At 32.5% G+C, this 72,089-nt stretch overlaps 1 protein-coding gene across 1 annotated transcript; it reads right to left on the reverse strand.

The window, feature by feature from the left end:
• Window positions 1-21,332: 21,332 nt before the first annotated feature.
• LOC133189259 (uncharacterized) lies at window positions 21,333-41,670 on the reverse strand. Its single transcript, XM_061324662.1, has 7 exons — window positions 41,599-41,670; window positions 39,103-39,758; window positions 38,686-38,739; window positions 35,949-36,412; window positions 33,651-33,849; window positions 30,620-30,733; window positions 21,333-24,922 (listed from the first exon to the last, which is right to left on the reverse strand). Exons 2-7 carry the CDS (start codon window positions 39,719-39,721, stop codon window positions 21,333-21,335), a joined length of 5,040 nt encoding a protein of 1,679 aa, XP_061180646.1. The 5' UTR covers window positions 39,722-39,758; window positions 41,599-41,670.
• Between the last annotated feature and the right edge of the window lie 30,419 nt (window positions 41,671-72,089).

Consider the following 72,089-nt stretch of genomic DNA (forward strand, 5'->3'; position numbering starts at 1 on the left):
TAAACCGACTAGATTCATAGTAAACAATATGGAGTGCGTATGGCTAAAACATGATCTTTATAGATCCAATGTGGAAGATTATCATGATTCGCAAGACAAACCATATTAAATCTGCCACATACGTGCATGTTTATCCCGCAGAACTAAGGCGCTAGAAGGAATTCCGGCCAAGTTCATGTGGATACATGAATTAGTTCATACGTTTTCCATGTCATATTAAATAATAATAATTTTTGGTTTGCATTCCTCTAAGTAAATTACAGCATTTGCCCCTTGCTTTATTAAATAAAACGGGGAGGAATGTACTGAAATTGCATATGTAAATATATCCCCTATGACCTTTCACCCTGACCTCATAGCCATCCACCCGTGCCGGCACGCTCCCAAGTCAGTTGAGTCCTGCCAGTCATACCTTTCACCACGTTTTCCTGTTCTTATATGTGTTGCATGTACCCGTGTTTATTCATCATGTACACCTGGGTGTTTCGTCGTCACCTTACACTAAGGTAGGCGACATTCTTAGTAAAACCCCCATAATTTTACTACAGTGTTTATTGTTCTGACACATGTGTAGAGACTTGTAAACATGACTTTTACAGTGTATCACACAAAATATTTTAGGACGCAGGTCCAACAAAAGATCCGATTTTCTTGGAGATTAATCTCACAAATGTGAGGGTTATGAATGAAAAAAAAAAATCCTTGTAATAAACTGTTGCATTTGATATATTCTTATTATATAAGGCAGATTTTAAAAAAAATCCATCTTTTCAGCATTATAATGTCTGTAAAACTCATAAATCCAATTGGAATATCATAACTGAAATGGACTATTATATCCCATTGGGACAATAGGTTCCAATAACAACCTTATACAGTGTTTTCCCTTTATTTCAAAGCAAAGGGTTAGAGATCAGTTGTATCGGGCTTTGGGTTGATGTGTAAGACAAATCTCTGTGGACCTTACAACAATTAAATTTTATTATTTTTTTTTATTTCAAAGCGGCATTTTCATCAATTGAAGTGATCAATTTGGCCGGTAGCTGGTTCTTAGGGAAATCACTACTTATATAGAGAGTTGGTCAATAACATGTTCTGATGTCTGACATATGTCTCTATTGGGCAGTTATTAATGTACAAAACACAGGGTCTTCTGTTTTGCTCAAAACATATAGTACCGGTGCAATTTAACAAAAACAAGTTGACAAAACATGGACCTTTCAGGTGATAACATGGAATTTATTGTATGTATCGACGTCCTATTCAGTAATTATAGGAGTTAGCCCCTTTGACTGAAACAATTGGAATATCAGCATGGGTAGTAATATAATAAATATTTTTATGCTTTAATTTCTTTGTAGGAAATGCTTGTCAGAACAAAAGACTGAAAAAAGACTGAAAAACTGCCTTTAAACACAGCCATAATTAATGTTAATGGATTCATAAGGTGCATCCAAACAATATGATATTAGGATCATCAGAGACTGGCACCTTTTTACCACTCACTGTGACAGAAGCATCTAAATAATCATTGGAATGTTCAATTTTTTTGTTCATTGCTTTTCCTCATATGGTATGAATATTGCATAATATTCGTGTGAATATCGCACGATTTTCACACGAAAAACAGACGAAGTGGAATTCGCATGAATATCATGCGAAATTTTAGTCGCATGAAAATCGCATGAATTTCGCATGAAATTTGTGTGATAACATTTGCACGAAATTCGCATGTGGGACTTTTCGCATGATTTTTGTATGATTTTCGCATAAATTTCATGTGAAAAGGCAAATGCATGAAAATCATGCGAGCCACTTTTCCCTGTGATATAAAGCACACATTGATAATTTCTCTCTCGCCTGACCTCGATCGACATGCAGTATAGGGCATTGCCTTTGCTTGCGTTAAAATAATATTGTATATTTCCCTTGCAGTAATGGTTTAGAATTGGATGCTTAAATCTATTACGAAACCAGAATTTTGACATTTGTAACCCTTTAATAATTCTCTTTAAGTTTGAAAATCATATTTTAGTTATTTTGCTCTCTTTTTGAAGATGAAACTTTTATTTCAATGCATTTATAGAAAGAGGACTTTATTGATTTCACACTAAACTGATAAAACTTAAGGTTTAGATAGTTCCAATCAATCTCGCAAGTATATGTGCTAAAAATTGCATAAAAGCGATTTATGTCGGGTTTGATTTTTGATGTCTGCGTTAATGTTAACGAAAAATGCGATGTTTTAAAGAGCTTAGATAAATAAGTGATTAGATATGCTGGTGATTGTGCTATGGTTTCTGGGTGATAGCAGACAGGGTGAGTTAAAATAAAATACCTCAATGACAAGGTGCAGAAAACGAACAGTGATCAATCTCATAAAAATCTACAAACGGTACGAATTTGTAAACAGGGCATAAAAACTTGTGCTTCTACAAAAGGTCCATTCAAAAATTTCAAGGGAACCGAGTAAACTTTAGTGCGAATGTTATAGGCCATTATTTACACACTGAATTGTCGACGAATTTTCCCGTTATTCCCCGATCATGACAAGGAGCACACGGCGGGTGTGACCGATTGGCAGGGGATGCTCACTCCTCCATGGCACCTGATCCCACCTCTGATGTGTAGAGGTCCGTGTTTGCTCTGCTCCTATTTTGTATTGTTTAATGGACTTTTGAGCTTGAATACTGTTCGTTATCTCCATATATTTCATGAATATCTTATTGCTTATTAAAGTAAGGCAAAAGTGAATCAAACGAGACATCATGTATATTTGGTCTGTTTACTACACCTAGATCTAGGTGTATTGTTAAAAGGTCCAATTACATTTATATTTGCACATTGTGGGCTTGAAAGATTCCTAGGCCATCCCTAGTTTTCAGTATTCTTCTCGTTGTCCACGGAATGCTCAACTGAGCACTTTTTGGAATGTAGAGAAGACTTTTGTGTGCACGACTAGATTCGCTCCTTATATTCAACATAGGCTTTAGACTTTTCTTTCCCATAACAACAATTGTATTAAATGTGTTTGAAATACAGAAAAATCTAAAAATATGTTTTTTATGGGAACAATTCTTCATATATTTAACAGATTTTGAATTTGATGATTGTTTTAAGACAATAGTGAACAATATTTATACATGATGCTCGTTTCACGAAGTAATTGTTTGTGGAAATTTTACCATTATATCAAGTTAACGTCTTTGTTTTATTCGTCTAAAATAAACATACCACTGAGTTTTCGAATGCATTCTTGATCATCAACATACTGTTTGGTCAGTTGGTCTCTGTAATATTTATCTTGCTCAGGATCCATTGTTGTATGTTTTAAAATATCAACTTCCTTCTCATAAAATTTTCCATTAGAAAGGTATGAATCAATTGCTACTACTGCATTTCGAACTGATGTCCAAATATTGTTAAATTCGGTGTTTGTGAGAGAAGGGCTGGCAGAGTGGACAATGCTATTTCGAGCCAGTCGTATCCTTTCGATATTTGCAGAAAGACATTCATCATTTACATCCGGGTTCTTTCCCCAACCATTTTTATGGGGTGTAATATTACATATATTCCGAAGAAGAATGAACAACAGTGAAATTTCAAAGTCGTCATAATTTCCAAAGTAGGAGCCAGTGTTTGGCAAAATCAAGTCTCTCTGTTGGGAAGTTAATTTTGGTAAATTATGCGTTCGTTTCATAATTTCTATGGCAAATGTAGGCGGTGGAACCTCTTTGCGAAAAACATCTCTCAGTTGATCTGTACAAGGACCAAATAAAAGTCGACACGCCCAGTTAGCATTTGTTGTCTCTTTTGTTGACCTGTACGGACTGCTCATTGTAGCCATGATTCATCAATTCAAATGTTTCGCTGAATTCAAACAATATCTGCAAGATAACAGTATACACATAGTCATGTTTGTTGTGAAAAAAGCATTCCATGAAAACTTTTATTTGGAAATATTTATTAAACCAGAGATTGATGGTCCACAAACACTCCACTAAGTCACAAAGAAACATGTTGATAGATGAAACCCTTACTGTTGTCTGCAACATTACGAAAAGGATATTTCAATTTGTTTAAAAGAAGGTCAACAATGCTTCCTAAGAATTGTTGGTTTTCAGACCAAACTAGGCAAAGGGAGGGGGCATGTTTTGAGTACATTTCAATTTACATTGCGATACAATGAAAAGTATTGCATGGGAAGCACACGATCCCCATTATTTGTATATCAACCTTTGACACACATTGTGGTCCCGCCCTAGTCAATTGATATTGTGAGTTCTTTTAATTAACCATACTTGTCTATTTTTCAATGAAATATGGTAAATTTGGTATTGTTTCTCCTGCTATAGCCTTTACTTTTTAAATTTAAAATATCTTATTTTCCAGAAAAATGGAAATGCTAAAGGAGGCAGAATGCAGCACTCAAGGTCAGGTCTAAATTGTTTTAAAAAAATCTGAGGAACCTGCGATTTTAGAGTTTATTTCAGGGTTATAAATTATAAAGTAAGTTGCCTTGACAGGTTGTGGCTGAAGAGTTATCTTGGGATATCTTTAGGCGAGTTGACTCCATTTGATCTTATCAAAGAAGATTCAAAAGTTATTTTGATAATAACCGATTTTAGAAACAAGGAGGTCAGGGTTAAAATAAAATGAAAATTAGTGATGTTCTTCGTGCTTTTGTCCAAAAAATGTTAAAGACATAAAATGATTCGAAGGTTAACACTTAAATCAATAAAAACAAGAGAAACAATAAGTGAAAAAAAAATTCGTTTACACTGTTTTTTGGCCACTATACTTCTGAATCGTAGATTGAAGAAAACATTTCGAATATATTATGACATGGGAAACATGTATTGCCCCCTTTAATTATGATTTTTATGGTCAAGGCTATATACAATGAATTATGGTGGCCAGATCAACGTTTGATATTTAAGCCGTACCTCTATTTTCTTTTAATTTCTGCTTTAGCTATTAGATTTATATATAATTATTATGAAAGATTTACAAGATTTGATTTAACATAATTCAATATATTTTGCAACACATTTTCCTTAACAATTTTTTTTAAAGATTTCTGTTAGAAACACACATAGACCTAATGCAACCTCTTTAAAAGGACAGCAAATTGCTTCACGTCTCGACTGTTAAATACATATGCACAATATCATTCAACAAATACCTAGAAAAAACAATCATATGATAATAAATCCAATTGGTAAAGAAGAAAAATGCTTGAAAACTTACTGTGACACTGCATATTTGATATACTCCGTTATGTGAATTAAACGGAATCACATCGATGTAACGAAAATGAAGGATATTTGGCCCAGGTTTTTAATTGTCTTGAGGAAAAGTTCACAAATAATCCGCAATTTAATATCGGATACTATATTTTAAATACATGTTTAAATTATTTCCCTCATTAATATGTTTTTGTCGTATTTTTCAGGTGAAATCGAGAATAGAACACAGCCATGTTCATTTGGAATAATAAAGATTTGGAGCACGTAATCCTTGCGCAGGTTGATAAAATTATCAGTACACCTCCCAGAATATAAAATTGGATTTAAAGGTAAATATATTTTGCCAAAAAGTATGAAAGAGAACAGTCGCATTAAAGGTCATATTACATGTATTATGATATTTCTTCAAAAGACCGTAGGAACTGGGGGGGGGGGGGGTGCAACTATATAAATAAATGCAATAAAATGCTAGTTTGTAATATAGACTAGAAAACGTAGCTGATGTTACACTTTTGAACCATGCTCTTCATAAAAACCATTTGCTGATTTTTTTCTTTTTTTTTTTTGCTTGTCAAAAAATGTCTAATGGAAGAATGACCCCATTCCCCATCCCAAACTAAACAGGTTTCACAATAAGCCTGACATATTGGAGAATAATTTCAAATTAAATTCTCAGAAATTGTTAGAAAAACATTGATCTATTCAAAAGTGATCAGTTGTTAAACTACCTTAAAGTACATGTGTACATTGCAACTTTATTCTTGAGAAATCAATTTGATTGTTCCAACATTTTGTGTTTGCAGCAACTTGAAACAGAATGTAGCAAAGCATCAACTCATAGCAATGGAACGGATAGAATAAGAACATATAAGAAAATCAACAGTAATAGACTCAAGTTTTAAATTAATAAATTGACTGACATCACTGCAGTGTTACACATAATGAAATTTATCCCCTTCATGATTGATCAAGCTTGCAGTGACTTGGCGTCATATTCCATTATGTCGTCATATCTTGGTAGGCAGAAAAGTGGCTGCATATGATGTAATGTGATTTTTTTCGGGAAGCCTTAACATACCTGCACATACATAAATTACCACCTTTTGTCTTGTGAAAAGCAAATAGTAAATCCAGACTATATTATCAGTCCTAAAATGTGTACATTACGTACGTATACATATGAATCATATACATATTCTGCAATATAACTGTTTACATATCGATTGTTAAAAAGCAGAAATGTGCAAAGGTACGATGTTGGAGATTTGATACGTTAACTTTGGAGAAGGTTCAAATTTTCATAAAAAGGAAAATATCGACGATTTTTGCTTCAAAGATCTTTTATAAAAGTGAGAGCAATTAAAGGGATGTATATGTAGATATACCGGTATTGCAATGGTTGATTTGTTGATTTTAATTTTAAAAAAAAATAATTATACCGTTTAATGTGGTTTTCACAGTTACAGGCTCTCAAGTGTATCCTAAGATGTTACGGAAATTTTAAAAGTCAATATTAAAATCTGTTAAAAATACATTTGTGGCACTGAACTGCAATAGGATATCTGGCGTTTTTTAAGAAAGAGGGGATGAGTGGATCTATTTTGTTTTCCATGACTAAGGCGGTAGAGAATACAGTATTGATGTTAATATGTATGTCAGAATTTTTTTTAGAAGTGCTCGTTGTACAAGTGGACTTAGTGAGATATACTTTATGTTTTCCCAAAGCAATGTAAGTTCATATTGCCTAAGCGTGCGATCTGAAAAGAAGATCTCATTGTGAAAAATTCAAGATACATGTGCATGTATTATTAATGTACGTATTGTAAATTTTATCTGTTGTATAAGCATCATGATCGACCCCGTACGTTTGAAAATATTAGGTTTAAAGCTCAATTCTAAGTAGTGCAATAAAGATTTAAATTGCTATCATAAAACATTTATTCTTACCGTAAATGTTCCCCTCGAAATTTGTTCTGCTCTTTACCTGGGTAACGATGTAGCAAAAGTTATTCAATGAGTTAAAAGAAAGTTTTTTGTGTTAAAATGTATAGTTACGACCCCAGTTGGCCTCTTGAGTGGAAGAAGACTTTCAAAACCTTATTGGATTTCCTAGGTAAAATTATAATCTTGTTCATAAAGTTAATTTCGCTTGTGCATAAAATGTAAGAGGACTTCTGGGAGCAAGGTGTATGTATTTTCAGAATAATGGCCACTATTTGGTACCCCTACGAATATGAATAATCTCAAACATTAATACACATCTACAGGACACCACTAAACGTCATTTATCATATTCCAAAGGTAAATTGCCTTTTGTGTAAAATGTAAAATGTATCGCTAGTGTTAGGAGGAAAATATTGTAGAATACGTCGTTATTCAACCCCAAAGAGATCCCCAGGGGAAAATATATCTCCATTAGAACATCTATAGGATACAACCATTCATTTTCCAAGAGATGAGTTTTCTGCTGTAACAGGAGTCCTGGAAGTCAGGTTTTCAAAGAAAAATACGTCGTTTTCGACCCTGAATTGGCTCCCATTCTGAACCTTTATTGCACATTTGTCGGAAATTATGTATCATGTTTCAAGAGATAAATTTAGCCACCGCCTTCAATGTAATAGAAGTTAGTGGGAGAATATTCCCCCTATTAGTCCCCAGTGTTAAAAGTGAAAACTTTAAAAACCTAATTGCACATCTACAAGACACAACCTATAAGTTTCCAAGGGATGAATTGTATGCTGCTTAAAATTTAATAGGAGTTTGAGGAAGAAGATAATGTGACAGTAGGACCGACGGAAGGATGGAACATAATTTAAAAAAATACACCCAAGCTTTCTTTTAAAAAGTGGGAATATAATCTGGAATGCCATAAACTGGTATAATCGCCTATAAGTCGGTTTTATTTCTTTTAAATTATTTTGAATTTGCCAGTGACCTGCTTATAAGTCAGATTGATATTCTTTTGTATTTACCTGTGTTTCTAAGTTTGTTTTTGGTATGGCATAGACAAGTAATATTTTATTTAAAATTAAACATACATAAGAGCAATAAAATCTGTATGCAAATGGTGACCCTAGATCCTTCTTTCCTACTTCAAATTATGCTCAGACCTTTATAAAAGAGGTGTTACAAAATAACTATATATCGTCTTCAAGAAAAATACCAAATTTTCTAAGTCGGACATCAAGTTCGGCACCAAAATTTAACTCCCAAAAATCCGACGTGAATACGGCAGCTATCGTGAATAGATATTCAGAAAATAGAATAAGAGACATAAATAAATGTTATTTATTTCTTTAATTGTATGACAAACGAGATGAATTCAGATTTTCCATCGTCGACTTTCCTTGTTTATGTAGTAATATCCTGCTATCACCTGCATATGGTGTTTACATCTCCAAACTTATTCGATACTTATTCGATACTCAAGAGCATGATCTGAATACGATCAAATTTAAATCGAGGCAGGCTAGTGAAAGATAAGTTTTCAAAAACCTTTTTTAAGTAAGCATTTCTTAAATTCCATGGTCGTTATAATGACCTTGTTAACAACCTATCATTAGGTCGTATTTTTTCTGACATGTTTCTTACCAATCACTTTCTACTCCTAGGCACTTGATCTCACGTCTAGAATTCCCAGGGGTCCGTAATTTATGTCCTCTTGACAAATTTGCATTGTTTATAGATTACTTTGATATCGATCACTTTTTGTTATCTTCACCTTTTTCATACAATACCAAATCCTTTGCCTTCACAATTATCAGAATTCAGAAAGAAATTTCCTTTCTCTCTAAGGAAGGTTAGTGAGATGTAATAAACTACATGATTTCGTTATTTGTTCTTTAAAAAGTTGAACTTTATTTTCCCAAGGTAAGTTTGATAGTGTATGAAAGGACAAGGTATGGTAAGGGTCGAATATGGCCTCTTATTTGATGTAAAAATCAGAACACAGTCAAAATTGTGATAGTTTGTAGATACATGTAGGAACTTAAAATGATGCTTGTTTTAAAACCAGTACTAATTTTGATTTAAAGCTGCTTACATGTAGGTCACAAGAGGATGCAGAAGTTGGACAATTTCCTGAATTTCCTCAATTCTTGTGGAATTTTGTCAAATTTGAGATACTTTTCACTTCGGGAAACATAGAGCACAAGCTTGCCTATCTGAGATTTTTATACATAAGATGCATCTGATACTAGTGTATGAAATATGTAAATTTGGCAGATAGGCAAGCTTGTGCTCTATGTTTTCTGAAACAAAATGAGTTGTAAAATCAATAAAAATTTGCAAAAAAATTTAGAAAATTCGAAAAATGACATATTTTCTCACCTTCCTGTGACCTCTCTGTATTCCATAACTTAGAAACAATACTTATTTTGTGGAAGGGGTGACAACCCCTTTTTTCTTATTAATAAACTGTTGCAACATTCTAAAAGACACCCCAAACCAGGGGGCAAAAAGGGGTCTTAGCCCCTCTTATCTTTTATTAAAACAGAAGGCATGGCTGTTTTCCATATCTAAAAATATTATAGAAATATCTATAGTTCGAGTATATGACGTAATAATCAACGAATCAGGAGCACTTAAATCAAATGATCTCGTCAGCTGAACATAAGATAAGAGTGAAACAAGAAGTTAGGACGCTATGATAACTGCCAAGATTAGTTCGAACAGATACACAAAATACGGTCCAAGACGCAATAAAAAAAGATACTAGGAGGGAAGAGACCACGCAGACCAGCAGCAAGCTCGATCCCCATTATAAAATCATGGTAGTTGGAATTTTTCTGTTTTCTATCAACAAATCATAAAGAATCTTCTCTCTCTCTCTCTCTCTCTCTCTCTCTCTCTCTCTCATCATAAAAGAAAAAGAAAATGCAATTTCCAAATTTCATTTCACTAGCACTTTCTGGATTTTCATACATCCATCTTCAGGTATACATACATTTGATCTGATAGTTTTGCTCACAGCACATTCTAGAAGTAATGTTAATCAGATAGCACTCCGATAGCACTAGTGTTGTGCTTCTTTATAAGTCGACTTTTTTTTATATTCCAACAAGCAAAAATTTTCAAAAACTACTTCATGAGAAGGAGGAAACACTTGTTTTGGCCTTCAACTCGACATTCAAATATATTGACGACGTTTTATCAGTCAACAATACATGTAGTTCATGTGTCAACTCGATTTATCTCGTGAATTCGAAATAAAAGACACCAAAGAGTTGCCACATCTTATTCATATTTGTATGTGTTACTGACTAAAGACGATAATGACCAACTAATAATTAAATCGTATGAAAAGCGAGTTGACTTCAGCTTTCCATCGGCAACTTTCCTTGTTTATATAGTAATTTTCCGCTATCACCTGTATATGATGTTTACATCTCCTAACTTACTCGATACTCAAGAGCATGCATTGAGTACGATCAATGCGCAATCCGAGTCAGGCTACTGATAGATAAGTTGATGTTACAGGGATTTCAAAAACCTCGTTTAAATGTAGTACTTCTTCAATTCTATGGTCTTTAATATGACCTTGATAACAAAGGTAACCTATGATTGGGGCGTATTTTGGTTTACGTGTTTCATGGTAATTGCTAGACCTAGTTTTTATTAAATTTGACTATGGAATGTACTAGACAGGATTTTTTTTAAAATATTTTCATTCGTGCTTCTCATTATCAAATATTCTTTAAAAATTCTGTCCCACCCGTGAAATAAAATCCATATCCATCTACAAAACATTGAATATCCGATATATACCTAATAAGTAATGCGAAAAATATAAGAAAAAAATGATAGACTAGATTTTGTTCAGCTCAAGGAATATCTTAAATTCTTACGTTGAAGATTAAATAATATTCAAATCAACACGTTTGACAGATATTACTCTTTCTAATAATCTGCCTACTTCATACTAACCAATAAATTACAAGCAAAATAACTCCTCCGCAGCTATAGATGTATATTTATTTCACGATGTCCGATGTCAGACTCCGTTAACATAAAAAATGCTCACAAGTTTACTGGTATAAATAAAGAAATCCATCAATGTCAGGAATACTGCAAGATAAAAAAAGTTGTTGACATTTATATCTAAAAAAAAAACGTCCGTTTTGTGCATCCATATCTTACAAATGGTTTCTAGATTATCAAACCTTAATTGCTGGTCCATATACATACATAAGCCAGATATTCCTATTTGAGGGTCGTAAACGAGTGTTCTAGTTCAGTTTGTAGGACTTGATTTACTTATCGTATCATGGATAGCACATTTAAGATCAATTTTTATCAAAAATCCAAATTTTATGAAAAAAATAGGAGTAATCTGCCAAGGAATATGACAGGTACCACGAGTGTACACAAATCATCTCAACTACAAATCATTATATCAAAGAAAGTTTACTCCTTGTAAATGTCAATTTTTTGTTCTTGTGACTACAAAATAACATTCATTGAAATGTTCAACAAAAATATATACTTGAATAAAAGAATCAAAGTACAGAATTTACTAAATCGAGGTGACGCCTCTCTGTAAAATGTGATATTCATCCCCAAGTTAATTGGCATATAATTGCAAAAGCTTATATCGATGAGAAAAACAATGAAACCATATGAAAGCAAAAGGCTATACGACATTGAATTCATTTTGTAATTTATTTGATAGATAAACTGTACTAGTTACTTGCTTGTACATAAAAGAACTAAAGAATCTTGACCATTTCCATGTATAAAGAAACCTTAAAATATCAAACATCTTATATCTTTGAACTTTCAGGAGACATTTATCACTGATGGCAGCTAGAATTTAATACTTAACCCCTCGCCTTGCATGATATTTATTTATTTATTTATTTATTTATTTTTTTTTTTTTGCTAAAAGCATGGCCATTTAGACATTTTTTTTTCAAATAAATTGACATTTTATTAAATCATACGAAGCACTCTAGATACAAAAAAAAAAATACATGTCTCTTCAGATCAATTGAATAGAATAAAATAAAGCAAAAGCCATAATTTATTATAGTTACGTTTGTACAAGAAATTATATAAATCCAATATATAAAGTGTTTCAATAGAATAAGCTAAAGCTTTCTTTTAGTTATTGAAAACACATATACACATACAAAGTAATTATAAAAATTATATATACTGTTTCAATTCAAATTCAGAATAAGAATTATACAGATATTTAACATAAAAATGAACTCACTCATCCAATAACATCATATGAAAATACAAAAATGAGAAATTAAATACACATCTTCCCAGCGCACATAACTGTACGTAAATTGCCGATATATGAAAATTTTATCCAATTTAAAAAAAATGAACTTTAATATATCTGTCCGTGATTAATTTAATCCAGTGCAAAAGGGAAACGTGTTTGTCTTTTGGCATATCTATAAACAGCCGTGAAAAAAGTTTCAAGTGTATCGTGATTTCAATAGAATTGCAGCCATTGTATTACGATACTAAAGATATCGCTACCTTTGTATCAATACGATAATAGTATTGCAGCCTTTGTACGACAAACTAAAGGTATCGCCACCTTTGTTTTAAGACAATAATAGTATCGGCAGCCTTTATTTTACAGATAAATGTATCGTCACCTTTGTTTTAAGACAATAATAGTATCGGCAGCCTTTATTTTACAGATTAATGTATCGTCACCTTTGTTTTAAGACAATAATAGTATCGGCAGCCTTTATTTTACAGATTAATGTATCGTCACCTTCGAATCAAGACAATAATAGTATCAAAGCCTTTGTATCAAAACATTTATAGTATCTTTGCCACTATATCGAGATACAAAAAGTATTCCAGCTACTGAAGTATCCCAGCTACTCTTTCTTGATTTCAATAGTAGTACAGATTGTCTAGTCAGACCAGGTCCTTCTTGATGAAGTAATTAACGCAGAATTTGTCATTGTAGAACTAGATCTTGTAATTTTGAAAAATAGTGATGATTTTGCAATGAGGGTTTAGCAATTTTTGTTTTCAAACCTTTCTCTAAGAGAACTGTTAAAGGAATAAATTTAAAATTATCAAATATTTAAAAGGTATATGGCTTATGATGAATTATTTGGAGAAATCTACCCAGGTTTAGTCGGCGTTGGTTTAATAATGCATTTTAAAAATGTCTTGGTCAAAACGTTAAAAAAGAATCTTATACAGAAGAAAAGTAAACATTATATGAATTAAAGCATGAAAGTAAAAATGTATAACGACAAAAAAAAAAGGAAAATACAAAAATATTTAAGATAAATAGCATTAGCTTATGAAAGAAAAAGTGTACCTGTATAATGGACAAATAATAACGATTTTGGACGAGTGTTTTGGCATCTCATAAGACATTATTTCATTCAAACTTATTTTTACATTCAATATCCCAAAAGTATGCGTTTAATTATAAAGAAATTGGGTATAAAATCATCAGAATATTTAAACGTGTGCAATGGGTTAGTGGAAATTCAAAATATTTCAAGACATTTCCCCCTTCTTAACTAACATGTGGTTATTTTTAAAATTTGCAAGATGCAAATCATCTTTGGCGACATCATAGACCCTAGCCTTATACGGAAGCAAAATATTCTCATGTCGTAAAGCGGTAGACCAGAGACATAAATAATAGAGATTCGCAACACCGCTATTACACATTTGTTTACTGAAATATGTGACGGTCCTCTTATTATCCTAAAATAACTCTTTAATGTTAATTCTATTATACATGGGTGAATGATTTGTATTTTTTTTTTAATTTATTTATTTAAAGTTTCATTAAAATATGTAAAGTTTTATTTATTTAAAAAGCAAACTTGGCAAATTAAAGAAGTCAATGATCACTGATGATCGAAAAGTCGGCAAAATCGAGGCAATATGGCCGACCAAGAGTTGCAATTTCAGATTTCTCCTTTGTTATTGATTTATATAAAGAAACTTACGAATATATAGAATTCTGAATAATTTGTTAATATAAATTAAAATTTAGAAAAAAACTACTGTGTTATCCATGATAATTTTAAAGTTTAATGTGATTTAATTTGCACGAGATTTGGAAAAAGTAAATAATAGGGAGATTACGCGAGACTTTGAACAGTTGCAAATCTCTTTTAATTTTGTCTCTAGGTAGAACAATTTTAAATTATCCATGGGTGAATATTCGAAATCTTCTTATTATAATGGTTATGAGAATCTTGTTTACAAAAATGCCTATGCAGTGCACATTTTTTTCCTATAGAGGTAAGTTTTGACGACCCTAAACCGTATTTTTTAACTTACTTCACATGTTTAAGAAATGTGCTGACATATATTTAACGTCACGTAAATCAGAGTTGTATAGAATTACAATTAAAATCTCTATGATTCTGTTTAGATGAATTACGGAAGAAATATTTGTTTGCAAATGAGCATCGCTGCATACAATGCTATTTTTCCAAAAATATTACTAAAATAAAATATAAATAGTTATTTATTATCTACAAACAACTATTATTATTGTACATCTACTGTATTATTATTATACATCACGAAATAAGAGTAAATCGATATATTTTGCTGATTCCCTGAAAATCAACATCAAAAGACTGATTCCCTGCAAAAAAGGTGCGTCAGTTTGATGGACTGATATGCACCTATTCGGAACACCTCGCTCTTTTAATTATATGAAAAATTCCAGTACGTTCCAAATAGTATTATGAATAATCATAACTCTGCTCAGTTAAAGTTACAGATAAGGAGGAGGGGCCTAATGAACATATTTACTAGATGATTCATGTATTCTATAGATCATTTACTAATATGCAAATGCAATGTTTTTCCATTGAATTTATTCATGTATTTTATCTTCATTCTGGGAAACTGATATTTCCATTGCACAACTTATTACTCCGCTAGAATTGCAAATATTTGCGAATTTACAAGTTTGAATTTTGTATCCGTATAATAAACAGTTAAAGTATATAACATTGAGGGAGTCAGCAAGATTTCAGTTCCCCAAGAGCAAGCCTATTTCCAGCGGCTTCGCCTCGGGAAATAGGTTTTCTCTTGGGGAACTGAAATCTTGCTTACTCCCTTAGTGATATACTTTAACTGTATAATGATACATATCGGATAAGACATTGTTTACTTTTTACAATCAAACAATATCAGTTAATCTAAAAATCATGAATATCCTCCTACAAATTATTATACAAAAAGAAAATCATTAATAATTTGTAGGAGGATATTCATTTTACAATTTTATGATGTTGTAGATGGCGCGCCCTGCTTTTTCAATTAGGATAAGTTCTCGTTTTCCTTGAAAAATTTGCAAGATGGATTACCGACTATCATCATAAACTTGTCTCCTTTGAACTGTTTTCAATATAATTATCAGAATTAAAAAGACTATACCATGTTCTATATTCTTATGGTGATTGGTAAAACCTATTAATTGCACGAATTTCATTCAGCACCGTGCCAAATCAATGTTTCTGCAACAGACAAATGATCATTTTGTAATGCTAATTGCAGAGATGATAGACCATTACTATCACGCTGGTTGATGTTGGCACCGTGTTCCATGAACATTGAAGAGTCATCGTTCCTATGTCACAAATAATATACATATTCTCTTGTAAAACTTTGAAAATTTACACAGAAATAAATATTACTTATTTTATGATATTATAATACCTTGATGGATATCCGCAGCTTGTTGAATTAGCTTTATTCAACAAAAACATGCTTAGAAGTCATTAAAAAAAAACAACATATTCTTAACTTTATTTTTCGTTACAGAGAATTATTTATGTTCTGATCGTACATTTTTAACAATATTTCATGCACTATTCTCAAAATGCCTCTTTTTAATATATATTAACGATACAAAATGCGTAGAAAATTCATTGAAAGATGTCACAGTAGATTAAAGAGCAAATCTTCTTTTTGAAATCAATTCCTATATTTCTGTCCTAAATCAATAGAATATACAGCAATAAGCATTATTAATCTCAATTGTTTGAAACACATACTGAATATGTACATAAACAGGAAATATAAGTGTCAAAACATTTCAATTTATATTCAGATATAAGAAATAAATAGACATAAATTTTAAGCATGAAGATAATCTTTCTTGTTCAATAACATTACTTGAAATAAAACAAATACCTTATGATAAAAACCAAGACATCAATAGATAAAAACTAATTTCTTTTCAGCAGAAAAAAAATCTAGATACATTTACATTTGCGCCTGTGTAGCGCAGTGGTTTAGAGCGTCTGCTCTAGAGTCGCGGAGTAAGGAGTTGATCCTTACGTCGCGGGCCCGAATCCCACTGCGGGACGTGGAGACCGGTCCTTCGGATGAGACCGTATTTAAACCGAGGTCACGTGTCGCAGTAGGTGCTGGCAAGAAAAAGATTCCTCACTTGTCAATGGCCCTGAGTGCCGAGTATAGGTCAAAATTTGTAGCCACGAGAGGGACGTTAAACAACAAACAATCAATCAATCAATCAATCAGTATAAAAAGCAATTCAAAAAATAAACTTAATAATACATGTATGTATTTGTTAAATTCCATCAAGTACCAAAAAAGTGCATGCTTCTTGGCATAGACTATGAAAAATCTTGAAAAAAGTATCATATTATGTGTTGTTTCTTAAGCACTATACCAAGACATCAATAGAAGTGAAATCGTTGTATTATGACACTAATATTGTCGCAGCCACTTTATCATGACATCAATAGATTCACGACCATTGTATCATAATACTCTAAATATTCAGTCTTGTTATCAAGATACTAAAATAATATCCAAGCAGTTTTATGAAGCTGACTATGTAAAAATGCGTGCATTAAATAATAGTAAATATTACTTTGAGAGGACATCCTTTTTGACAAATCTAAACCATACTTTTTCGTAATGGCATCGTCAATGAATGGTCTATGTCACTAAAAAACTATAGTAAAATGTTTAAAACTGCCAATTTTTGTTATTGAAGAAATACATCTCGCAAATATTAAACTGCTGATACACATCTCGCCATATTTACTATATTTCAAATACACTACAGCTATTAAAAATAAGAATATACAACTACATCTTTATATGATATACTTCATCTAATTATTTTTGTTTTATTACAATCAAATATTTACATGTGTAAAAGACACAATTTTGCACATTCAATATATATACGAGGGCTGTCCAAAAAATTGTGACACATGCTATAATTTCTTTTACATTAACGATACTGCTAGGTTTGTGCAAAAAATTAAAATATTGACTTAGTTAATATATAAAAAGTATAATTATGCACAATATGTTATGAACGTTATTTGAATAAATACTTTTTATATACAAGACGACATAACTCAGATCCAATATAATGTCTTGAATGGATTTGTACATTTTACATATAGCTGCTTGCAAACTTTACATTAATGAAACCGTCAAGTGGTTTGAGGTTATATATAGTAATTTTATAACACAATTACTCAATGTGTTCTGATTAAAAAGACTTGTAAGTTTATAGTTTTATTATTAAATCACAGCAAAGGCAAAACAATGGTACATAAGAAAAGTTCAATGGCTGCCGGTTTCGGAGCTAAGGTGATGAAAGCTCACATAGTCATTCTTAGAGCCAAGATGTTAAAAGCTATTGATACTCAGTGCGCACATCTTTTGTACGAAAAGCTGCATCATAGGGATCACATATTTGGTAACAACAATTAGTTAGCGTGTCACTTCATTAATATTAATATAGTCCGCCCCTCACTGAAGCTGTCTCATCTCCTTATAGGATACGGCAATGTCCTCTGTTTACATTAACATTGTGTATCTTGCACATTCTTCAGTTAATTAGATGGTTGCAGCTTTGCACAAAGTCTGATTAGAAAGTGTCAATGTTCAAGAACTACACATCGTAAAAACTAATTGTCCGTCAAATGAAGACGCTCACTTATTGTATCCAATCTCCCAGAGTTTGTAAACAAGTTCATATTTAAGAGATTATTGTCCGACGCTCTACACACTGATAGTATCAATGATAATTCAAAACACAATATTTAAAATATTAATAAACTCAATGTACAAACTTAATATATCAATTAAAATTATAATTTGTACGCTCATTGTGTCACAATTTTACTAGAGACTATGATTGAGACAGTATATAAAGCTTACAGCAATGCGCATTTCACGAATTTATCAGCATAAATATTTTGTATATACAAGTCACTAGCCAAGTCAGACATTAAGCAAGATTAATAATGAATACGGATTTTCGTATTTCATCGGTGATATTCCACTTCTTAAAATATCCTCCAAATTGTATAAACCGTCTGAAAACCATTTACGCCATTTATTAATGAAATTGAAATATTTCTTTTATTCACTATTAATTCAATTAATCGTCATGGTCTTTTGTGACGTTTCTACTGATCAACACATAATTTTAAGACGAACCGCGACGGTGGTCCGTTCGGATGGCGTTTTTCGGGTGTTTTCGAAGACTATTTCTTGCGAGTTTTTTTTTTTCTAGACATTTCCCTTATCTATTTTATAATTGTAGTTACGACATCAAACATATTATTTAGTTTCAATGAGCTTTTTTGAAAATATAATTATTTTATTCTAAAAACTTTATTACAAAGTAAACAATGTTTAAACCCTGGGCACATTCCGCGACTATTTAAGTTGGCTCCTTCATCATAAATTTAACTTTACACAATCAAAATTTAATTAGTTTGCCCCTATTTTGAATACACATCTTGGTGTACAACATTTTTACATTAGAATATTCAGAATGACAAAAACAACATTGTTTACGAATGTTTTGGAAAGCCCTCGTACATTGTAAATTCAAAGCACAAAAAAAAAAAAAAAAAACAAAAAACAAAAAACAAAAAAAAACCCAGTAATTCCCATTTCACATTAGAGTTTGTCAAATTTCTAAAAAGCACTTTTAAAAAGTTACTTAGTTTTTTGGCATTTTACATATTTTTTTCTCTTTTTCTTTAAGTATGATGTACGCAGTACAGTTAAGGTGTTTACTGGAAATATCGGCAAATTTTTAAGATAAAAATGCATTTTTAACAAAAATGGGCGATTCTTTTTTAGGACTCTAATTATTTACTGATATCAGACAAATGAAACGTGGCTTAAAACTGCATGTTGAGGACGATTAGACTTTTTATTTAGACTTGTCATGGTATGTGGCAGTCACGTGATTTTAGCAAATATTCTTGTAGTATTGAGGTCATCTATAAATTCCAATATTGCAACGACATAACCAAGTTTAAAATCTAAGTTTAATTTATAATTCTTTTCAACACTCTTTGTAGTTTGTAAAAAAGTGCTGCAAACCTATGTAGATTCTACTATCAAATTGCTAAAATTTCATTTGTTAGACCGCATGATGAATATTTTGCTGGTCAGCTACATTAAATATAAATATAATTAATTCATTTGCAAGATTTCATCAGTTCACAGCTCTTTTCAAATATCTTAATACTTCTTGCGTTTATGTGTAAAAGATTGTCGTGATCTATGGAGGGTATGCCCTTGCAATACATCGATTTATTAAGATCCTTCTATCACCCTCCAATGAATCTACATACAAATATACTGCAGTATCACATGTCTAGGGATGAGTATATGAATAAAATCGTAAATAGACATCGCATCCAAGTTAATTGCTACTTTTATATCTACAAATAATTTTTTTTTTCATTTCAAAATACATTTTTCATTGTATAAAATATAACTTGATCCGCCTCTCATTGCACGAAACTACGTCAGATTTTACAATATGACGTCACGTAGACAAGTGCATTGCGATAAGTGAATTGCTTATATCTTCCTGTGACTAACTAACGACAAAACTGCATGTTATAGTAAGTGTTGATGTAGACTAAAGCAATCCAAAAGTTAAAAAAATTAAATCATTTCATTTTGTGGTAAGAGCCATAGCTGCCTCTACGACGACACGGCCGACTCAAGAATTTAAAAGGAAATCACCTGTTTCTATTTATAGATATACCTTTTCAATTCAAGATCAGACTATGTAATATGATTTGAGGGCGAATGTTATATTTTCATAGTTGCAAGTATGTCAAATGACAATCATTTAATTTGTTCAATACTCTAATTCTGAGACAAAAGATTTAGAAAATCAATTAAAATAAAACAAGTAGCTATGAATTTGCAAACTTTAATGAAATAGTTTAGGACTGTCTTTTCCCGAGATACTTTCAAAGTGTAATGTGTATATTATAACTTTCTGAAATTATGTATATTATAAAACGTAATAAAGAAAAACGTAGAAAAGATACACAAAAAAATTAAAGAAAAGCATAAATGGAAAAATGTGGGGCTCGAACTCGCAATCACCATATTTACATTCCAGCAATCATACCACTGCGCCAACGAAGTGAATGACGTGGATAGATTTAAGACAGATTGCTAAATCTTACGATTATATAAGAAGAAAAATTGAATATATATTTTCATCATTTTCAATATGAAGACCACCTTTAACCAAAATTATCTAAATGTAATGAAGTGCAGTCATATCCAAATAAAATTATTCAAAAGTTGTTTTTCTGGTTAAGGGTGGTCTTTGGCAACAGTGTGTCATCTTTAGGTGGATACCTCAATATTTACTATATACTCCATACAAATTGGATAATTTTCATATTTATCATATGAGGGAACTATTAATATTGAAATATCAATATTGTGTGGTTTGGTTTTACGCATGTGTAAACTAAGATTGTATGACAAAATTTTGGTTAAACAATGAATTTCAGAAATCACTAGTAGAGTAGGCGAAAATGCCTATCAAATGCGTTATGGCTCTTTGTAGAAATGATATTTTTGTATGATGTCATAGTAACATTTCTGTTAGCTTTCAGTTATGTTAAAATCGCGTTCTCCATGAAAACCCGTTTGTAGTTATTTGATGAAGATGAGGAAATCACGAAAGACTTGTCTCTTACAAACCAAATTTAGCAAGTTATTTGCACGTCTGTTATAAATGATAAGAAGATCAAATCCATTTTTCTGAGGATGTTTTCATTTATCGCATTGATTTCATTTAGCACCATGCCGCATCAATGTTTCCACCACAGAAAAATGTCCATTCTTTGACGCTAAATTCAGAGATAACTGACCATTAATATCGTATTTGTTGATGTCAGCTCCGTGCTCAATAAGTTTTTCTACAACAGAAAGATGACCTTTCCATGAGGCTAAAGATAGAGGTGACCAGCCATTAATATAGCAATTGTTGATGTCAGCACCATGTATAATAAGTTTTTCTACAACTGGATATTGGCCTTTCCATGACGACAAAAGTAAAGGTGACCATTCATTTTTATTACACTTATTGACGTCTGCACCGTATTCTACAAGCTTTTCTATAACTGAAAGATGACATTCCTGTATCGCTAAAAGCAGAGGTAACGAACCATTATTATCACACTTGTTGATGTTGGTACCGTTTTCCTTCAATTTTTCTACACATAGGACATGACCCATTGAAGGTACTTCAACGTTTGTTTCAACAACGGATGTCTGACTATCCTTTGATGACTGACTATTGACATCACATTTGTTGATGTCAGCTCCGTGCTCAATGAGTTTTTCTACAACTGAAAGATGACCTTTCCAAGACGCTAATGATAGAGGTGACCAACCATTAATATAGAAGTTGTTGATGTCGGCACCGTGCATAATAAGTCTTTCTACAACTGAAAAATGACCTTTCCATGACGATAAAAGGAGGGGTGACCAACCATTATTATAACACTTGTTGATATCGACACCGTGTTCAATAAGTTTGTCTACAATTAAAACATGGCCTTCCCATGACGCTAAAAGGAGAGGTGTCCAACCATTTATATAGCAGGTATTGGTGTCTGCACCGTGTTCAATAAGTTTTTCTACAACTGGAAGATGGCCTCCCCATATCGCTAAAAGCAGAGGTGACGAACCATTATTATCACACTTGTTAATGTCGGCACCACTTTCAATAATTTTTTCTACAACGGGACCATGACCCCCAAAAGACGCTTTATGTAGAGGTGTTAACTTATTTTCATCGCACTGATCACATTTAGCACCGTGTCGAACTAATGTTTCTACTATATTCAAGTGACCACGTTTTGATGCTAAATGCAGAGATGACTGACCGTAAATATTACAAACATTGACATCAGCACACTGTTCAATAAGTTTTTCTACAACAGGAAGATGGCCTTCTTCGGATGCAAAATGCATCGGAGTTGATTCATTTATATCGAATTGATCACATTTAGCACCGTGCAAAATTAATTTTTCTACGACTGGTAATTGACCATTTTGTGCTGCTAAATGCAAAGAAGACCGACCATTACTGTTACATTTGTGGACGTCAGCACCATGTTCTATTAATTTTTCTATAACAAGAACAAATCCTCCAAATGAAGCAAAATGAAGGGGTGTTAAATTTTCTCCATCGCATCGATCACATTCTGCACCGTGCAAAAGTAATGTCTGTACAACGGACAAATGCCCATTTAATGAAGCTAGATGCAAAGATGATGTACCATGAATTTCACACTTGTTGATGTCTGCATCATTTTTCAATAAAATTTCTACAACAGGAACATGACCTTCCAACGACGCTCTATGTAGAGGCGTTACTTTATTCTTATCGCATCGGTCACATTCAGCACCGTTTCGAATTAATGTTTCTAAGACCAGTGAATGGCCATATAGGGATGCTATATGCAAAGATGACCAACCTTTTATATCACACTTGTTAATGTCGGCACCGTGCTCAATTAGTTTTTTAACGACTTCCAAATGACCGAATCTTGACGCCATATACAAAGGAGAAATTTCCCTTCCATTACATCTGTTACAATCAGCACCAAGTTCAAGTAAGTCTATTACTGTTCTGAGATCTCCGGTTCTAGCTGGTGTCCATAAAGCAGGGTAAAAACTTTTTTGAGGATTTAAATCTGCTCCAATATCAACTAAATACTTTACAACGTCATGTTTCTTTCTCAAGCAAGCAGCAATCACTGGAGTTATGTATCGATGTTTATTGTGCGATGGTTTGACATCTCCTACAGGCATTAAATTGATATTTTTCTTTCCAATGTTTTCTACCAGAATTTTCACCATATCTAAATTTCCATTGAAACACGCCAAAACAAGAAGTTTTACTTGTTCTTCGGGTGTAGTTCCAAAAATGATATCTGATGTCTGACATGTTCCCACCAATTTTATAAAATATTTGAGCAAATCGAGGTGACCGTAATAGACTATGAAACTAAGAGCACGTATTTCATAAATTTTCTTTTGATCAATGCATTTTAGGCCGAGGAGAAGATTTTGTCTTTCAGACTCTCTCTGTCCTTCTGTTTCGTCGATTTCTTTTTCACTTTCTTTCTGTGAGTCATAAACTACATTATTAAAACTTTCTTTCCTAGGTAATAAGAAAACAGTTTTGACATCTTCATATGGCACTTTTTTCAAAATGTCCATGAACTTTTGTTTAAAGACACGGTCCCTCAGTGCCTTATTTAAAAAGACATCGTGTAGTTTCCCAGCTTTAACATCAACATACAATCTTTTTGCAAGTTTATCATACTGGGACTTGTTTAATTTGATGCATTTAGCGTCAATACATGTATCTTCTTTGGTGTCTAAAACAACTTTGTTTGCAATAAAATTACTGTTCATATGGTCCAAAATTTGGTCAGGATACTGTTGGCCATATTGATATGCAACAACTTCAAATATTGAATCATGGATAAATGTATATCTTTCATGATCCTTTGTAATGTAGGTGTCTATTAAGTGTGACAATTCCTTAATTATTTCCCAATTTTCAGTGTTTTCCTTAATTTTACAGGATCTGCATACTTCTTGGAACATTTTGCTTTTACTAAGCATTTCTTCAGATAGGCAATTATTGTTAAGCATGCAGAGAACAATTGATAAATATTGTATTTTATTTCTCTTCTGAATCTTATTTATTTCTGATTGCAAGCACTCGGATGGACGGGTAAAAAACTCTTTTCCATATTTTCTAACGCTTTCGTCACTGCTAAACATTTGACAAAGAAGTGGAAACATGAAGACGTCCTCTCTGTGCAAAAGTTTTAAATCTATTTCACATGAAATCCCTGCATTGTTCATGTGAGATTCAAATATACCTTTTTGATCTTCCGAAGTAAGAATGTTCTTTTCATTCAAATTCAAGATTTTATCAACTTCAAGAAACACTACATCTAATACCTTTGCCTCATTGTATACTGCCAATCTACAGGACATAAGAAATTTTGAATTTCTGTTAAGAACATTTTCGATTTGTTTACTATGTCTTTCTAAATCTGACAACAAATTTCTTTCTAAAGTAAATACACCTAATACATCGTCTATGACAAATATTTGTGGTCTGTTTAGGTCACCATAGTTGATGATTTCCTCAGGTTTGGAGATTGGAACAATCTGATACTCGGACTCCAGCTGTAAAGCGACGTGGCGGATCAAAGCCGTTTTTCCAGACCCAGGAGGCCCAACCACAGCAACAATTTGATGGGATATAAAAAAGTCTTTCATGTCTCCATATGAGGAAGTTTCAAAAAAGACTCCTTTCTTCCAAGAATCCAATATTTTTCTATGTTGATCTGGAAATTAAAGAGGCCTTGTTGAAAAACCATGTTCAAAATGTTCTTCATTTTATGAAGAACAGCTTTACCTTCTTATATCTTAATTTATTTAGATAAACGATTACTGCAATTTTACCATTTAAAGATTTTATAAAAGTTATTGCTATTGACTTTTCCTCCTATTCAAACACGTATTTTGACAAAAATATTTAGGGTTTTTTCAATATTTACTGAACTTAACAGCTTGAGAACCTTATTGAAAGCAATGACGTAGAATTTCATCATTGTCCTTTATATAAAATTTAAAAGTATATTAAAAGATATGAAAGGTCAATTAAAATACGTTAATACTTGAAATATTCACCAACTGTTCAAAATTGTTTGTTGAGATCTTGAATTCGTAAAACTATAAGAAATAAATTGTTAAAAGTATTTCTCAAAAGTATATATATATATATATATATATATATATATATATATATATATATATATATATATATATATATATATATATATATATATATATATATATATATATATATATAATTATGTAATTAGCACTTCACCAGAGTACACCGATAGACCGGACGCAATTCATAGCGCTCCGGATTTCTTTCTTCACAACTGTTTATAAACTTCAAATTAAACATGAAACACTGTAAAAATTTAGTGTTTGGTAGTTTAGTAGTAGTGCTAGTTGTTTTTGTTTCTCTGTTTCCTTTGTTTTTTTGACAAAAAACAAAAAAAGGTCTTCAGACGTTTTTATTGAGGGGGCACAAGCATAAAGTATCTATGTTTAAAATAGTAATCTATATATCGGCCAAATTATTGGTGGAGGGGGGGGGGTCCCCCCCCCCCCGTTCCTACGGCCATGTATTGTAAATTTAGCGTATACGAGAAGAAACAACCATATATTTAAGGAATCACTGTCTAGTTTGTTGGGTATGCAAGAGCATCATCGGCAGTTGGGAACTTGGGATAATTTATGCATGACGGGTGAAGTTGTAAATAATAGTAACAAGAAATCGTCATAGTTAACTTTCAGGTTATCACAAAAAACATTTGCAAATTTTAATAATATACGACTCGCGATCACGACAACGATGTTCTCTTTCGCTAGTCAAATCATTACAAAGTTGCGTCCTTCTCCTCCGTTGATCAAAATGTCTTCCTAAACGAGAACTGTAAAGCATTAATTTTGAGTCATTGGTGTATTAATTGATCATGTCTTTTGTGTTTGTTTGATACATAAATTAAGTACCAAAAATCATTTTCGTTGGGCTCGATGATTATGAAAATGCATTTTAAACAAAAGGAAACATCGATGGAATATACAGGTCTATAAATCAACAAACTTTTACTTGTATGCACACTTTTTCCGTGTACCCGGGTACTCGATCAGAAAATCGTCCGAGTAACCGATTATCAAATTTTGACCGATTTGACATTCCTAATATATATATATATATATTTATATTTACTTATCTTATCATTGGTCATTTGCAAAATAATTTTATTAAAAACATTCTGATTGTATACAGTACACAACTACTCTGAAGGTGATATCGAAAAGATGCTTGAATTTCTGATTGACAATATCTATGTGGTTTTTGGAGACCAGGTCTTTCAACAATCTATTGGAATTCCCATGGGTACCAATTGTGCCCCGTTATTAGCAGACCTATTTTCATAATCATATGAAGCAGAATTTGTTCAGAATCTTATATGTGAAAAGAAGAAAACACTTGCTGTGGCCTTCAACTCGACGTTTAGATATATCGACGACGTCAATTAACAATGGTTATTTCCATTCTTATGTCGATACGATATATCCCGGTGAGGTTGAAATAAAAGATACGACAGAGTCTGACACATCTGTTCCATATTTAGATGTTTTAGTAGAAAAAGACGTTAATGGTAATCTAACAACAACGCTTCATGATAAACGTGATGGCTTCCCTTACTTATGCAGCAATATACCTTTATCACCTTCATACGGGGTTTATATCTCTCAGTTGATTCGATACACAAGAGCATACTCTACGTATGATCAATTTCTAAAACGAGGTAGGTTATTGACAAACAAGTTGTTGAAAAAAGAATATCAGCAGTCTCGTTTAAAGTCATCACTTCGTAAGTTCTATGGTCGATACAATGACCTTGTCAGTAAACACAATCTATCATTAAGTCAAATGCTGACTGACGTTTTTCATACTAATTGTTAGGCCATTATTTACACAATGAATTGTAGACTGATTTTCTGTTATTCCCCGGTCATGACAAGGAGCACACAGTGGGTGTGACCGGTTGGCAGGAGATGCTCACTCCTCCATGGCACCTGATCCCACCTCTGATGTTTTAGAGGTCTGTGTTTGCTCTGCCCCAAAATTTGTAATGTTTAATGGACTTTTGAGTTTGAATACTGTTCGTTGTTACCATATATATATATATATATATCTCCAAAAATTGAAATAAAGTCTCAGTAATTGGATTACAATATTAAACAAATATAAAAAGAAAACACAAGAATTCTCTGTAAAGCTTTAGCGCTTTCATTAAAAATCTTCAGAAGCTTTACATTACAAAAATGTATACACAACGGTAACATAGTAATAATGATTATGACGTTAAACTAAGCGGAACGTTTAATGTCTATATTGTGACGTCATAGATAAAATACTGCAATGATAATGAAAAAGTTCGGGAAAATCATAGGTAGTTTATAAGAGATTTGTCTATATTCAGGTGTACTGATGTGTTGCTTATGTACACGTACACGGGCATGTAGACTGTTGCCAGTTTCACCAATATAATATTCTTTGCATCCAGGACATGTGATGACGTATATGACATCTTTCGTATCACATGACATGTTGGCATTAACTTTAAATTTACGCCCGTTAAAATTATATCTCGTCCCTTCTGTAATGTAGTCACATGTGCCGCATCGAGGGTCCGTACACTTTGACACTGTATAATTATGGTCAGCGAATTGGGAGGAACAAAGTATTCTCTTAAGGTTTTTGAGCTGACGTTTACTGCTGATAAAACGACAGTTTTTGTATGTAGTTTTCGTTTGTTCATCCTCTCTAAGTAAGCTATTTAATTCATAAACAATTGAATGGATGTTTTTATTTCTCGGATTGTACGTGTGAACAAAGGGTATTGTTTCTCCGTCCTTCGCACGTGGTGTGTTTGAAAGTAATTGTGTTCTATCACACTCCTTGGCTTTCATAATACTATTATCTACCAGTTGCTCTGGGTATTTTTGGCTCAATAAATACAATTTTAATTCCTCCAAACGGATATCCCTCGTATTAATATTGCTCATAATGGTACAGATCCTTCTTGCGAGATTATATGGTATAGCCGTTTTAGTATGGTGGGGATGGCACGATCCGAAATGCAGATATTGGTGTGTATCTGTCGGCTTATAGTATCTTTCCGTATTTAGGCTGGTATTATCTTTTGATATAAGAACATCGAGAAATGGCATTTGTGTATCATCTGTTTCCATCGTGAATTTGATATCCGAGTTCATTTGGTTTAGTAGATCGTAAAACTCCGATAATTTGTCGACATCATCATCCCATAAGATAAAACAGTCGTCTAAAAATCTTTTCCATTTAGACTGTATATTCTAAGCAGATTCTATTCCCCACAACGAACATAATTGTTCATGTAACTTATTTTCTAAATAACCTAAGGTTAATGTTGTTTAGGTAGGTGCGACTTTCGTCCCCATCGCAGTTCCCTTAGTCTGATGGTAATGATGGTCAGAAAAAGCAAATGAATTGTTTTCTAGAACTTATTTAAGTGCTTCTAAAATAAAATTCCGTTAGAATCTGTCATTTTTACATCGGGATAATTTTCCATCCAAAATTTTACAGCTTCCAATCCTAATTCTGTAGGAATATTAGTATATAAACTTATGACATCAAAAGTGACAAGTTTTGTGTTACAGGTGATCTGAGTAGGTAAATGATTTATGAAATCCAGATCGTCTCTTACAAAGCTGGGTACTTTTTGACAATATGGTTTTAAAAGTATATCCAATAAGTGACTCAGTCTTTGTGTTGATATGTTTGGTCCTCCTACAATGGGTCTGAAGCATAAATCACCTGGATCAAGACACGTAATACACACACTATTTTGATTTGCTATGGCGTCCTTAATAATTTTAGACTTGTGAATTTTAGGTAAACCATAGAATTGGCTCTCTCGGAATTCATAGTTTGTCAGGCAGTCCTGTTCTTTATTTGTTAAACCTTCCGATAGTGATCCATATACCAGCTCTTTTATTTTAGTAATTGTTTCTTTTCATGACAATTGTGCAGTCTTTCATAAAAGTTGTTGTCTTGTAACATTTGTAAGATTTTATTTTTGTAAAAATCCTTATTCATTAACACAACTCCACCTCCTTTATCAGCCTCTTTTATAATGATAGTAGGGTCATCACATAGGCTTTTAAGAGCTTTTTCCTCTTCCTTAGAAAGGCTGGGTTTGATATTCCTGGGTTTGTTTGGAAATTGAATATTTTCTAATGTGTCGCAAACGGCATCCAAAGTTCGATTTCTTCCTCGTTTTGGATTAAACTTAGATTTGTTTCTTACCAGGTCTATTTGTTCTGCTTCTTGAGACTCGGAATCAGATTCATTGGTATCACTTTTATGAAAATATTCATATAGCCTGAGTCGCCGAGTATAGGCTTTAATTACATTCCTGGGAGCATCCCTGGAATTGTTGTTGTTAACAATTGTGGTACTTGGTTCTTGTATCTTTGGCCTTGGTTGATTTTGCCTCCTCCTAAAAAATAATTGCGTACCCCTCTTCCAATATACATAGTTCTTTCGTTTCTGTAAAAGTTTGGTGGACGCCTACTTCTAACATATCCTCGGTAATTTTCATTTTGTCTGTTATTGTCCTGATTCCGCCTTTTTATGCCTTTGTGGTACTTAGGAATCTGTTGATTTTGTGGAAAAGCACTACAAAGGTTTTACTTCCGGATTCCGCTTAGGTTAACGTCATAATCATTGTTACTATGCTACCATTGTATATATTTTTGTAATGTAAAGCTTCTGAAGATTTTTAATGAAAGCGCTAAAGCTTTACGGAGAATTCTTGTGTTTTCTTTTTATATTTGTTTAATATATATATATATATATATATATATATATATATATATATATATATATATATATATATATATATATATATATATATATATATATATATATATATATGTTTGTCACATTTTATTTATTTGCATTTATTGATTAAATATATTAAACAAAATTGGTTATTATATCATTATTGAATGACCCTCGTATTATTGATATATACAAATAGAAAAAAAAATACTTGATAAATTGTGAGACAATTGACAAATAAAGTGTTTGAAAGACGATCATAAATAGACACGAAAGATTCTTTGAAACCGCTGTCTTCTTTTGTGAAGGACGGGAAAGGGTGAATGTAGTAAATGTAGTTTAGAAAAGTTCTAAATTATATTTCACACAAAACCAACTCTTTAATACCCTGGATTTCAGTCTATTTAGCGTTTTGTTGTCTTACCAGTAATACTGAAACGTATGTAACTTCTTTCTTGGTATAACTATATCACAAAAAATGTAAGAACCTTCGGGGGGGGGGGGGGGTGGAGAAGTTGACAATTGTTTGTAAATTCAGCAGTTTTAGTGAAGAATACCAAAATACCTCTGACGTTTTCCGGTATGCTTATTGATTTGTGCCTCTGTAAATCTCTTTTTAATTCATTCTGAAATTCCTTTTGTCTTAGAGAAGATATGCTCAGTTTTTCTTCTAATGTACCTGCAAATTAAACAATCAATATACATTTATCATTTATCATGATTCCAAGTAAGTAACATCAATTTAACTGGTAAACTTATGCTACTCATAATTAGAAGGCTTTATACCGTTTAAGTATTCAACATAGATTTTTTTTAAACATTGTATTTAACTTTCAAACCACAATGGTTTAGTCACGCCAAAGTCCGATGATGCAGGAAAACAATTTATCTTTATGACGTCATAGTACTTCTGCACCAAACTGTGAAGATTCGCCATTCCAAGGTCCGATTGTTTAAAATTCATACCAACGAATATTAATATATTTGATCGCCAAAGTGAAATGTTTACTGAAATACGCAAAAACATACTGAATCACTAGCTCTAATTTCTCAAGTGGGTACGAGGCTAATCTTAATCTCTGGGATTGGTGCGAGACTATCCCTAATCGCCGACAAATATGTAACATCCTTATAATACATATTTTTTTCTACTAATTTCCATCGCAATGCTTTATTCAAAGAATTCAATTTGAATTTTTAGAAATGTGAAAATTAGGACCACATCAATGTCTCTAAAAATTAATTACCAGTTATAAAGAAATGTACTTTTTAAAAGGATGAGATCAGATTAAATCATACAGAGAGTAAATTTAAAATCCCTTTTCGGTATTAAAAACATGGCAACCATTACAGTGCCTGCAACATTATTGTTGACAAACCAATCGTGTAGTATCGTTCGTGTAACGTGCGTGATTGTTCGAGTAACGTGAGAGATCGTGCGTGTATCAGGCTCAGTCGTTTGTGGTTTTAATCGTGCGTGATCGTGCAAAGAGCAAGAGCCACTTTGGGCGTTTTTTGGCCCTGAGAATTTCTGAAAAATCGAAACTGCTCATTTTTGGTTGAAAATGCAGTATTTATAACTTGGACCCTTGGTGACCGTGTATTTATTAAACATGACGTAATTTTCTCTTGAGTCAATGCATTATGACGTCATAAAATGCGTCATTTTACCCATGTCCTGTAAATTCCCTTAAAAATGACCAAAAGTTGACGTATTTTTTCAATATTTCATATAGAGCACAATCTCTGATCCAAAATATGCAATTACATAATGAAAGATCTGTTTCTGAAGATCACAAAACATGTTTTTATTTTTGGATCGTGGGCTGTGCTCATATCTTAATTCTTTGCTCAAGGTAGTCAATTCGAGAACATTGCCTTTTCTCAAAGTCTGATTTCTAAAACCTGGATTCTCAAAAAGAAATCTTGTTACAAGAAATGAAAGCACCAGTCTCTACTTTATTTTGATGTATGAAATGGAACAGAAGGTGATAGTCAATTAACTGATATAAGGACGGGGCCATTTTATGCATAAAGTGAACCTAGCTCTTTCGTTTTGTAAGTTTTTTATCGGAATGTTATTTGTTAAACAAGCAATTCGCTGGTCTGCTTTTTTTTTTAATCCAAATAAAATAAATGAAGCGCGATTTACATAATTAAAAAAATTAAACGAATATCACTTGTAAGATGAAGTTTGATTATAATTCTACCAAATCAACTTAATGCTGAGGAATAACATGAGATGTGACGTAGGCATCACGTGATTCAGTTTTTAAAGCAAATTAAATATGAATACAAGCCCATACTTTTCTCCCTTGGGAGGGAGGGACGGGCATGTTATTCCTCAGCATTAAGTTGATTTGGTATACATGTAACTATAATCAAACTTCATCTTACAAGTAATACTCGTTTAATTTTTCGATTCTACCAAATCAACATTGCTGAGGAATACTATGAGGTTTTAGAGAATGTGTTCATATTTAAAAAATTTTCAAGTAATAAAAGAAAAGTAATAAATTGAAAAGAAGTACAACTTTTTAAAAGAAATTCAGTCCATTTAATATTACTTATTATTATTGAAAACCATATATACATACAACCAAAGTAATGCTTATTTCTTGAACTCTGATAATTTATTTGGTGAAAAACCCTTCTGCTCTTTTACAACAATGTTTCTTTTGTAAAGTCTTTGAAAAGTCTGTGCATTTGTCCACCCTGCATTTCTCAAAATGTCTGCAATAGGAACTCCACATTTCTGTGCTGCACTAGTTCCTGCTGCTCGCGTAGAATGGGGTTTAAAAAATTTTATATCAATTCCTGCTGCTATCATAACACATTGATCCAATAACTTATTGTGTCCCTTGTTACACCTTTGTGTAGTTTCATAGTTCTCACAAAAAGTTTATTGTTTTCTCTGATAGTTCGAGTTCGCAAGACATAAGTTTGAAGAATTCTAACTAAACATAATGTTTCGTCCTCTAAAAAAATTTCAATAATTAATCATTTAAATGAAAAGTAGGTCTGGTTGTCTTTAACAAACTGTCGTAACATACGTTTACAACATTGCTCTCAAACAATATATCATCTTCCATTAACAAATGAAGAGTTTGTCGCCTCTGACCTATCAACAAAGATAGCATCACACATTTTAAAGTTAATTCTTTAAGGGAAAGACACTCCAAATGTTCCATCTTTTTCAGATATTGAAACACAATATTTACATCCCAAATATGTACATTTTTATGAAATATTGGTTTTTTGACAATAAATCCCTCTCATAAATCTTTGAATTTATGGATTGGAACCCAGATTAACATCACCTAAAGTCAAAAAACTTGACAGTGCTGATTTTGCTGTGTTAATAGCACTATAACCTAAGTTTCTATTTGCTAAAGATTGTAAGAATTCCAGCACTACTTTTATAGGGGGCGTAAATGGATCACTTTGAATTCGTTCACAAAATATTAACCATTACTTGAGATATGTCCAATATTGAATTCTTGTTGATTTTCGCCAGGATGAAGTAATAGTGTTGATAACTTTTGTTGATAAGTTTTTGTCCTGGAGAAGTTTCCTTATAATCGGAAACACCCTACCTTCATTTTGCTCAGAGGATGAAGACGTGCAACATCTGTCGGCATAATTAATGTATCTTTCCTCTTTGGGATGATGTAACACTGAACTACCACCAGTTTCAGTAACTTTGGGAACCAGCACTGATTCGAAAATAGGGGTGCTATCAACACTACCTCTGCTTGATCCATTTCTATCTTCTGTAGGATTTGTTGTAGAATACTGAAAGGAGGAAACAAATACATTAAATGATTACTCCACGGAATGGAAAAAGCATCTACAGCTATTGCCATTGGATCAGGTAAATATGCAACATATTTTGGTAAATTTTTGTTAATTCTTGATGCAAACAGATCTATTGCTATGGTTAAGGGGTACCTCTGACTGATAACATCAAATATATCTTAATTGAGCATCCATTCCAAATCATCATTTAGTTTTCTTGAGAGTTTATCAGCTTGCACATTTTTAACACCAGGTACATGTGTAGCACTTATCCAAATGTTTCTAGAAATACACCACTCCCACATATCTTTACACAAATTGTTCAACTCTTCCTTCCTTCCTCCCATTTTATTTACATATGATACTGCTACCATACTGTCCAATTGAATAGCAATATGTTTATCAGTGCAAGCACTGAAAAATGATTGTAGAGTTAGAAAAGCTGCTTTTAGTTCTAAAACATTAATATGTGATCTCTGCTCAATATAAAACCAATGTCCTCCTGTTTTTTTTTTTTGTTTTTTTTTTGTATTGGGAACCAAACAACCCCAACCTAATTTAGAACCGTCTGTTTGGATAACAATTTGGGGATTAGACAATTGTGGATAACTTTTACACATTTCTGCATTATCAATCCACCAAGTAAGTTCTTTTTCAGCATAACCTGACAAGATAAATTTCCCATCAAAAATTCCATGGTTTTCTTGAAGATGCTTATTCTTTTCTATTTCCAGAATCTTTATATGTAATGGTGCATATGAAATTGCTGGTTCAGCAGCCGCAAATTTTCCAATGATTTTGGAAAATTCTCGGATTGAAATTTCATGCTTACGAAGTAATTTTTCACAATCTTGAATTATGTCCTTTGCTTTTTCTGGTGTAAGAGAAATTGTCATGTTTTGAGAATCTAGCAAAAATCCTAGAAAAGATATGCTTTGTTTTGATACTAACACGGACTTCTCTGGGTGAATGGTAAACCCCAAATTGTCTAATTATGAAACAGTTTTTAGGACATTTTCTTGACATTCTTCAAAATTTTCTCCTTGCAAAAATGTATCATCTATGTAAATCAAACTTGAAAATCCATGTTTGAGTAACACTGAAAAGAAAGGTTTCAAAAGCTTGGTAAAGACTCTTGGACTGCTTGTTAATCCCATAGGCAATGCCGTGAATTCGTAGCACTGACCCTTCCATATAAAGCGTAGGAATTTGCGAACGTTTTTGTTTATGTAACCGAGCAGTAAGGATGATATGAAGAAATCTGATGTTGGTATTTTATTTAATGAAGTTTAAAAAGACATTGACCTATAACAAATATAAAGAATAAATTAGAGAAAAATACAATTTACACTATAGTTTCATAAACTTTGACAATAAGTTACCGTTTAATGCAGCATACAATATATTAGATAGAAAAAATGTTCTGTAGCAAAATGAACTTTGAACTTACAGACAAATATAAGAAATTACTCAGACAACTTTAACTGCAAAAATACAATAACGTATAAACTTTGCAATTAAAATATAATGTCAAGCTCAAAACTTGTATAGTAAAGTAACAAATAAATAAATATGACAGTTACATACCACAAGATGCAGCTGATATACGCTGGATAGATATCTTCTTTATTAAATGTAATACTGCCCAATTTTGCTTAGTTTGAACGGTTACTTATACTCAAGGTAAATTAAAACTATTGGATAATGTCAAATGAACCAATGAAATTGAAGATAAAAATCGACTCAATCCGATGCGCAAAAGAATTATATTACAAAAAAATTTAAGATTACTTTAGAAGAAACGAAAAATAGAATGATCCCAAAACGAATAAATACATAAGAGATAAATATTAAATTTGTACTACCACATTTACATTAACTGAGTAATATGCATATCTTAAATCAACTGATGCAAACCAACAGTCTTTTTTCATTATGCGTAATGCAGATTGGAAAGTGTCCATTTTAAAATGGTGATATTGGATATCGTCATTCAGTTCTTTCATATTAAAAATGAGTCTGCTTGAACCATCCTTTTTTGGTCTAAGAAAAATGTTTGAGATAAAGTCATTCTCACATCTATCTACTTTCTGTACCACATTTTGTTTTTCTAATTTCAAAATTTCTTCATTTACAAGTTGAGTTTCTTCATCACTAAATCTAATTTCAGGTTTAGCTCTATTTTGTTGAGGCATGGTATCAAATTCAATTTTATATCCTAAAACAGTGTCTAATATCCACTTGTCAGAGGTTATACATTTCCAGTTTTCATAAAACTCACTGATCTTTCCTCCTTTAAAATTTTCAGGAACATTTAGTAAATTGTTCACATCAACTGGACGTTCAAACAAAGCATTTTCTGTGAATTTATCTTCACTACTATAACTACTTACACAATGATCTAATCTGGTTGTTTCCACTGCGGGCAGGGATTGGTCTATTTTTTGTTTGACATTGGCTTCCTGCCCTTGCTTCTCCCTAAAAAAGGGTTGTTGTTGTTGTTGCTGTTGTTTGTTTCCTTGTAGTTGAATCTCCCATAAGTATGTTTTGGCCCACCGTACTGTGTATAATTATAAAATTTTATTTGTTAAATAAACTAACTGTTAAATGTTTGCCGTTTGGTAAAATATAAAGCCACTGAGAAACAATTACCGTTAAATTACAGTATGATTACATAATTATAATAGTTGCTAGAATTTTATTAAGGCATGTGTAAAACTTGCCTTCTGTGTTTTGTAAGGGACTAAAGGTTGTGTCTCCGCCAATCTTTTCACTTGCATAATTTCATATAACATTTTCTGGTTCTGGAAAAATAAGTTTTTCGAATAAAGATCGTCTTCTTCGGCCATGTTGTTTGTTTTGGTTTGGGAATTATGGGTAACATGTGCCCTGGTTGGTCTGTCACTCAATGTTTTCGCGGTTGTCGATGCTCCGCCCCTTGAAACTTAAGCATCTCCAGCAGGCCTTGCGTAATCAACCAAGTCAACAGATTCTACAATTTCCTCTGAAATTGCTTCTGGTACAACAGTTATAGCTTGAAAAGCACTATTTTGCTGGGCTGAAATGCCCGCGACCACACTGTCGAAGACAGCCTCTACTGAATTATTCAGTGAAGGTCGCTCGGCCTGATTGGCCATTGTACACACAGGATATAAGTCAGCGATTCTAAACCCAAACAAAGTCACGTTGAGACAGCGTAAAAACTTGCTCCAACTATAAACACAATCTCCCGGTTATAAGTCAAACAAAAACACCAAAATCCTCAATCAAATTATGTAAATACGATCAAAATGCTGCTCAACGACATGAAGGGCTGTTTACTAGAATCACTGTTTACTACGCACTGAATCACGTGCCTATATCACATCTCATGGTATTCCTCAGCATTGTTGATTTGGTAGACTTGAACGAAGTAATATCACTAGTAAATAAGCACTATAGTAGGTCGTAAAATATTGTATTCTCTTCAATTAAACTCTGTGACCTTTAATGGTAAACCGTATTTAAGATGTTTAACAATTTCTTTTTTCTCTGATGTGAATTATATTTACTGCTAATTGTGGTCAAGATATTTCTTTATATCAAAATGCATATTTTTACAAAAAATAAATAATTCCCAATGTTTTAGTTACATAAATATATGCACATGACATGATCGTCGGGGTTACTTTTATCAGTGTTTATCTCTGAAACTTACTCTATTTTTATAATTTCTGCGTATGAATGATTTATAAAATAATTGTTAATTTTAGAAATTCACAGATGGAAAGATAAAGCTATACTTCATCTTTATGCCATTTTTAATATCATCCCTCTTACTGCATATAAAAAAAATCTAATAGAATCAAAACTCACGGCCCACCTATATTATCATCTGATAGAACAGGCAACAATCGATCATAAATTACATCTTTTTACGTATCGATTGAAAAGAACAAAATCAATTTACCTAAGTCGGAAAATTACGTAAATATATATTTGTAATCTAAAAGTTATTATAACTAATAAGTCTTATTTAGTTCCCAAAATATCCATTTCAAATTTTTTAAAAAGTTTTCCAAAGTTGGTGAATAGTATCAATAATTATTTGGAATCTAAAATAACTATTATGCCTTATTTCGTTTTGAAAATATCCACTCCTAAATATTTTTCACTATTTTGCGTGAAGAATCGTGCATTTGCGTTAGCAATCGTGAAAGATCGTGTAACGTGTAGAATCGTTTGCGTGAAGGATCGTTCGTGTAAAAGGTTTAATCGTGCGTTAATCATGCGGAATCGTTCGTGTAACGTGATCGTTCGTGTAAGTTGTCAACAATAACGTTGCAGCCACTATACCAACCAGTCAGAAATATCACATTTTGTTCTTGGTATCTGCTATGATTATTTCTTTATCTTTGGTTGGATTTCAATCTGTAATTGTTTTTATTTTTAGTGTATGACTTTATAAAAATGAATGAATAAAATTATTGCTTTTGAAAACTTTGTTTCCATGGTAACGTATCTTACAGTTGAATTCCCAGATATGTTTATTTTGCATTTAGGACACCCTGGCTTTCAACTTTTAGAAACAGCCATTGCCATTTTTCGTATTGCTGCAGACTTTAACTATGGGACTTTAAACATGTTAAAAATGCTTTATTTCAAACTTTAGGGCATATTGCCATGGTGACTATGAAACATAGCAAAAATTTTTTACCTGATTTGAGTTTACGGTATAAAAGACCTTCATCATAGAGATTTCGGAGAAATTCTGAGACTGTGTATGCCACAGCTCTTATCTGAAATTTCAAGTCATAACAGAGAATGGCTCAACGATCAAAACGATCAGCTTACCCGAGAGGTGATTTATCTTGCTGGCTGTTTCTCTCTGATTAAGTTCCAAGTTTTCTAAAATAAGATAATAGACATTTAGTTGTGAGGCTTATATTTGTAGTCACTGATAAGAAAAATGAAAATCCCAAAATTTAGTAAATTCACAAGATAGGATATTAGCACATTTATCGTACAGTGAAACATTACAGAAAACCAAGATAATTCGGAATTTTAAGATATATTCTTTGAGACTCCTAAAACATCAATAATGGGACAAATAACAAATAGAATTTGATTTCAGATTTTTTTTTTTTCATGTTCATGATTCACAAGTACATATATATTCTTGCTACGGTTTTATTGTAAAATATATTGCAATTTTATCTTTATGTACTGATAAAACTCATTATTTTATGTAATGTACGTAAAGAAATATACTCTCAAGTATCCGAATGGATTTTTTAGTATCTTGATCATCAGCATATTGTTTGGCTATTTGGTCTCTGTAATACTTTTCCTGGACGGGATCCATTGATATATATCTCAAAACATCAACTTCCTTCTGAAAATGATTTCCATTCGAAAGGATTGCATCCATTTCTAATACTGCACCTCGAACAGAATTCCAGATATCCGTAAATTCAAGGTTTGTTAGAGATAGTTTTGCAGAGTGAGCAGTCGTATTTCGGGCTATCCGTATTCTTTCAATATTTGCAGAAAGACTTTGATCATATAAATCTGGGTCATTACCCCAACCATTTTTGTGCGGTGTAATATTACATATGTTCCTTAAAAGAGTATACAACAAGGAAATGTCAAATTCGTCATAATTTCCAGTGTAGTACCCATTGTGGGGCAAAATTAGGTCTCTTTGTTGGGGAGTTAATCTTGTTAGATTTTGCTTCTGTTTCATGGCTACAGGAGCAAAAGTAAGTGGTGGAACCTCTTTGCGAAGAACATCTCTCAGCTGATCGGCACAGGGTCCAAGCAGAAGACGACAAACCCTGTTTACATTTGTTGTGCCTTCTGAACTGTAGGGACTGTTTGCAGTAGCCATGATTCAACCCTTTGAATGTCACATGACCTTTATACATCTAGAAGATAACAGTATACAATGTAAAAAAAAACTGGCTATAACAAAACAATTCCATGACACAATCCAATTCGATAATATTTAACACGGGATCCATGGGCCACATAGGTCACATGAGTCATAAAAAAATATATAGATGATACACTTTGTTGAAGTCTGAAACGTAATGTCCGTTTATTCTACAGCATAAACAAGATTAAAGTAACTAAGGTACTAAATATACTGTCAAGTTATCTTTATTTTTCCTACAAAAAATTACATACATGTATATCCGTGTTCACGGTTTTGATTAGATATAATAAACACTTCCTTAAATTCTGTGTGATTTACTGTCGACGTGTAAAGCTATTCTTGAAAAGAAAATGTCTCACAAGGTTGTTCCCTAAATATTATGTGAAATATGAAGATAAATAAGAGTAAACATGCTCAAAGACCAATTAGACAATACAATTTATAAGCAGACCAATTAAGGATCTCTGAAAGCAGAGGTGGGTTCAGGTGCTAAGGAATAGTGAGCATCCCCTAACGAATGGTCACACCCACCGTGCGTTCTTTGTCAAGTTCAAGTAAACGGGAAAATATCCTTGGACAATTCGGTGTGATTATAAATACCTTACGATTCGCATGAAAGACGTGAGTCAACATTCGACTTAACGATATATGTTTGTTAGTAGCTTACCTCGTTTTTAAAATTGAACGTACTTAGAACATGCTCGAGCAGATCGAAACAAAGGTGAGATAAACCCTATACCAGATGATAATAGCACATTGCTGTAAAAATAAGGGAAGTTGACGAAAGAAAGTTGAAATCATAGAGTTTAGCTGTTAGTTTGTCATTAATGTATTCTTCTAAAAAATATCCAAATATGAAACAGGTGTTCATGCTCTGTTGTGTCTTTTATCTTTAGTACAGTGGGATATATTGAATCAACGTATGACTGGAAATGAATATTGTTAATTGATAAAACGTCCTCCATATATCTAAATGTCGAAATGAAGACCAAAGCAAGAAATTTCTTTTAATGTGGACGTATTTGAATAAATTCTGCTTCGTAGAAATTTAAAAACAGGTCTCATTATAATGATCCACAAATCGTACCAACGCATGTCAATTTCAACAGATTGTTGGTAGATCTTCAAAGATAATGTCAATGAGAAACTCGAACATCTTTTTGAGATCAACTTCGAAGTACTTGTACATAGAATAAGAATGTTTTAACAAAATCATATGTAGCTCCTTTCTCAATAATGGCTTCCAAAAATACTTCATATTAATACGACGCATGTGCAGTGTTTCCATTTGTGATCAATAGTAACCAAGATTATATCCTTACATTCCCATATGAATCTAAATCCACCTATCTTTTCAGCCACTTTCGTGATATGCGGAAAAAATATTTAAAAACATTTTAAATTATGTCTAGCATCTTTCAAACATTAACTTTATAATTTAAAAAGTAGATTGGGTTTGAATATCTATATATCTAATACCTCTTATAGAATAATTACAAAAACAAACAATTCAAAAGCTCAACAGTGTCTTTGTCGTTTTTGTGGTAGGTTCCGCCTCATTGAAGGTAAAAGTCCATATATAAATTTTAGTACTTGATCTTTAAGCAAATATGATCTTAATTATATACAATTTTGCTTGTCTATAGAAGCTAACAATAGTGTTAAATTCTGCAAGTTACGTGTGAAATTAAGATAGCATATCAATTTTGTATCAATACTGTTAAACGAGTCACATAGAGAAGATAAATATATAACAACTTTTATTTACATAGTATTTCTTAAGTATAACATACTGTCTTAGATGTTAAAGAGGTCAATCAAAACCCAACCAGAAGTCTTACGCATTTTAAAAATCACCATTGTAGCTCTTTCCGTGTAACAGTAGTCATTGAGCAACCACCTGAAAAACGAGAGGTGGTTTGCTAGGTTTTGTGTTTCTATTATCCTCGTTGAAGTATTATTTGTGTTAGAACTTACAAATAAAACTATTTTGAGACACTTTGGAAAAAATGTTTTCCCTCTCCTTTTATACTTACTAGGATTGTCAAAGAAAGTTTGCTTTGTAATTTGTATCTTTCGTTATTTGTATCTTTGTCTTAGAAATCTAGTATATCGGTGCTATTATAAAAAAAATAATGCCATGTAACGTAGATAAAATGGCTTGATATTGACCTGAAAATCTAACATTGATCTACGAGGAAAAAAGTCGCCCGCGTGGCGCAGTGGTTAGAGCGTTCGCTCTAGAGTCGCGGAGTAAGGAGTTGATCCTTACGTCGCGAGTTCGAATCCCACTGTGGGACGCGGAGACCGGTCCCTCGGATGAGACCGTATAAACCGAGGTCCCGTGTCGCAGTAGGTGCTGGCACGATAAAGATCCCTAACTGCTCAATGGCCCTGAGTGCCGAGTATAGGTCAAAATTTGCAGCTCTCCACCGGCAAGTGGTGGCTTCTCCATATGAGTGAAAAATTCTCGAGAGGGACGTTAAACAATAAACAAACACATAAACGAGGAAAAGCGCTTAAGGACCGGTGGATGGCTGCAAATTTGGACCTAGATAGACATAGAGAGAGAGAGAGAGCATAGGAATAGGCCAGATTTTAGAGTTTCATTGGGATTTCGACAGAAGTCGGTCAAGTGATCAAAACCTATTTCATTTTTGTATTGTGTTACAAAGAAAATTTTGCACCTTATAGACTCCGTTGTAGCAGTGCAACTAATACACTTGAACGAGGTCGAGACCTTCCAAATGTCTTTGCTTTCCGTAAGCAGTTAAGTCTGAGCACGTGATTGATGTTATGTCAATTTCTTTACTATTGTCAATCAAGGAAACATATTGGCAAACTTCAAAATTAAGTATTAACAACTATACCATGAAGGATAAAGACCAGGAAGTCAGACTTTATCATATTATACTACAATCTTTTCTAAATTCGAGAAATAATTTTGTAATTATGTTTCTTTAGTCCTCACTCATGAATTTTCATTAAGAGAGATTTGAAAAAAAATAAATAAATAAAATTGGGTAGTTTTTTTTGTAGCAAACACAAATGTACAATTTGACATTAAGAAATATAATTGAAATAATTAATAATAATTAATATTATTGTACCCGCATTTCGTCATGTTGAAAGTCATCCTTAGGTCTTACAATATTTTTTCATTGTCACACGGCTTGATTAAACAAGATTCAAAGATATACTAAGCTTTTGACAGCAAACGTAAATAATACAGCAAATGAGTTAAATATCAAGTAATGAAAACATGTATTTGTTATTTTTCATTTGCATGTTGTACATACATAATCAGTAGGATTTGACAATGAAAGTGGGGGCATCTTTTAGCCTAGGCATATTTGTTCCTTGATTCCTTAATTTATGATGTCAAGTTCAATTTTGGCGTGAAATGAAGATAATTTATCAATGCATATCAATAGCAGTGAGGGTTAACAGAGTAATACTGAATTGATATGGGAGTAAATTCATTTTTGTGAATAAAAGTGGGGAAAAGCAATACTCAACAGAAAATTTGCAATGTGTCTATTAGTCACCTTGATACTGAAATTGCAAATGTTTTCTGCTAGTTATATTTATTTCCTTATCTAAAAGCTTGTACAGATTGTGCAGCAGGTAATTTAAACGTTAAAATAAATATTGAGAAGTGTCCTGATTTAACTGTGGTAGTGCGTTTTGACGGAATGAACGACAGAGCAAAACCTATTAATGCTTTAATTTGAAAGATCGGTAAAAATCTGAGAGACATCGATATGTATCATTAGGATTCTGAATCTTTATTCCTGTGCTATACTTGATATATAAAAGTCATCAGATGCAAATCCTTATTTCTACGACACGGTCCTAAATAACCAATATTTGTATTTTGCAAAATGTTTGCGCTTTGAGGTCTATACAAGAAAAATATGTATTTCCGTCATTGAGACTAATGGAGTTTATTTTTAGTAAACATTCGTCAAATCATTTGTTTCTACATCCGATCACTTACATAAAAAAAAAAATACAGAGCGTATCTGTAATATTTATAATATATGTAAGCGTTTAGAAAGAAGTGCAGAAAACCAAGTGGAACAGACTGACAGACAGAGAGAGGGACAGTCATAGACAGACGAGGAAGAAGCCTATAGTCCCCACCGATTTCACAGGTAGGGGACTAATTGAAAATTGTTTATTGAAAAATGCCAAATAACGACTTATTAACGCTCAAATATGCGTAATTATAAGTAAATCAAATCTTGAATCGATCATGAATAAAATTTGGGAAAATATATACTTACCAGCAATGTTGTCACATGTCTTTCAGTCCCCGTAATATGAAGAAATGAAATTTCAGTTGATCTCTGCTAAACATATTTATTTCCTTGTAAAATCTAGATTGTACAGATGACACAGGAACTGTTGTCAAGTGATCTAAAGTGTTAACAAGTGTCCTGATTTAAGTGTTGTAGCGTAGGCTTTGACAAAATGATCGACGGAATAAAACATAAATGTTTAAAGTTTGAATCTTAGTCAAATTGTGAAAAACATCGATAATTATTTATTATCAGGAGACTGAACATTCATATCTGTGCTATTCTTTGTTAAAGTTTTGCACTAAAATAAATTATACAGAGAAGGTATGTATTTTTCGGCCATTGAAACTAATGGAGTGTATCTTTGTTACAACCGTCAACAACAGTTGTCTGTATATTTACTCACTTACAAGCAAAGTATTGTGCAGAACGTTTTTAGGGAGTAATTGTCACTCAGCAGTAAGTCAGAAAGAAAGGTATTTTAATCTTTCTTTAGCTTAACAATCATAAATAAAAATGAAAAGAAAACCAATGTAAAATTTCATTTCATACTCCACAATTGTAATTGGCTGGCCTCAATATATATACAATGTTTCATCATTTCCACTGTAGATGTTTTACACAGGAACTCTATATAATAAATGTTTGTTAAATCTCATTACAAACTTATAAACAAGTCAACAGTTGATAAACAAAACTCTGTTGGTCCCATTATCAACACACTGATGTTTTGTTAAGGTCTCGTGAGTGGTGGTTGTCGTGAATTTTAGGTGTTGGGAATTTTAGCCATCAAGAATTCATAAAATGTCATAAAAAGGATTACAGGTTGCCAAGTTATGAAAACAATCTTTATGCTGACTAATATTAGAACTTGTCTTTATAAAAATTATCTTGGTTTGCAGAATTCATCATAACTATAACGTTTTGTAATAAACAAGTACTCAGTAGAGCTATCTGACAAAACTAAGCGGCCCCCTCTCTCTCTCTTACATAGCATAAGCATCTAGAAACTAACCAATCAAAATGTTTCATTTTCCTGACAATTCCTGACAGGCATGAATTATTATGGTTTAAACAATTATATATTCCTATTAACTATATACAAGGGTTGTCCGGTAAAATCGTGGACAAGTTGTCTAGAGTGAAAAAATAATCATCACTGTGTTCTTAAATTTTCACTACTTTTTAGTACATTTTTCATTAATATACAAAGCAAATTTCAAATAGATATCTCCTCAAGTAAACAAAATACGAGACTTTATGTTATGTGTGGTATCGCCTTACGTCGCACGGATTATAACGTAAAAGTATCATTTCCTTCTTGCTAAAAAAAAGTTGCATAAGCCCCACTTAAATTCGGGTATTTCATTGATGCACGTACTTGAGTTTCCCTTTATTCATCCATAAACAGTCGAGGAACCAATCTCGCACACACATGGGACCTTCTGAAGATTTATTAGTAAGGTATGGACAGTACTCTCACTATCATTCAATTAATAGGCTTAATATCTTATATCGACGGTCTACAGTGACAGCGTCTTTTGCTATTGCCAGTAGCTGTTTGTCCGTATGTTTTGTTCTACCCGATGACCCGATCAAAAACCTTCCGCTTAGAAAACTCCCATTTCACTTGTATACAAAAGATCTAGTGATATTTTTTTTTCTTCTGTAGTCATTTAATGTTTCTCAGGGCGTCATTACTACATCTCAATCAAACTGAAATGCTCTCCGGTGCATCGTAACGTTATCAAACGCCGCCATTTTTCGTGTGTTGCGTTTACCACTTTCCCATTTCAAATGCTCGGGAAACTGCCAAAAATTAAGCAAATGCCTCAAAATGTTACAAAAGACGACATAATAGATAGTGGATTAAAAATAGGATAATTTTTACCGCAACCTTATCTAGTTGATACTTTTATTACTATATAATACTCGTGTATTCGCTAATGAAACCCTGGTTTTTTGAACGTGCGCCGTAGGACCTAACCCTGTGCACATTCAAGCATTATAAAATCTTTATTTTTGTCTGTATTTTATCAAAAAAATTAAGATGCACTTAAATATGATAAATAAACATTTGCTGAAAAATTTCAGCTTAGTGCGCCCATTATTTTTCGAGAAGAAAGCTTTGTCCAACCCTCATAAATATTGAATTTTTGTTGCAAAGAAAACTTTCTCTGAAAGATGAAGCTTCCGTATTATTGGCGTCCTTATTAACGAGATTCCGTTGCATTTTGGGGATTTCATTTTTTTCCATTTTACTTTTCATTTCTTAATATTTTTTTTGTATTGAATTTTGATACATGTATAGGTATAAAAGTATGCATTTGTGGGGAATGAAAAGAATAAGGCTGGTTTGATGGGGAAATTTCCTGAAAAACAAATGTTTTAGAAAAATTTTATCTTCCGAAAACTGTTTAGCAGATTTCTATATCATTTTTTGGCTACCCCATGTCCTTAAAGCTGAATACGACTCGTAAACAGGCATAAGCAGGCATTTGTTTTACTATCTCCAGTATCAACATTGGGTATATCCTTCTCATGCAAATGATTGCTTTTTGGCGTCAGATACCGAGGTGTAAAATAAATTTTTATTACAAGGGACTACAAAAAGGGGTATATAATAAATAAATTAAACAATTTATTACATACAGTAAAGTATCATCATCTTGAGCGTGTTCAAACTCGTACAGATTTTGAATTGATAAATTTTCGGAGCCAAGTTAAAAGTGTTTTTATTGAACTCAGTATTGCTGTAGAAGAAAGGTTTCAAAGTTTTCATTAAATATCTAATATTATAAACAATATCCTATTGTAGAAATTTTGTCCAAATAGATTGAAACAATAGTAGTGCTGGTTATCTTACATTGCCTTTGTGTTTTCTTTTTTCTCTCATCTCTTTTCCCTTCTCTTTTAGGACAGATGATACAATTTTTTTTTCAAAAACCATGAAAATAACAACTTTGAGCATGTTTATATAAGTAGCATGAATAAGCTTAACCGCATAGATTTTAATTTTAATTTTTCATTCAGAATTTCACAATAATATCTTATGTAGTGATAAAAAATTCTATAGATTTATAAAGAGTGATTACAGAAAGATAGAACTTTGAACATCGATCATAGAAAGTTTACAATTTCTTAACATTTAAGGAATTTGATACTTACATCATTTACAATCAAAAATAGATCCAAAGATATATACCAATCCAGAAATCAGTTTTTTATTTGTAACATCTGTCCTTGAGATAGGTAAAGGGAACTATAATTTCGTGTAAATTTAATATGAAGATAGCAAAGAGTAGTCAAGCTCAAAAAACAATTAGGACAAAACAGATTGGGAGCATAGCTGACCCATTATACATCAGATGTGGGATAGGGTGCCATGGAGAAGTAAGCATCCCCTGTCGACCGGTCTCACCCGTCGTGTGCTCGTTCTGATGATAGGGTAACGGAAAAATCCGTATACAATTCAGTGTGAAAATAATGGTGTAATAATTCGTATGAGAGAACGTAAGTTAAGATGTGACTTAACGATAGATCGTATTTGCTAACAAGAATATTGTATCGACTATAGAATTTGCAAAATAACGACTTTAGACGAGACTATTTATATCTTTTTATCATCAACCGACAGGAGATTTAGGAATATTTTCGATAAGGAAGTCATAATTATATACAGAAAATTCAATTGATTGCATTTTTTTTAATATTTCCGCTTTCTAAGGTAATTGTAAAGATAATTAGCGATTGCAAAAAGATATGTAAATGGGTGTAGACTGTTTAAAATGTGACAATGAATTGTATTTTTTGGTGTATTGTATAATGTTTTATAATCCCAGACAACGGCGAAAAACATAAAAATACGGAAGACTTACCTATAAGACAGTTGGATCTAATATATGAACCTTTTTATTGACGTTTGTTATTCATGCATTTTCTATACCTGTTCTCTTGAGTGTAAAGGGAAAGCATTCTTTAAAAAAACACTAATAATGCTTGTTTTAATGTAATACGTTTTCATAATAATCTTAATTTTTCATAGTACCTATTGAGAAAAAAATATTGAAAATAAATATTTTGCAATTTGTTCCCGGAATATTTTTTGAATGAAAAAGAGAAATAATATCACGCTTAATATATCCTAAAAGTCATTCCAAATTAACCAATGATAAAGTAAGATATTTGTGTTACATGAACATATCATCATATTATAGGGTAAACTGATTGTGAGTCGGATATCCTTCGTTTTCCTTAACGCATGCGGACCACATTCGTCTATATGGGATGTTGTCGGAAAGAGCTCGTAATTGTCTACTTTATTTTGGTTGGATCACTTCGGTTTTTTACCTCATAATGAATTCAGATACATTATCTAAAAATCATCTGACTGCAGTTTTCTCTTACTATGAAACATTCTAGATCTCATTCAATAATTTTAAAAATATTTGATTAAAAACATATTATTCACAGCGAGGTATCGAACAAAAGACCAAAATATGGGGAAAACGTTTGGCACGTCACTGTGCGTTGTCGATGCAATCATGGATGACGTCTATTATTAGAGTTCGTTGTACGACCTGGAAACTAAGTTTTGTCTTAACATTAACATTAGATACCATTTTATAAATTCATCAAGCACAATAACATTTCAATTACACCCCTTTACAGCAAACTTTCTAAAATTTAGACTTTATATGCATACATTTGCACATATACGAGGGGTGATCAAAAAGTTCGCGAACTATCTCAATATTTACAAAACCACAATTCAGATCGGAATGAAATTTGGCACACATATAGCCATACACATGTTCTATAAATAACAGATGTTAAATAATGTTTTGATCCGTGTTTGTGACGTCACAAAGTGAAAATGACGTCAATATATAGGTGACTTGTGACAAAAATGGTTGACTCAGTCGTACTCGAGAAACGAACGGCTGTAAAGTTTAACGTTATATCTTGGAAATTCCTTTGCTGTAGAATATGATAATTTGTACAAGGTTTATGAAGACAATAGACTTACCAGAAGTTCAATCATTAATTAGATTGATTGTTTTAGTGAAGGCAGGGAGATGGTTAAAAATAATGTTTGTTCTGTTACCCAGCGAAAGCAAGCCGGGGAAAAGATGTGTCCGTAGTAGAGCAATTTGTTATGAAACATCGCCAAGTTACGATTAGAAAAATAGTTGAATATCTCAACAATAATATAATTATTAAATCCCTAAAATATCGTTTACTTTAGACTTTAAACATATGAGATATGATAAAGAGAAGGCGCCCATACTTTATCCACATTGGATAAACGACGCTCCCAAAACAGAAGACTCGGGTTGTGATGGTCACCATGTTAATTCTAGGAAGGGATATCCTTATCCACCTATCCTATTGCCGAGATTTGGCAATTTCTGACAGACGAACTGTTCTTGTTATAAAAAATAACTTGCATGATAAGAAATATAAGACTCGGAATTTTTTTAGCTTCTTTGAACAGACCGCCACGGAGCATGTCATGTGACCGCCTTGATCACGTGATTCGCGCATGGGCAGAACTATGGCAGATGTGCATTAAAATCGGAGAGGACCACTTTAGAAAATAATAAACACTGAAACCCCATTTCATTTCTTTTAAGGATGTAATTCAATTAGTTCGCGAACTTTTTGATCACCCCTCGTACATACATGTATATTGTTCCCGGATTGTCGTTGCCTGGAATGAAAACGAAAGTTAAAAAGGTGGTCGCGGCAATGAACTGAGATATTTAAATAAATACTTTATATCATTTAGATTCTCTACAAAATACACATGCATCAATTGTTATGTATTTTTTCAGAATATAATCAAATTGCCCAGCTGATTCCATTTCCCCTATGTCAAGATCGGGCAAGCAGGCGACTGATGATATTAGAATTAAAAAATAAACAATGTGGCCTCAGCACACGGCCAGAACAAAACCTGTGTAAATCAACCTCTTCTATGTGAATGTATTTCCGGTGAAAATATTTTCGTGGCCGATGCATGTGGCCTCATCAAATTTCCCCAAAACCGAGAGAAAACTGAAAGAAATTGCTTGTTATCCGGATAGGGTGTAGGTTTGGATACTACATAGCAGCATAAGAAGCTTGAATTCGTCCAAATGTTTACATATACAAAGATTTGGGATTGTTATCTTTATAAATATACATGGATAGTGAAGATAGGCAAACTTCATATTTTACGAGGGCTGTTCGATATGTAATTTGTACTGTACCACAGAGCAAAAACGCTTCGCACGATTTCGTGGATGATGATTCTCTTGAATATCTCTATACAATACCCTTCCAGCCTTCAGCTCCACGTAGTTTTAAACTTATAGTCATTTCAATAGAGCCAGTCGTTGACCACTGATGGTTGGGAAACGCATTATGAACATTGAAGAAATTAGAATTTATATAAAAGTTCACAGAAAACTCGGTCATTCGGTCAAGCAGATTTTAACTGAATTGGGGGAAGTTTATGGGTCTGATAAGGTATCTTATGAGACAGTTTGTGGGTGGAGAAAGAAATTTCTGACTGGCGCAAAGTATGCCAAAGATTCAGCAAAATCTAGCAGACCTATGACTATAACAGCCAGGGCAGATATCTCAAAAGTCAGGGAAATAATTGAAAGTGATAGCAGATAAACGATTTGTGATATTGTCAAAGTTGTGGGTATATCGCAATCGCGGGTGTATTTCATTTTGAAGCGTATTCTGAAAGTACGAACGATTTCTGCCAGATGGATACCGCATACATTGTCAGATGCCCCAAAACAGGTACGAGTACAAACCGCTAAGCAATTGCTCAAAATTTTTCCCAAATTCAATCAAAAAAATTTTGAAAACATTGATACTGGTGACGAAACATGGGTTCACTATTTCAAACCAGTAAGAAAAATTGGAAACAAAATATGGCTAACTAAACACGGTAAAGTATCTAAAGAACCATAAGCACAAAGAAGGTTCTTTGCTGCAAATTCTTCTCATTTAATGGTATAGCCGTACAAATTCCGGTGCCGAAGGGCAAAAGTGTTACAGGTCAGTATTACCAAGATGTTTTACTAAAAAGTTCAAGAAATATTATCATAAACGACGCTCAGTGTCAGGACTTTGGCATGTTCTTCTACTTCATGATAATCCTCCATCACATACATCTGAGCTTGTGAAGCAATATTTGAAGTCGGAGAAGGTAAACGTCTTGTAACACCAACCATACTCTCCAGATTTAGCCCCATGCGACTTTTTCCTTTTTTCAAAACTTAAGGAGTCCTTATCTGGTCGTCGTTACAAGTCCCGGCAAGTCCTTGGCTCAGCCATCAGTCAATGCCTCAGAGGCTTAACTAAATCAGCATACCATTACGCATTCCAGAAATTGATTCAGAGATTAAAATTATGTATCATCAATTCAATGAAAATACTAAGAAAGGATGTAATGTTCATTTGACTATTTGAGTTGAATGCTTTTGAGATATCGTACAAAATACATATCGAAGAACCCTCGTATGTATTGTGCAGGGCCTGCTGATATTATTTAACGTATCTAGCTCTTTGAACAAAGTTATAATGTTTAAAGAGCAAAACAGTCTTCCAAAGATCTATCCTCCGATTGTATATAATAAAATAGAGAAAAAGTCTTAATTTATTTTAGATATGTAAAAACATATATATATATATATATATATATATATATATATATATATATATATATATATATATATATATATATATATATATATATATATATATATATTTGTGGTATCTCTCTATTATATAAACATACCGAGAGCAAATATCTTCATACCTGTATGAAGTTTTTCGAAGTCTCCATCCATCCCTTTCCGACCGAAATTCCTCCGACTTTTTATTATCAAACATCGGACGTGTTTCTTGTGTGTTTTTTTTTTTACATCGAATATTGATTCTCATGAATACAAAAATTCCCAGACACCAATATTCTCACTATAATTGATCACAAGTAGCCTTTCACAGAATATTCCCTTCAAAACAGAATCCTTTATCAGATGAATTTGAAGCGTAACCGCTTTTCAAGCCGATTTACGCCTTGCGTAATTTTCAAAATCTACGACGAACTTGTTATTTATTTCTTTTATATATATATATATATATATATATATATATATATATATATATATATATATATATATATATATATATATATATATATATATATATATATATATATATATATATATATATATATATATACTCACTAAGGAATTATAAAATCAAATATATAAAATGTTTCAATTAATATTCAGATATAAGAATTTATCAGACATTAAGGATTAACACATCAAATAACATCATATGAAAATACAAAATGAGAATTTAAATACACATCTTTCCAGCGCACATCGTTGTATGTAAATTGCCAATTTATGAAAATTTTATCAAAAAAAAAAAAAATAAATAAATAAAAATGAACATTATTATACTTGTTCGTGATCAATTCAATTCAGTGCAAATGGGAAATGTGCTTGTTTCTTGGCATATCTATAAACAGAGATGAGTATCAAAGTATCAAGTGTATCTTGATTTCAATAGAAGTGCGGCCATTGTTTTACAACATTAAAGGTATCACCATCTTTGTATCAGGACGATAATAGTATCACAGCATTTGTGGTACAAAGTAAGGGAATCGCTACCTTTGCTACCTTTGTATCAACACACTTATGGTATCCTTGCCACTGTGTCAAGATAAAGAGTATCAAAGCTACTAAAATATCCCAGCTACCCTTTCATGATTTCAGTAATATTGCAGAATGTCAGACAAAGCCCTTCTTGATAACGTATTTAACGCAGAATTTGTCCTTGTAGAATTAGAATTCGTAATTTTGTAAATAGAGATGATTTTGCAATGATTATAAAGCATTTTTCCCAAATACCTGTCTCTTTTGAGCTGTTTTCAATGTTCAGATTTGAAAGTACCATATTATGTTTAATATTCTTTTGGTGACTGGTGAGATTTATTAATTGCTCGAAATTCATTCAGACCGTGCCTAGTCAGCGTTTCTGCAATAGACAGATTATCATTTTGTAATGCTAATTAATAATAATCACGCTGATTGATGTTGGCACCGTGTTCAATTAGTTTTTTTAGAACATGAAAATGGCCCTTCCATGACGCTAAAAGTAATGACGACCAACCATCAATAAAACTGCTGTTGATGTCTGCACCATGATTAACAAGTGATTCGACAATAGAAAGATGGCCTTCTGATGACGATAAAAGCAGAGGTGCCCATCCATTATTATCACACTTGTTCATGTCGGCACCATGTTCAATTAGTTTGTTAACAAAAGGAAGATGGCCTTTCCATGAAGCTAGATATATTGATGACTGGCCATAAGTATCACACTTGTTAATGTCAGCACCATGTTCAATTAACCTTTTTACAACGGGTACATGGCCCTCGAACGAGGCTTTATGTAGAGGTGTTAATTTATTTTTATCAATTTTAGCTCCGTGCCGAATTAATGTGTCTACCACGTGCAAATATCCATTCTGTGATGCTAAATGCAGAGATGACTGACCGTTATTAACACAACTATTTATGTAAGCACTGTGTACAATAAGTGTTTCTACGACATGAAGATGCCCTTTCCATGACGCTAAAAGTAATGATGACATGACCAACCGTTAATACAAATGTTGTTGATGTCAGCATCATGTTTAATAAGTTTTTTTACAACAGAAAGATGGCCTTCTCTTGATGCTAAATGCAGAGGTGACAACCATTTATATCACAATTGTGGATGTTAGCACCGTGTTCAATAAGTTTTTCTACAACAGAAAAATGACCTCTTGACGCCAAGAGTATATGTGACCAACCATTTATATCACATCTGTTGATGTCAGCACCGTGTTTAATAAGTTTTTCTACAACAGTAAGATGAACTTTCCATGACGCTAGATATACGAATGACTGACCATCAATATAACATTTATTGATGTCGGCACCGCGTTCTATTAATTTTTCTACCCTAGGAGTACGCAAAGTGTAGGGATGTTGATTTAGTGTTATCGCATCGACCACATTCAGCTCCGTGCAGAATCAACTTTTCTACAACTGTCAAATGACCATTTAGTGATGCTAAATGCAAAGCGGACTGACTGTCTATGACACTTTTGGTAATGTCGGCACCATGCTCTATTGATTTGTTTACAACAGGAGGATGACATTTTAATGAGGCAACCTGTAGAGATGTTAGATTATTTTTATCGAATCGATTACATTCAACACCGTGTCTAATCAATGTTTCTACAACAAGCAAATGACCATTAGTTGATGCTAAATGCAGAGATGACTGACTATGATTATCACATTTGTTGATGTCGGCACCGTGCTCAATAAGTTTTTTCTACTATTCTCACGTGACCGGATTGTGACGCAACGTGCAGAGGAGAAATTCCTCTTCTATTACATTTGTTACAATAAGCGCCATATTCAAGAAATTCTTCTACTAGTACTGTTTTTAGATTCCCAACTCTAGCTGGCGTCTACTAAGCAGGATAAAATCTTTTGGATGGATTTAAATAGGCTCCATTATCAACTAAATATTTTACGACGTCATGTTTCATTCTCAAGCATGCAGCAATCACTGGAGTTATGTATGTGTGTTTATTGTGTGATAGGTGGAGTTTTCCAACAGGCATTTTATTAATATTTTTCTTTCCAATATTTTCTACTAGGATTTTTACCATATCCAAATTTCCATTAAAACACGCCAATACAAGTAATTTTACACGTTCTTCCTGTGTAGGTCCGAAAACAATGTCTTTGTGTTGATTATGCCTGACCACTAAATTCATAAAATATTTCAGCAAATCGAGGTGACCGTAATTAACTATCAAATTGACAGCGCGTATTTCATTAATTTTCCTCTGGCCAATACATTTGAGACCAAGAAAAATTTCTTTTCTTTGAGACTCTTTTTGACCTATCAACCCTTCAACTTCTTTTTCACATTCGTTTGTGAATCATGAATAACACTCTCAAAACCTTCTTCCCTGGGTGATGAGAAAATACTCTTGACATCCTCGAAGGGTTAAAATGCACATGAGCTGTTGCTTAAAGACAGAATCTCCAAGTGACCTATTTAAAAACACATCATGAAGCTTCCCTTTCTTTACATCTGTATACAATCTTTTTGCATGATTTTCATACTGGGACTTGTTCAGCCTTATACAGAGGTTGTTTCCGGTTTTTGTCTGTTCTAAAACAACTCTGTTTGCAATGAAATTACTGTTCATATAGTATAAAATTTGGTCAGGAAAGTGCTGACCATAATGATACGCAAGTACTTCAAAAACTGAATCAAGAATAAATGTTTATTTTTCATCATTTTCTGTAACGTACGTACCTTTTAAGTACGACAATTGTTCCATTATTTCCCAGTTTTGAGGCTTTCCCTTTACTTTGCAAGATCTGCAAACATCGTTTAGCTTGCTTTTGTCAGGAAACATTTTTTCCGATAGGCAATTGTTGTTCAGCATGCAGATAACCATGGATAAATATTGTAGATTATTTCGTTTTTGAATTCTATCAATTTCTGAAAGCAAGCATTTGGATGGATATTTAAATAGAGTGTTCCATATGCCCTGATGCTTTTATCACTGCTAAACATTTGACAAAGAAGTGGAAACATTAAGACACCTATTCCTTGCAGAAATATTGGATAAAAGCCATACGGAATCCCTGCATTTTTTATATGAGATTCAAATATGCCTTTTTTATCTTCCTGTGTAAGGATGTTTTCTTCACTATTTAAATTGATGATATTTTCTACTTCAAAAAAATCTACATCTAATTTCTTTGCCTCGTTGTACATAGACAATCTGCATGACATAAATAATTTCGATCTCTTTAATCTCGTATCTAGAGCATTTTCAGTATTTTTTTTTTCAATGTTTTTCTAAATCTGATTGGAAATGTCTATCTAAATTAAACACTCCTAGAACATCATCTATGACAAATATTTGTGGCCTGTTTAAGTCACTATAACTGATGATATCTTTAGGTTTGCAGATTGGAACTATCTGATACTCGGCTTTCAGCTGTAAAGCGATGTGGCGGATCAAAGCAAAGTTTTCCCAGACCCAGGAGACCCAACCACAACAACAATTTGAATGGAAGTAAAAGAAAGTCTTTTATGTCCTTACATAAAGAAGTTTCAAAATATATACCTGTAGTCCACGATTGCAATGTTCTTTGATGTTGATCTGAAAAATTGAGAAAGTTTGCAGCAGTAAAATGTCAAGTACCTTGATTTCTGTTTTAAGCTGTATAGAAGTTCAAAAAGATTTTGCAGTTACGTATTTGTTTTTTAAAATTCCAATCACTGGATATTATTTAAAAATGAGCTTAAAGGCTAAATATACAACCATTGTTCATACTCACTGACTAAGCAAAAATATTATGTTATCGAAACTTTGAAGACTTTGCATATTTTACTATATTTCTCTGAGTTTCATTTGGATGCAATGAACTTTTAAGAAAATAAATACATGTACCAAACTTTCTTTACATTTTTGATAAATACATTTAGATATCGGTATTAACGTTTTAAATTATGATTTTGTTTTTAAAATGTCCTGTTATATTATTGTGTCTACTCTAATATGCTTTGATTGTGAAAGAAAAGCTCTAATTTAGTATTACTAAAGGATACCATTTTTTCTTATATTAATATCTATGAGTGCTTAGTAAACATACTGGAATGTACATATAACATAGATAAAAAAAATGATGCTATTGTCCTGGTCCTGGGTTCATAAAACAAACTAAGACTTAAGTTAAAGTTTCAATTAGATCTTTATTACCTGTGATCTCAATCTGTAAATTTGCAGATATCTGCAGTTTGGTAATGCATATAAAAATTTTGACTTAAGGTTGGAAGAAGTCCTATGATCCTGGGACCTGATGACCCAACATGGTGCAAACAAAGAGCGGGTATATACTCTCTCTCTCTCTCTCTCTCTCTCTCTCTCTCTCTCTCTATATATATATATATATATATATATATATATAATTTAATTTTATTTGTAACATGCATTTTCATTGGCTGAACACACAGAAAAAAAATAAGTTCATTTTCTTCAACCTGGTTAGCTATGTTGCCACGACCCCTTGATAACCCCAGCCGGAACAACTTTTTATGTATGTGCATGTACATATTACATATGTATTTACATGTTTGTATACATATGTAGATTATTTGCAACTTGGAAAGCAAAGCAAATAAAATTCTTAAAAAGTACAAATTCTTCATCATCTTCATTAATGTATTAGTTTCAGTAAAATTTCTTGTTCCATTTATGCTTATTTAGCATAAAAATTAAGGATTTATTTTGAGTGAGTAATGTTTTCTGTGACATCCGGCCACAGAACGTCTGCTTTGTTTACAAACAGAATATGGACTCAAACGTCAATCTTAATTACGATTTTAATCAACATCTTGAACAAACAACAAGCAGTTATCATGAGGATGAAAATGTAGACTGGGAGGCATTGGAGTTCCTCCTTGTTGATGAGTTCATGCTTGAAGAAGTTGAGGTAGGCCAAGTATCTACATCATATGAGGATGCCATCCAAGAACTGGAGGAAGCATTTTCTGCTGAGAGGAAAGAAAACTTTGCACCACCAAAAATTCATAACCTATCAGGCAAAAGATTCAAAACGGTTACAGACTCATTGATCTTCAAGAAAAAAGACAGTCACTCTCTACTAAAAAAAACACCTAATTGGGTGTAAAATTATTTCAAGGTAAAAACATAAATATAAGTTGATAGGGGTAATGGAAGGTAATATATCAATACACCATAATTTTAACCCAGATTGGGAATTGCACCCAAATCTCTTATGACATGATCACAAGCGCCTTCTTTAAGCTATCCAGATGTTTCTTTTGGTGTTTTGACAATCTGTTACCCCTTACTCCCTTTGTTTTTCTAGATTGGAGTATGGAATCCCTAGGATATCCCACAGATTTTGAAAAAAATTCTGCCAATGAATTAAATACGCTTCTACGGAGATTTTATGCAGAAGTAAACCCAAAACACAAGCCTGGTCAAAATACTGAATATCATAAAAATTCGTTTAAATCTATTAGATCAGCCCTCAACAGATATCTTCAGGACTTGGGATGGGATTTTGATATTGTTAGGGGAAGGAAATTTCGCACAAGTAATAACATTCTAGATGGAAAATTGAAGAAAAATCTGCAGGATGGCCTTTCAAAGCCTACACAACTTAAGGAAATAATCCCTCCATCTCTACTTACCTTTTTGACACAGAAAATCCAATCACCCTTCGCTTCAGAACATGGTTCATAATTTCAATCCAATTCGTCACACGTGGATTAGAATTCCACCATCAACTGAAACGGGACTCTTTTGTTTTCAAAACAGATGAAAATGGCGACGAAAATGTGTCACTTTATCCCACGAAACAAAACAAAAAACTGGCAAGGTGGTATTGACTCTGCAGAAAATCCAAAAGAAAAGCGTATGTATCGATATGCTGTGCCTAGCGCCGGAAATAAATGTCCATTAAAGACACTTAAACTTTTTTTATCGAAAACCGATCCAAATGCAGATTTCCCATTCAATCGTTGTATTAAACCCACCCTCTCTTCCCCGGAAAACGTACAAATTTGGTATAACAACGTTCCCCTCAAACCGTACCAATTTACCCGATTCATGGCAGACATTTCAAAGCATTCTAATTGCTCCAGAAGATACACAGCCCAGTGTTTACGAGCAACCGCTATTCAGGGGATGAATGATGCGGGGTATGAAATAAGACATATAATGCATATGAGCGGGCACAAGAGTGAAGCTTCCGTTAGAAGTTATAACAGAGACTGTACCACCATCCAAAAGAAAAACATGAGTGACACACTTAACAGACTTACTGTTTCTACGTGTAGCTCGGGGTATATTCCTGTATCACAGTCTCAGGATCAAAGCCAGTCAGTTGATCGCATGTCATCTCAGGTCCCCATTTCCACCTCATCATCCAATCCTGGAATAGTTTCCCTTCAATCCTCATATATTCTTTCAGCAGGATTCATGGCAAACTCCACTTTTAATAACTGCGTTTTCAATTTTGAAAAATAACTCTCTCTCACACGCTGTACATACCAAGATGTCTGTCATCCTCTTCGGCCGTTGCTATGCATATTCATGCGCGTATCACAGTTAACATGTAAATTCAAATTTTATGTAAAAATAAATCATTTCTATCTTTAATAATGGAATAATTTATCTTTTAATTAAATTATAAGGAATGGTTTTAATTTTTGCGCAGAATATACGGTATAACCTGGTTTGAGGCAGTGCACGCTTTTTTATAATCCGCGTCGCTTCGCTGTTGTTTTTTTTTCAGTAAGTACGTTGATATAGCCACCTTTGAAGTACAATATTCACCTAGCCCGAAGGGCGAGTTGAATATTGTACTCCGCAGGTGTCTAAATCATCGTATTGACCTCAAAAACAGCAACAATTGTATAGTAGTCATGCTCAAAAGTCCAATCTAATAATACAAATTGAGAGCAGAGCAAAAACTGACACCTGAAAGCATCAGACGCTGGATCAGATGCCTTAAAGCAAGTACTATATTGCTACCCTGTCGACTCTTCTCTCATATTAAATTTTATGAATAACTTTAATAGCATGTTAACGTTTTTTTTTTTTTTTAATTAAAAAAAACCCAATAAATATGTTTAAACTCTTCAATCATTTTCTTTTTGTTTTACATTTTTTTTCTGCTAAAATGTATTATTCATTTTAGACTTATGGTACTTATCTTCAACTTTGACATAAACATTTCTAAAATGTCATCATAGATATAACTTTCAACGCCTGCTCTGTAATTGACCGGCAAAATTATTTTCCAGTTCTTTGCAATATTGAAGAGTTGTACAACTAACCTTCGATGTAACTTATCCTGTTTGTTGTTTCATCAAGATAACCTTCAATGTTTTCTAAAATGAAAGCAAAAAATTGAAAGTACATATGTAGGAGAATATCTTTAGACATCCAAAACAAATAAAAAATCCCGAGAATGGAACATATAGTCTTATGTTAGGAAACACAAAACTGTCCCAGATTTTTGTTTAGGTCATGGACTGTGATTTTTTCATTATCAATTTATATATATATATTTTTAAAATTCCTCATTTTGCAGAAAGAAATGTGAAAATTCAAAAATTCAAAAATACAGCTACTTCCCAAAAAGGATATAAGCATACTTTTCGTACAATGAAACATATACAGAAAATTAAAACATTATTTAAACATTATCTTTGTGACCAATATTACATCAATAATGGAACATAAAACAAATAGAATTTGATTTCCGAAAATTTTTCATGATCATGATTCAAAGGGGTAGAATATATATATATATATATATATATATATATATATATATATATATATATATATATATATATATATATATATATATATATATATATATATATATATATATATATATATATATATATATATATATGTTAACTACATTTTTATTGTAAAATATATTTTAATTTCATCTTTATGCATTAGTTAACTCATTATATATATTAACAAGATGTCCAAGGGCCTTACTGTCATCTGTGTATAATACAACAAATTAAAGGATCCATAGAAGTATACAATAAAACAAAATAAACTGATAGAAACTGATAGATGACGCTGTGTTATCACCTCTCACGTTGGCCTCTGTTGATCTTAAAGAATATATATTTAGATAAGTTATTTTTGTCTCATTTTGTATTTATTAATTTACCATTAAAAGTCGAAAATATTCTTTTTTCTATTAACCTTTCAATTGCATCATTTACAGTGCCTAATTATCATAGGTGAATAGCAAAGGAATATAAATTCTCTCAATAGAATACTAGTGATGGAATCCTGGCGAGCAATAGAACACTTGACTCTGTGGTCCAGAACTTCGAAATCTGATAAAAAAAAAAATACCCCTGCTTATTATATCTTTTATTATGTTTTTCCTATAGAAGCGCAGGAGCAGAGAAAATTTTCAAAGAAATAATGCACTTTTACTACAGATTAAACACAGCGCTAGCTTGAACCAGAACCCATGACCATGGTTCATAAAATTTACAAATTTGAAAGAGGTACCCTTGCTTATCATAACTATGCACTAAGTTGAAGATTTTCAAAGAATTAATGTATTTTCACTTTATAATCAATAGACCCCCCACCCCACCCCCGAACCCCTGACCCTGGCACTACACGTTTTAAAAATTTACTCATCATAACTATACATTTAGATTATCTGCTAAATATCTAGGAGCAGAGAAGAAGATTTTCTAAAGACCCACAACTTTCACTTCTAATGCAGGGCGCTTGGCGAAGGAACAATCACTATCTATGTTACGTCTCAGGTTTGACGCGGCATGGCGAACCCGGGGCATCCCGATCACGAAGCGAACGTCCTACCACTAGGCTACCGTGACCGGTCACTAATTGGAAGAGGGTTTTGAAGAATTAATGCATTTTCTCTATACGATCAGCTAAGCTCCGCCCTAACACCAGAGCCCCTAACCCACGGGCCATGAAATTCACAATTTTGGAAAAGGCACCCTTGAATAATATGACTATAAATTAAGTTTGTTTAATACACTGAAGAAAAGAAGATTTTCAAAGAAATAATGCGTTTTTACTCCATAATCAAAAAGCCCCTCCTCAAACACCAGAACCCTTGACCCAAAAGCCACAGATTTCAAAAATTTGGAAGAAGCACTTTTGCTCATTATAACTATGCACTTCGTTTATCTGTTTAATATCAAGGAGCAGAGGAGATTATTTTAAAAGAATTCATGCATTTTTTACTAAATAATCAATAAGGCTCACCCAACGCCAGAACCTCTGATCCAGTGGCCATGAAACTGACAGTTCTGGAAGAAGCACCCTTGCTCATTATAACCATACACTCAGTTTCTTTACTTTATCACCAGGAGCAGAAAAGAACATTATAAAAGAAATTATGCATTTTCAGTGTATAATCAATAGAACCTCGCCAGAACCCCTAACTCAGGCCATGGCCATGAAATTCACAATTTTGAAAGGGGTTGGAAGAGGAACTTCCTTCTCATAGTGATTTCCATCAGAAAGGTATGAATCGATTGCTACTACTGCACCTCGAACAGAATTCCAAATATCCATAAATTCAAGGTTTGTGAGGGATAGTCTTGCAGAGTGAACAGAGACTTTGATCATACACATCTGGGGCCTTACCCCAACCATTTTTATGCGGTGTAATATTACATATGTTTCTTAGAAGAGAATACAGCAATAAAATGTCAAATTCGTCATAATTTCCAGTGTAGTGTCCGTTGTGTGGCAAAATTAGGTCCCTTTGTTGGGGAAGTAATTTTGGAAGATTATGCTTTTGTCTCATAGGTACAAGGGCAAATGTAGGTGGTGGAACCTCTTTGCGAAGAACATCTCTCAGTTGATCGGTACAGGGTCCAAGCAGAAGACGACAAACTCTGTTAACGTTTGTGGTGCCTTCTGTTGGTCTATAGGGACTGTTTGCAGTAGTCATGATTCAACCCTCTCAATATCATACGAACTCCATACACTATCTAGAAGATAAAGTTCAGTATACTATGTAAAGAAAAGTTGAATATGAAAATAATATTTAATGAAAAAGTTTGATTGGATATCTGTGTGAACATTTATTAAGCTGGGGGTCCATGGGCCAGATATATAGGTCAGATATGTCTTAAAATATATGAAAAAGATAGACGATATACTTTATTGTAGACTGCTATAAAAGTCTACAGCACAGTTCAGATTAAAGTAACTAAGGTACTAAATACACGGTCAGGTTATGGGGGCTTTTTACTAACAAAACATTACATATTTTGGTGTTCAAGTTTTAGTTTATGTTGTGATGTTCTAGTCCAAAAAGGCATAATGTGAAGAAATTGAATACGATACTACAAAGAGATGCTTAAAGTTTATGTGGTTTACCGTCGACAATTCGGTGTGATTATAAATACCTAACAATTCGTATGAAAGACCTCATTAAACAATTGACTTAATGATTAATGTTTGTTAGTACCTTGCCTCATTTTTGAAATTGATAGCCAAATAACAAGCTCTATGGAATCAGCTGGCACGCAAGCATCTATTTTAGGGCTGGCCTCACATCATGAGTTCAAATCTGATTTTGGTTATATATATATATATATATATATATATATATATATATATATATATATATATATATATATATATATATATATATATATATATATATATATATATATATATATATATATATACAAAATATATATATATATACAAAATATATATATATATATACAAAGCACTAAAAATGAGCAACGACACGAACAATAATAATTATCAAATTTTCGGGACGACCTGCCCCTTCCTCAGGTCCAAAAAAATGTTAAGAATTCATAAAAACAAAGGAAATAGAGAAACAAAAACAACTAGCACTACTACTAAACTACCTAACACTAAATATTTACAGTGTTACATGTTTAATTTCAAGTTAATAGACAGTCGTGAACAAAGAAATCCGGAGCGCTATGAATTGCGTCCGATCTATCGGGTGAACTCTGGTGAAGACTTCACCAGAGTAACACTGTAAATATTAAGTGTTTCTCTATTTCCTTTGTTTTTCTGACTTCTTAACATTTTCTTTGTCCTGAGGAAGGGGCAGGTCTTTTTTAGTGCTTTGTATAAATTTCCATCCGTGACTTTGTATCTACTTAGTAGATCCGACACTTAGGATATACAGTGTTGTTGGTTTTTAGTGCTTTATATATAAATAGAGAGAGAGAGAGAGAGAGAGAGAGAGAGAGAGAGAGAGAGAGAGAGAGCTTATCCATCAAATGGAAAACTCAAAACTCTCATTATGGTCCATGTATGAAAGAATGTTTTAAAACTGGTGCACACATACACGCACACACACACACACACACACACACACACACAGAGAGAGAGAGAGAGAGAGAGAGAGAGAGTATGTATACCTTGATTTTGTATTTGAAACAAAACGATAACCGGCATTAAGGAAAGAATTTTAAAAAAATTACGTATTCCACCTATAGAATTGCTGAAGCAATCAATGTGTTTTAAAAAACCTACTGAGAAAGATCCTAAAAATACGGTATTGGTTGCTTTGTGCCCTTTTCCTTTAAAGTTGGCTGAACATCAAACGTATGTTAAACATTAACTCCACATATTCATCGAAAATTATGCTGTTTTCGCTCATAGCAGGCTCGTAGTATGCGGGGGAGGCAGTTTTTGTTGAATAGTCTCGAACTCTGTGAAATTCTTGCACTGAAAATAAATTTACCAAAAAGATAGAGAAAAATCCAAACATTCTCCTTCGTCTACCGAAGGACTGGTCTCCTCGTTGAACCCTCGACGTAAGGATCAACTCCCACCTATGCGAATCTAGAGCAAACGCTCTAACTACAGCGCCACGCGTGATTGTGATATTGTATCAATAAAAACTGAAACACCTGTCTATTTTGCAGAGAGTTTGTATCTTCTCTCCTTTAAGTAAATTCATTTTCTTTTTTGTTTGTTTCATTATACTTTTTAAAGTTTCATAGATGTATAATTGATGTTATAAACCTCTAGACATTTGGAGTATTAATATAGCATCATTAATCCCTGATAATTGAGGTGACGAGACCTCAAGAATTCAATAATCTCTGAATTACAGAAATGTCATTATTATTATTATATTACCTATTCATTTACTTATGATATGACTTCATAATGATAAAGCATACAAAACATTTTTTTATATTAAAATATTAATGTCTTCGGTATATGTGTAACAGTGCAATATAATTGTAAATCTCCTGAGGATAGGTAGATTTTATTTCGGTGTTGTGACTATTATTGTTATAATCAGTATTAGTATATATATATACTAACCAAAATTTCTTAGTCCCCAGGCAAATTTTTGCTTAACAGTGTTTTTATATTAAATTTCTTTGACATGAAAAATTAATAAGTGTGTAGGATAAAAAGTAACAAAACAATTTTTTTCACTCAAGAAAATTTAATTGAAGAGCTTTATCACAAAATGCAGAAACGCTAAGGAACCCTAGAATTTAAAATTCACGACATTCAATGCTGCATTTATCCTCAATTCAAACGAATTTACAGCAAGGCATCTGCTCCTCAAAAAATTCATACAATTAAAGGAAAATAATCTTTACTGAAGATTATCCCATGTGTTGACTAGGTCTCACTCTAGTTCTGCTTGATTCTACAGCTGGAAAAGTTATCTCACTCTCCTGTCTATCTTGTCCCATACATGCTCTTTAGGGTTGAGGTGTGGATGAAAAGAGTTTGAACCGGAATTGTCTGTGCCTTGCCTATAATATTAAGCCTACAGTATATTACTTCTCCTACATGCGTTCCACACTCCCCCAGTTTGTTCCGTACAGTTTGCTCAATGAAGAGATAGACTTCCATGAATTTTCAAAGTATGCCATGTAGTTGCACATGCAGTTAGGTTCCTTCCACAACAGTGAGTAATTCTTATCAAGTAGTTCTGTTGGCGTGTCGTTACACTAAGTCTTGGCCATGGAGGAAGGTCTGCACTTCCGGTTCCAGTGAATGGTTCAAGTGAATGGGATGGTTTTGTAGTCTCTGTGAAAAATCTAGCGACTTCCTCTTAATTGTAATTAATACAAGTCAGCTATGATGGTCTTTCGGAAGGTATTTTTAAAGGTTGTAAGCAAAAATAAACATATATATAGTGAAGACAACGAACCTCTTGTGAACTACAGCCAACTTGGACCATGTCAACTTTTCTTGCACATTCTTGTGTAGACATGCACCACATTTTATTCAATTTTTTTTTATGTTTTTCGTAAACAACTAAAGGTGATGAACACATGAAAGCAAAAAAAATTGAAAAAATACACCCGAGAAAAATATGGAACTCGCACTTCATGCTTTTCAACAAAAACGATCACGATAGAGAAATTATACATTCGATAACATTTTCTTTTGCCTTGACAGGTAAGTATTGCAAACTGCAGTCAAACTTTAAAGCTACTTAAAAATTGACGTAAGGGTTTTTAAAAGAAAAGTGGAGACTCAGAAATTTTGACAAGTATACCTCTATATATATATATATATATATATATATATATATATATATATATATATATATATATATATATATATATATATATATATATATATATATATATATATATATATATATATATATATATATATACCCCGGATCGGGAAGAAGTAGATCCTTTAAAAAGTGATTTCCTTTGTGGTTTCTATCAACATTTCTTCACTTAGGCAGTTATGTTAGTTTAGTGTGCTTTATAGAAAAAAAATGATTTCATTACAATGTGTATCAATAACGATCCTCATATAAAACTAATGACCAAATAACTATCCCCTTCCATTCTCAATGACTGTTTTGTGTAGGGCGACGCCGCGAGAATTACATCGGCATCGAAAGCAAGTTTCCTGGTTTCTTGACTTGTCTAGATGGCCGAGCGGTCTAGCGCGCTGTTCCTGTACTGCTGAGAGACAGATTCCGTAGGTCGAGAGTTCAACCGGGGTTTGTGGCGGAAGTGGATGTCCTTATAAAAAAGTGAATTTCTTTGTGCTTTCTATATTAGTATTTTTTCACTTCGAGCAGTTATGTTAGTTTAAGAGTTGTTGTAAAATGTACTTTTATCTTATATATATATATATATAGAGAGAGAGAGAGAGAGAGAGAGAGAGAGAGAGAGAGGGTGTGTAAGGGAGTGTGTGTTAAACCTCGTTATCTCGAACTCGAGATATCAGAGGGTTCGAGATATTGGGGTAAAATACTTAATATATTAAGTGCTTGGGACTTCCAAATCACTTCGACATATCCATGGTATTCGAGATATCCGTGTTCGAGATATCGAACTCCAACTATATATGTATGTACATATGCAAATGCTTTCCTTTATATAACACTACTGAGAGCAATGTGTATCAATATCCGTATAAACACGGGTTCCTCACTTCATAAACGTTCGACGTAATTCTTCAGTGACGTTGTAAAAGGTCGATGCGCAATAAATGGATTAAACACGTGCCGTTCAGTTTGAAAAATAAAACACTTCACACGTTAAAAATTATAATCAGGCAAATATAAAATATAAATGAGTCACAAATGTAAATATAAGTAATAAGGTATCATTTTTAAACATCTATCGGGATATAAATACGGGTTGGTACGAGATCAAATTTGATCTCGTGACCATATATATATATATATATATATATATATATATATATATATATATATATATATATATATATATATATATATATATATATATATATATATATATATATATATATATATATATATATATATATATATATTATTTATCTTCTTCCTCCACAAATCAAGATCTAACGATAGTGATATTAAGATAGTTTTAAGTATTCTACTATTTTAGTCTATATCTTGATTTATTTTGTTTATCTTTTATGACCATCTCCTTTTTACCCAAAATTCCCATATTCCGTTGGAAGGATATGTTTCTTTAGTCCTCACACATGAATTTTCTTACAAAAACACATGAAAAACACTAAAATTATGCAGTTGTTGGTAGCAAACACAAAAATATACAGTCTGAAAACTAAGAAACGTAATCGTAAGATATTTACCAGATTTTCATAATGTTGTATGGCCATCCTTAGCTTTTATAATATTCTTAATAGGTATATTACGTCATCATGTATTTACAAGGGTTGTCCCGTAGATAAATGTCAGTTTGTAGAAATTAATGAAACTTTGTACAAAGGTAAAGTCAACAAAAACATTAATTCATGAATGAGTAACGAGTAACTACAGAGATGAACTGTATTTAAATAGAATATTCCATTGTCAGGTGTAATAACGTGGTGCAATACCCTTAAATTGCAATTGACAATAGGCATGATATTAAAATCTTACAAAAAACCAGAATTTCGGGAATAGAAATAAAAAGTATTAATATTGTTAACTAACTTTTTCCAATTTTGTCGTACATACTTTAATTTACATGAATTTCATAACGTTTTGTATACACCAGTTAGAAATCTGATGTTGAAGAATGGCGCTGTGTTAAGACAGGGAGCACACTGGACTGCGATCAAATGTTCTGAACTTGAATTCTTTCCTCCAGAAGCGAATAAGTCATAAAAGTCTGGTACACATGGAAATGTTTTTTCGACCCTTAGTATATGAAAATATACTTGTATAGTATGTGAAAATGACAATTATTTTTCTATGTATGAGAAGAATAAAAAACTAAACTTAGTGACCTGCCGAAGAATCGATATCGATTGCAAGATATTGCAGTCAGAGTCACACCGTGCTACTCAATTTGAAAAAAAAGACGGATAACATATACAGTTTATATATATATATATATATATATATATATATATATATATATATATATATATATATATATATATATATATATATATATATATATATATATATATATATATATATATATATATATATATATATATACAATTTCTGTCCCTATATTTCAAGTATAAATCATATTAAAACAATTAGGCGATTTCACATCTAAATTTAAAATCTTCATGATGAATTAAAGAAATCGATGTGGTTAAAAATATCCGAACCGGTGACGTTTAGTGTATCGTTTTCAATGTCTGAGATTGCTATTAGAGAAAGATAACGCTACAATTCTAATTACTAAAATTTTTTTCAAGTATTCATAGTAAATCTTCGTAACTTATGAACCAAGAACCAAAAACACACTTTCATTGTATTTTTCCTTCTTTTTTCTTGCTTTTATCTTGTTGTAGGGAGAGGGCTAAAGTAGACTATGCCTGCTGCCCAATCCAGTTTTAATTTTTTTAATAAAACTATGTATAAATTAATTAACACACTTTATCTACTTGGAAAATGTTACAGAGATAGAATTATTTCTGTTAAAGATATGAGCTGTCGTTGGAATTTTGGAACAACCCTCATATCTATAATTCATAATAATAAACCGAATAATCAGTAATGATTGTTCTTAGCTCCTAGCAGCAACACAACAGAAAGTTTCTCAAATCATGTGATATACATAATCAGAATAACTTGCCTAAACGTTTAGGCATATTTGTTCTTTAATCTCAAGATTTATGATGTGAAGTTTAAGTCTGGCGTGAAATGAAGAAACTGCATCAAAACATAATAATACAAGGGTTGTTCGAAAAATTCGCAGACTTCTGTAATCTCTATTTTACATAACGTCATATTATGGACAAATTTGATATGTTTTCAAAATGATTTGTATTAAAAATTTCAAATACATAATGATATATTTTAAGTTTAACTTATTTAAAATGGGGTCATCGAGCAGGTCAAAATTTAGTAATTTACAATACACTAAATAATGTCTGTAGTCATATCTCTGTCAAAGGGCGCAAAAACGAAAATAAATCTAGAAATTCGAATTAAGTATTGTACGTCGTTTTATATGCCAAATTTTAAACGCTAAAATACGTAATTATAAGCATATCAAAACTAAGCCATTATCATGACTAAAACTGGGGAAACTATATACTTTCCTGCAATGTTGTAATGTGTTTATCAGTCACCGTAATATTAAAATTACATTTATTTTCTGCTAGATATATTTACTTCCTTGTACAAACTACGTTGAGAAAACAGTAGGAAATCTAATCACAAGTGATCTAAAGTGTTAAAAATTGTCCTTATTTAAGAGTTTTAGTGTAAGTTTTGACAGAATGAACGACGGAACAAAATCTATCAATGTTTTTTTTTTTTAATCTCATTCATATCGTGAAAAACATCGATATGTATCATCAGGATTTTGATATTTTATACCTGTGCTATTCTTAATATGTAAAAGTTATAAGAATGAAAATAATTATTACCACGATAGGATCCTATATGTATAATCAAAGTTCTGGTTTTGCCAAACTTTTGCACTTGAATAATTTATACAGGAAAACTATGCATTTTTCGGCCCATGAAACTAATGGAGTGTATCTTTGGTAAAACCGTCAAAAACAGTTGCTTGAATATCTACTCACTTATAAACAAAGAATAATGCAGAACGTTTTTGACCGGGTTAATTATTACTTGGCAGTTAGTCATCTAGATAGGTATTCCAATCTTTTATTACATTGTAGCTTGGTTATTCATAAATAAACACCATGAAAGGAAAACTAGTTGAACGATCTGGGTTGTAGGCCATTTCACTGATTTCAGTTTAGGGCCATATTACGGAGAATTCGTAAGAAAATCCTGACTTCAATCTATCTTTTTGATCTACAAAATTAATAAAATCGTTAGATTTCTTGTTCAAAGGACTTGTGGTGTGACTCTCTCGTCCACATACTGATGTACACAGTGAAGTATAAGAGATGGATAAATTATAAATCAATATACCCAAAACGAACTCTTATGGTAAAATTTTATGTAAGATTAAGCGATTAAATATTAATCCAGTAGAAAAATTTCATTTCATATTAATCTCCACAATATTGTCATTTAACGATAATAAGTACATGCGTAAAATAAGGAATGTTTTCTAATTGAAAATTACTCAGACTTGTCCAGCATTTTGAAGTTACATTTGACATTTTCGTTTTTGGGATTAGTTCTTTTTTCACAAGTAATCATATCAAAACTATATATTTTCATTTTGATATTAACTATCAATGTAATGAAATGGCTTTGTAAAGGTGAATGGAAATCAGAATTATAATGAAACAAAAAAAATATCAACCCGAAGAAAGATAATAAAACGAGCTTTAACGATAGTTACTTACCAAAGCAGAATTATCAGAGGACTCTGTCTTCAGTTTTCGACTTTTGAATCACAGGTTTTAGTTTTAAGGTTCCGCACAACATCTTAAGATCAAAGGTATGGTACCTTAAATCCGAGGACAATCAGGATTTAATAATATCTTCTTATTTTCGTTTTAAGGTTTAATTTATTATATGGTAAATTTAGTTTTACAAGAGCCCCAATACTCTGCACACTTGTGTTAACGTTCCCTAGAAAATTGTTCGGATTGATAAAGTGCAAAGATTATTAAAACGTGTCTTTTATTATTATTATATAAAGATGTTTTTTTTTTCTCTCAAACAAAATTTCTTCTGAACATGAAGCTTCCGTATTATTGACGTCCTGATTAAGGAGATTTCGCTGTGTTTTGGGGATTTCATTTTTTTTTTTCATTCTATTTATTATTAATTTTTATTTTCATTATTATTATTATTTTGTTCATTGAATTTAAATACATGTGTAAGTATAAAGCTAGAGATTTGGGAAGAATGAAAACAAGATAACAAATAGTAATCAAGCTCAAAAATCCATTAGGACAAGATAAATTTGAAGCAGAGCAAACACTAACCTCTATAAACATAAGAGTAGGCATCGGGTACCATGGAGTAGTAAGCATCTCCTTTTGATTGGTCTCACACGCCGTGTGCTCCTTGTCATGATCGGGTAGCGGAAAAATCCATAGACATTTCAATGTGAAAATAATGGCCTAACAATTTGTATGAGAAACATAAGTTAACATTCGACTGAACGATAGATCGTATTTGCTAACAAGGCTATTGTATCGACCATAGAATTTGCAAAAATATCGACTTTAGACGAGACTGTTGATATCTTTTTATCATCAACTTATTTTCAATAGCTTGCCTCGTTTTAGGAATTGTTCATGCGTAGAATATGCCCTTGTGTATATTAAATCAACTGCGAGACATATACTCTATAGACCATTGTTTACACACTGGATTGTCGACGGATTTTTCCGTTATTTACCGATCATGATAAGGAGCACACGGCGGGTGTGACCTTCGGTAGGGGATGTTCACACCTCCATGGCACCTGATCCCACCTCTGATGTTTTTGGAGGTCCGTGTTTGTTCTGC

The sequence above is a fragment of the Saccostrea echinata genome, unplaced genomic scaffold (assembly GCF_033153115.1).
Source record: "Saccostrea echinata isolate AGI-Se365-2 ecotype Australia unplaced genomic scaffold, CSIRO_AGI_Sech_v1 ptg000017l, whole genome shotgun sequence".
NCBI classification, from domain to species: Eukaryota; Metazoa; Mollusca; class Bivalvia; order Ostreida; family Ostreidae; genus Saccostrea; species Saccostrea echinata.

What these genes read in the sequence shown, in the direction of transcription:
- LOC133189259 (XM_061324662.1), bottom strand. Translation starts at nt 39,721, where the DNA reads ATGGCTACTGCAAACAGTCCCTACAGTTCAGAAGGCACAACAAATGTA. An exon ending in AATTAGAAAAACAAAATGTG is followed by an intron (nt 33,850 to 35,948) that starts GTACAGAAAGTA and finishes TCCTCCTTTCAG; the next exon opens with TATTCTACAACAAATCCTAC. An exon ending in ATCCTCTGAGCAAAATGAAG is followed by an intron (nt 30,734 to 33,650) that starts GTAGGGTGTTTC and finishes TTTAATTTGCAG; the next exon opens with GTACATTAGAAGAAAAACTG.